Source organism: Scyliorhinus torazame, chromosome 10 (assembly GCF_047496885.1).
Source record: "Scyliorhinus torazame isolate Kashiwa2021f chromosome 10, sScyTor2.1, whole genome shotgun sequence".
In the NCBI taxonomy this organism is placed as follows: domain Eukaryota; kingdom Metazoa; phylum Chordata; class Chondrichthyes; order Carcharhiniformes; family Scyliorhinidae; genus Scyliorhinus; species Scyliorhinus torazame.
This window is the reverse complement of record NC_092716.1, coordinates 230655270-230727358: the sequence shown is the minus strand read 5'-3', so window position 1 is coordinate 230727358 and position 72089 is coordinate 230655270. Positions and strand designations below refer to the sequence as shown.

The 72089-nt window shown below is 47.7% G+C and overlaps 1 protein-coding gene across 2 annotated transcripts; it reads left to right on the top strand.

Moving 5' to 3' along the window:
* The first annotated feature begins 18010 nt into the window (after positions 1-18010).
* tollip (toll interacting protein) lies at positions 18011-43855 on the top strand. Of its 2 annotated transcripts, XM_072466556.1 has the most exons (7): positions 18011-18179; positions 25759-25908; positions 37574-37756; positions 38560-38712; positions 40362-40452; positions 41802-41822; positions 43241-43855. In XM_072466556.1, the coding sequence occupies exons 1-7, from the start codon at positions 18144-18146 to the stop codon at positions 43453-43455; spliced, it is 849 nt and encodes a 282-aa protein (XP_072322657.1). In that variant the 5' UTR covers positions 18011-18143; the 3' UTR covers positions 43456-43855. The 2 variants fall into 2 exon arrangements, with proteins under 2 accessions (XP_072322657.1, XP_072322658.1); XM_072466557.1 differs by lacking the exon at positions 41802-41822.
* The last annotated feature ends 28234 nt before the right edge of the window (positions 43856-72089 follow it).

Sequence of the window (72089 nt, the reverse complement as noted above, 5' to 3'; positions counted from 1 at the left end):
GTGAAGTGAAACGGGCTGCGAGAACGAGGATTCAAGATGTCCGATTCTGTGCAAGCTATCACTCAAATAAAACAAATGATAGTCCAGGCGAGGAGAGGAAGGATGAAGAAAGTATAGACCCTGGGAGCCAGTATCCGAAATGGCGTGGAGAGGAAGGATGAAGAAAGTATAGACCCTGGGAGCTGGTATCCGAAATGGCGGGCAAATGTGGTGCCATGGATGCATCTGAAGAAGACTGAGAGACTTGGAACTCTTATGAAGAGAGATTTCAACATTATCTCAGAGTGAACCAAACAACAGAGGATCTAAAGTTTGCACCATTTCTCAGTTCAGTAGTTAGAATAGGTAGGGTTTATGCTACTGCAAAAGTTAGTCCACCCAAAAAAGCTAGGAGCTAAAACCTACAATGAATTAATGAAGATTCTAGATGGATATTTCTCACCAAGACCACTTCTAATTGCAGAAAGGTTTTGGGTCCACCGCCGTAGTCAGGAAGAAGGTAAAAGCATCTTATAATTCATGGCAACCTTTAGAAGGTTAGCAAAACACAACACTAGTTGACACCCTTTGTGATCGGCTAGTATGTGAACTCCGCAAAGAAGCTGTTCAAAGAAAGCTGCTTACTGATAGCGCCTTAACTTCATCAGAAGTAGAAATTGCCATGTCAATGGAGCTAGCAACATAAGAGGTTTTACAGATAGGAGCTGAAGCGAAGATCCATAAGATGGAGACCGGTAAAAACCAACCTGCAAGAGGACAGCCATGCCATCAATGTGCCCAAGTTGGACACTGCAGAATGCTGGAGTAAAGAAAACAAGCGCAAGAACTGTGACAAAAAGGGTCATATTGCTAAAGGATGCTGTACACAGCAAACATCACCAACGTCTAAGATATGTAAAAAAAATAAAACATCTAAGCCTGCTAGTCGTGTCTACAAGATGATAGACAAATTTCAAGGCCCCTTCGGAGAAGATATACCAGAATAACATCAAGAACTGAAACTAAGTATCTTGTCGGTACAGGGTGACCCACAATGTTTCTGGGCACTCCCAAAACCTGATGGTAACCAATTCAAAAGGAATTGGATACGGGAGCAGCAGTATCATTGATACCGGAGACAATCTATAATCAGAAGTTAAAACCTCTGCCACTGAATCCATCAAATGTAATCCTACGGATGTACATGAGAAGAGGTCATACCACTAAAAGGACACATTATGGTATCAGTAAAATATTGGTGAAACGTTATTATGGTAAAAGTGGAAGTAAATGAACAAACAGTGGAGTTGCCTATCCATGTGGAAACTTTCCTGCTTTCTTCGGTAGCACATGGTTGGAAAAAGTCAAACTCAACTGGGCAGTGGTGAATCAACTGGTTGATGGGAAAAAGGATCTACAGCAACTTCCCAAAGTATGAAAAGGTGTTTGAAAACTCACTGGGCTCAATAGCAGGAGTTGAATTCCAACTCAAAATTAAATCAAACATTACGCCAAAAGGTCTCAAGGCCAGAACCATACCATACATTGTTAGACAAAAAGTCAAAGAAGAACTAGAAAGGCTAGTCCAAACAGGAGCCATTGAACAGTTACTACAAGTGATTGGGCTACCCCAATAGTTCCTGTACTAAAATCAGATGGCTCAGTCAGGATATATGAAGTTTTAAGACAACAATAAACCCGGTATTATGTGCAGATCACTGTCCACTGCCGCAGATAGACAACTTATTTTCTGGACTTTCTGGAGGTCAGAAATTCAGTAAAATAGATCTATCACAGGTATATTTACAAATGAATTTGGCTGCAAAATCACAACCATTACTGACTATCGTGCTGCGCAAAGGTCTGTTCCAATACAGTAGACTTCCATTTGGGATAACATCTGCACTATTTCAGATGTCCATGGATCAAATTCTGAATGGGCTAAATGTTGTACAATGGTATCTAGATGATATCCTCATCACCGGCTTAAGTGAACAAGAACATTTGGAAGAACTTGTAAGCTTCACTGGAACGTCTACATAAGTATACTTTCCAAGTAAAAAGTGGGGCTTTTTCAAGAAACCCATAAATCATAGAGTCATGAATTTACAGTGCAGGAGGCCATTCAGCCCATTGAGTCTGTACTGGCCTTTGGAAAGAGCACCCTGCTTAAGCCCACATGTCCATCCTAACCCTGTAACCCAGTAACCCCACCTAAACTTTTTGGACACTAAGGGCAATTTAACAAGGCCAATCCACCTAATCTGCACATCTTTGGACTGTGGGAGGAAACCTGAGCACCCGGAGGAAACCCACGCAGACACGGGGAGAATGTGCAGACTCCGCACAGTGACCCACGCCGGGAATCGAACCTGGGACCCTGGCGCTGTGAAGCAACAGTGCTAACCACTGTGCTTCCTTCTTAGACTTGTAAAAGCAACACCTCCAGAATAAACTTGCATCGTGTTTTTAAGATAGCTCAAGTGTGCGATACCTCCATATTTTTTCTCTTTGCAGTGATTTGGAAGTATAACAAACCCCCAAGCATTGAATTTCATGGTTTGTACTCAGCACTCGATAAAAGAGAGCTGACACAGTTTTAGCCCCAAATACGAGGACAGAGGTAACAGAGCTCAGCAGGCAGCCCTGAGACATGAAGTATTTTGGCAGTGTTTCAGTCCCCTAGGAAGTTAGCACACAGGTCATGTCAATGTACGCATGTGACCTCAGCCCTCACCCTTGGGAAGGGTTTTGCGGGCCATGAAGGTAGATGCCCATCTGTCATGTGGGGGTGGGGGAGGCTTATGTGGGGTCATGGCCATTGTGTCAGAGAGTAAAGGATTAAAACTCAATGGAAAGGTACTCACATAAGGAAATGTCCACAGGTGGATGTCCCATATTTTGGTAGGGCAATGGGTCAGGGCTTTGACAGGATTCCTCATTGTTCACAGATCTGTTTCCTCCCTTTCAGTTCTTGGAGTGCGAGGATCATGAAACCAGCAGAGTTGGCTGTGCTTCTATAGTGTGGACCAGTAGAGAGGCAATCAATGTGCAGCTGCACATCAACAGGATCTGTACCTGCAGAGGAGGGGGTGGCAGGACACTGAGTTACTGGGGGCAGAACCACAGATCGAGGTGACTTGGAGGCGACCCTACCTGAGGAGAAGGACATATTTGCAGATGACTGAGAACCAGTGCCGGCAACGACTATGTCTGTCCTGAGGATTGATGGGCCACCTGGGACAGGTGATGCTGGAGTTGACGGCAAATGGTCTGGGAGGTCCCCCATTGTCTGTGGCCCTGAAGGTTACAGCTGCTCGAAACCAGCGGCTCATTTCAGGGCTGCACAGGTGACCTCTGCGGCATCTCCCAGTCCGCCGCACATAATGCATAAGGGAGGTGACCAACGCACTCTTCGCAAGGGCAAGAACTACATAAATTAACAGTGACCAGGCTAACCAGGGCATCAGAGCCATGAGCTTTACCCACACAGCTGGCCTGTCCCAAGTTCAGGATCTAATTTCTGGATGCCTGTGGCTCTGCGCTCCCCATGGCGGCATGAACCACAAGTGATTCCACTTCCTGATGTGCAGCTCGTCTGCAACAACGCCAAGCGCATCATGCAGGTGCATGAACATTTCCTGGGGAGTGTCCATGACACCTACATTCTGGGCTGCTCTCAGATCCCGGCTATCTTTAAGGGACAGCAGCACTGGTCACAAACTGCAGCTGAGACCCATTCCAATGAGGCCCATGCTGCTGTACGCAAGCTGGTGAAACAGCCGACCGGCCTGCTGAAAATGCGGTTTTGATGCCTGAAGACTCAGCAACAGCCCCGGCGCGATTCTCTCCGATTTTCTCACTGAAACCACCACTTTGAGAAAATATGGGAAGATTTCACCAAATTCAGCAGAATCATTATAGTGCAGCACTTTGGGATCGGAAAGATGGAAGATACAGTACTTGGATAAGTGATTTGTTCGGAGATGCAGTGGCATTGTGGTATTGTCACTGGACTAGTAACCCAGAGACCCAGAGTCATGCTCTGGAGGTCCGACCATGGCAGATGGTGAAATTTGAATTCAATAAAAATCTGGAATTAAAAGTCGAAAGGTGACCATGAAACCATTGCTGCAAAACCCATCTGGTTCACTAATGCCCTTTAGGGAAGGAAATCCGTCATCCGTTCTTGGTCTGGCCTACATGTCGGACTCCAGACCCACAACAATGTGGTTGACTCTTAATTGCCCTCAGGGATGGGCAACAAATGCTGGTCCACCCACAAGGGGCTGGTTTAGCACAGTGGACTAAACAGCTGGGTTGTAAAGCAGAACAAGGCCAGCAGCGCGGGTTCAATTCCCGTACCGACCTCCCCGAACAGGCGCCAGAATGTGGCGACTAGGGGCTTGTCACAGTAACTTAATTGAAGCCTACTTGTGACAATAAGCGATTACTATTATTATCCCATGGACAAATTTTTAAAAATGACTAGGCATGTGTGTGCAAGGCTCCTATCCAAAGAGGACAATATATGTGTTGGGGTTTGGTGGAGGGTTGGTTGTAAGGGAGATGCAGGCAGGTGGGATGTGGTTGGCCTTTAGGGCTTGGGGTGTTGTGAAGAGTGAGGGACGGGAGTGATGCCAGGGGCAGAGATATAGTGACTCGCCTGAGCTGCCCTAAGGAGCTCATTCATCTTTTTTGTGGCACTAGGTTCGGTCTTTCTAGTGAGGCTGGCAGCACTGACCACCTCTGCCACATCCTCCCAAGCCCTGTTGACTATAGCAGGCTTGATTCTGCGGCCCACCCTGGGGAAGAGGGTGTTCTTCCTGTACTCAACAGTGTCCTTCATTCTGTCCACTTCATATTCACGACATCGCAGTGCTGGTCATCTCTGGGCCATCTTCCTGGCTGTAATGACACTGTGTGGTGAGTGGAGGGCTTGTAAGCATCTCCAGCTTGTCAGGGTCTCTGGCGCAAATTCAGGTTCCAGCGAATCAGTCACCAGCAGGAATTCACGTGGGCAGGGTGCTGGCTTATTTGCATTCCAATCGCACACTATTCAGTTCCGGCTGGAACGTTTAGTGTCCCACACGGAGAATCCGGCCCATTATCTTCTTTTTTTAAACGTCTGGCAGTCACTTTTGTGAAAATGCATACTAATCCTGAATGTCCGTGCACATAATTCAAACTTTGGTCACATACAACATATGTTTTAAACAGTAAAATCAATACCAGAGTTTCCTCTCGATTTAGTTAGGAAGATAAATGGAGTAATGGGATAGCGATTGGTATTACAGTGTAACATTTATATCAGTAACGGCCCCAGCCTGGAATTCTTGGGACCAAGTCATTTCTGCATTTAGACATTGTGGTGAACGTATTGTACCAACCGTTCACCACTGTATTACATTGTATCACGCTGTTGCCCATGTGGGCTCCACCTATGGACCATTGTACTGTACTACACAGAATGTATCATGTTGGTGCCCTTGTGGGCTCCGCCCCTGGCTCCACCCCCTTGACGGGAGGTATAAAGAGCAGCTGCCCTGTAGGCGGCTCTCAGTGCAGAGCAGTCGCAGGCAGGCACTGTTCTCATCGATTAAAGCCACTGTTCACTACAACTCTCTGTCTCGCGTGAATTGATGGTCGCATCAGACATTTTCTGAATTATAGAATGACATTAGAATGCCTGACCACAAGTGTGTGAATGGAAAATACAGTAGATATAAATATAATTTACCTGAAACATAAAAAGAGTTATAAAGCATTTGAATGAGTGAGCAGTCAGCACTGTGAATGGCCATTAAGTAAGTAGCACCAAAGGAGTGTGTTTAAAGCAAATACTGCAACAATGGCGGGCTGAGACAGATCGCTCCGATCCCAAGAGTGTCACCCCGAGTCCGCGGACCAAGTCGTTGCACGTTATTCCCCGGCCCAGGAAGCCCATCCCCCAACTAGCCCGACAATTTCTGAGAGTTTTCTTACCACCTTGTTCCCCTTCGACAGCCATGGCGCCTAGGTCCCGCTTTCACCAATTTGCACCCGCCTGAGAGGGGTGGTGTATCGCCGAGGGGTGGAGCATGCAGTGTCCAACCCGCCAATGAGATTTAAATCCATTCAAATGACAGTGATGCATGGGCCTGCCAGAGCGGGGCACAAACTTCACTTATGGCACAGGGAGCATCGCAGTGGAATTGGTATCGGACGCAAATCACGATTTACACACACACACGCACATGCACACGCACCCGCAGCAGCAGCAGCAGTACTCCCCAGCCAGTGGGAAGCAGGCAGGTTATAACATCCCTCGCCCCCAAAGTCCAAGGAATCCACCGAAGACCTCGGCGAAGGAGGGCGTCGGACTCGTTTTGCCGCAGGCCGGACACCATTTGCATGAGGCGCTGGATCGGGCGGCGTGTAACGAGACGGAGAACAGTGCTTCCGTGATGAACGGCGTAACGGTTGTACATCCACGGCCCATGGGACTGGGGACACCCCCTCTGAAGCGTCCTGTGTCTCCATCTCGGAGTCGGAGTCCAAAGCCTCTGTCATCTATCCCTATCTCCACGTGGTTCTGCAACGACCTGTGCAGGCTTTTAGTGTGGCGCCAGAGGAAGATCGTGAGGAACACCCTCCGCTGAGTCACACCCTCCGCTGTGTCTGGTCTCTGTGGCTGTAGAAGTGAGCTCCGGGGGCAGGGAATCTTTGGAAGAGGTGGCCTTCTGGACCAAATGTGGTCTACATGCTTGCACTGGAGACAACCCTGGGCTTGCACCTGCTAAGAGATAGGGCCCGTTTTGCGAAAGATTACGCCAGGGACCTACTGGGCACCACCAGCAAAATTTCGAATGAACACTGGGTCACCGGGTGCAAACTGCCGAATCGGCCGATGCCGAGAAAGGCCATGTCCCTGCAGTTCTTGAGTGCAGCGTACTTTTGCACCAATATCCGGGAAAATCATGCTCAGGTGAGTGCGAAGTCTCCAGCCCATTAGAAATTCTGCCGGAGCTACCCCAGTCACCGCATGTGGAGTGGTCCTACGTGAAAATTAAAAAACGGGCCAGTCTCATGTCCATTGACCCGGAAGCCTGCTTCTTTAGGCACCGTTTGAATGTCTGCACTGCGCGCAAAACCAACCCATTGGAAGCCGGGTGGTATGAAGCGGTGCGGATATGGCGTATGCCGTTTATCTTCATGAACCTCGCAAACTCCTCACTTGTGAACGGAGTGCCGTTGTCCGTGACCAGCACCTCGGGGAGGCCATGCGTACTGAAAGACAAACGCATCTTCTTGATTGTTGCGCAGGACGTTGTGCTTACCATCTTATGCACCTCTAGCCATTTACACTGGGCATCGATTAATAGAAGGAACATGGATCCGTGAAAAGGGCCGGCGAGATCCGCATGCAAGTGCGCCCAAGGCCGCCCTGGCCATTCCCAGTGATGTAGGGGTGTGGCCGGCGGAAGCTTCTGATGCTCCTGGCAAATGGAGCAGTTTTGGGCCACCTTCTCAATGTCGGTGTCGAGGCCTGGCCACCAGACATAACTCTGGGCCAATATTTTCATTTTGGTCACACCTGGATGCCCATTGTGCAAGTCCCTTAGTATCAGTTCCTGTCCTTTTTCCGGGACGACCACACGCGTCCCCCACAAGAGGATACCGTCTTCCACGCTAAATTCTGTCAGCTTGGAGGAAAATGCCCACAACACGCCTGGGAGCTGTCTATGTTGCCCACCATAAAGGACTATGTGCCGAACCTTTGACAGGGCTGGCTCCGTCTGGGTCCACTCACGGATCCGTGATGCTGTGACAGGCCTGGAGTCCATAAAATTTAGGGTTGCAACCACCTCACCGGTCGTGGGGGTCGACATGGGGCCGGTCAACAAAGGCAATTGGCTCAGTGCATCAGCATTCGCTATCTGGGTCCCTGGTTTATACTCCAGAGAATACTCGTAGGCAGCGAGCAACAAAGCCCAGCGCTGGATCCGTGCGGAAGCAATGGGCAGTATTGGCTTATCCTCTCGGAAAAGTCCCAGAAGAGGCTTATGATCAGTCACGATAGTGAAATGGCGGCCATACACATACTGATAGAAGCATTTCACCGCAAAGACCACCACCAGGCCCTCCTTCTCGATCTGCGCTCACTTCTTTTCCGCTGCAGTCAATGTGCAGGAGGCAAAAGCTATCGGCCGCTCGGCCCCGTTCTCCATCTTGTGGGACAGGACAGCCCCAATACCATATGGGGATGCATCACACGTGATGAGCAAAGGCTTTCCAGGATCGTAGTGGGTTAGTAACCTCGACGATGACAATTGCTGTTTTACCCGCCGGAAGTTTCTTGTGGCTGACCCCAAACCCAGGTGTGATTCTTCTTTAGCAGAAGGTGCAATGGGGCCAGCATAGTGGCCAGATTGGGGAGGAACTTGCCGAGAAAAGAACGAAGTGCAAAGGGGCGGGGGCCTGCTGAATTGCACGCACCTTCTCTGCGACGGGGTGCAACCCTTCGCGGTCCACCCGATAACTCAGGTAGACCACTTCCTTCGCCTGAAAGATGCACTTTGTACGACGTAAACGGACTCCAGTCTCTGAGAAGCGTCTAAGGACAGCCTCCAAATTTTCCAAATGTTCCTGCTCCGACGTCCCTGTAATCAAAACGTCGTCTAAGTAGACAGCGACATGCGGTAAACCTGTCAAGATGCCCTCCATGACATATTGAAATATAGCGCAGGCAGAGGATACCCCAAAGGGCAACCATGTATCTTCATACAGGCCCTTGTGTGTATTAACAGTTACATATGGCTGGGAGTACAGCTCCAACTATAGGTAGGCGTAACTCACATCTAATTTCGTGAACGAGAGTCCGCCTGCAAGCTTTGCGTAGAGATCTTCTTTGCGGGGCATTGGATATCAGCCGAGCCGGGAACCATATTCACTGCAAGTTTATAGTCGCCACACAAGCGAACTGTGGCATCTGGCTTCATTACAGGTACAATTGGCGCTGCCCAGTCAGCGAAACGGACGGCCATGATAATACCCAAGGACTCCAAACGAATGAGCTCCCCTTCTACCTTCTCGAGCAAGGCGCAAGGCACCGGGTGTATCCGGAAATACCGCGGCGTGGTTCCTGGTTTGACTTGGATTCGGGCTATGGCCCCTTTTATCTTCCCCAAACCGGGCTGAAATTCATCTGGTTACCGTCCTAGTACCTCCATCAACCCTCCAGAACCTGTTTGAAGGATGTGCTGCCATTTCAGCCGCAAATGGCGCAATCAGACCCGACCCAACAGGCTGAGCCCATGGCCACGCACCACGATAAGTGAGAAACACCCCTCCTGGCGTCCATAAACAACAGAGGCGGGATTCTCCCGCACTTGGTGCGATGGCCCGACGCCGGCTCCAAGAGCGGCGCGAATCACTCCGGCGCCGGGCCAGCCAGACGGTGCGGAATCCTCCGCATTTCCGGGGGCTAGGCCAGCGGCGGAGGGGTTGGTGCCACGCCAACTGGCGCTGAAGGGCCGCCATGGTCCTGCGAATGCGCCGAACCGCTAGCATGTTCTGCCGCATGCACAGAACCGCCGCCGTGTTCCTGCGCATGCGCAGGCGGAGCCCTACAGAGGCCGGCACGGAGGGAAATATTGCCCCCACGGCACAGGCCCACCCGCAGATCGGTGGGCCCCGATCTCGGGCCAGGCCACCATGGGGGCCACTCCACTGGGGCCGGTTCCCCCAGTGCCCCCTCCCCGAGGACCCGCTAGACGGCCGACAAGCCAGGTCCCACCATGATGGACCATGTCCATTTCACGCTGGCGGGACTGGCCGAAAACGGGCGGCCGTTCGGCCCATTGGGGCCCGGAGAATTGCCGGGTGGGCCGCTGCCAATGGCCCCCAGCCGACGCGTCGTGATCCCCACCCCCGCCCGAAAACTGGCACCGAAGATTTTGGCAGCCGGTGTCGGAGCAGGATTCACGCCGCCGCCCCACCCCCACCCCCACCGGCGATTTTCCAACTCGGCAGGGGGTCGGAGTATCCCGCCCCAGGAGTCATCGTAGTTCCAGCGATGTCCAATGGTTCCCCCTTGTAGGTGACCAACCTGGTCTGTGTATCGATTAATGTAAAGGTCTGTATACCCTGCTTGATGTGGTCGAATGTCCTCTGGGCGATCACAGACACCGCTGCGCCAGTGTCCAACTCCATCTCAAGCGGGTGACCATTGACCCATACTGTCACCTTAATGGGGGCCACACGGGGAGCTGCCACACAATGCAGCTGCACGCAGTCATCCTCCGTCTCCTCGTCTTCGGGAGTAGTCCCCTCAGGTTCATCCAAATGGAAGGTATGGCCCCCGAGCTGGCCCCTGTTTCGTCAGGACAACGGTGCCTCTGGCGCCCCCAGGACCGGCGTCCGCGACGGGGTCAGCGCCCACAAGTCCGACACTGTCATGGCTCCTCACCCATTGGTTCTGGAGAAGGCTCTCTTCGAGGAGGAACGTCCAGCGGCCACTGGCGTCGATCCAGTTTAAAGTTACCAAGGCAGTTTGTCACACCCAATATGCTTTCTGTTCCCTGGAACAGCTTTAAAATTAAAACAGGGAAACACTGCTTCTCTTCTGCAGTCCAAAGCAACAAACCGAAACTGAAACCCAAAGTCTAAAAACCCTTCTCACCTGACAGCCACAGCCCAGCTCCACCCACAATGATATCACTGAAGCCGTGCTACAAGTCATGTGGTAAGACCAAACCTTTCTGAAAGGGACACTCTCGTAACACTGTCTCTAGCCAACCTTAGGTGCAGTTATTTGTCATGTTCTGTAGACTGGCCGAAGTGAATGATGAACTACAGAACATCTAGTTTAAATAATTTATTATGAAACAACTGCATGATAAAGATAACTAGGATAACTGAAATAATAAATTACTAACACTAATTAACTGTTGTAGAGCTACTGCAAAATACGTCTATCCTCCAACATGGCCTACTCCCAACCCCCCAGCCACAGGGTCACGTGGTGGGTTTTACACTGCCACCTAATGGTCATGCATAACATTATGTACAGAATTGCTTAATGCATATCACGACATTATTATAGCACTCAAAATATTAGCACAATTTGCACTGAGACTGCAGGGAAGATTTTGTATAAATGTTAACATGATATACTTTCTGACAGCGAGATACCAGCAAAAACTGTAACTGCACATATGTATTTCTGGGCACAGCAAATACAGCTATATTCTGCAAGGAACAGTCCCAAAAATTGCAATAAGACCAAGCCACAAGGCTTGTACAAATTCAAAGATTTTCTTTAAGCAGAAAGGTTCAGATTACTGCAGGATTTCAGTGGAAAATTGCGATGCAGGGCTTACACTACAGTACCAACATTACACTACAGCACCAACATTATACTACAGTACACCACAGTATCAGCATTACACTACATTAGGGTGGAAGCTGGAGAAGTGGAGGTGTGTCACCTCAGCACTTTGCTTTACCGCAAGCCCACGGATAACCTCACGATGCTCCACTTCTCCAGCTTCCACTCTAAACATATTAAGGAAGCCATCCCCTATGGACAAGCCCTCCGTATACACAGGATCTGCTCAGACGAGGAGGAGCGTAACAGACATCTACAGATGCTGAAAGATGCCCTTGTACGAATGGGATATGATGCTCGACTCATCGAAAGACAGTTCCAACGCGCCACAGCAAAAAACCGCACCAACCTCCTCAGAAGATAAAAAAGAGACACACCCTTTGCCATCCAGTACTTCCCCGGAGCAGAGAAACTATGACATCTTCTTCGCAGCCTTCAACACGTCATCGATGAAGACGAACATCTTGCAAAGGTCATCGCCACACCTCCACTACTTGCCTTCAAACAACCGCGCAACCTCAAACAAACCATTGTTTGCAGGAAACTACCCAGTTTTCAGAACAGCGACCACGACACCACACAACCCTGCCATGGCAATCTCTGTAAGACGTGCCAGATCATCGACATAGGTACCACCATTACACGTGAGAACACCATTCACCAGGTACGTGGTACATACTCGTGCAACTCGGCCAACGTTGTCTACCTCATACGCTGCAAGAAAGGATGCCCCGAAGCGTGGTACATTGGCGAGACCATGCAGATGCTGCGACAACGGATGAATGGACATCATGCGACAATCGCCAAGCAGGAATGTTCCCTTCCAGTCGGGGAGCACTTCAGCAGTCAAGGGCATTCAGCCTCTGATCTTCGGGTAAGCGTTCTCCAAGGCGGCCTTCAGGACGCAAAATCGCCGAGCAGAAACTTATAGCCAATTTCCGCACACATGAGTACGGCCTCAACCGGGACCTTGGATTCATGTCACATTACATTCACCCCCCACTATTTGGCCTGGGCTTGTGAAATCCTACCAACTGTCCTGGCTTGAGACAATTCACCCCTCTTTAACCTGCTCCATCTGGATCTGTAACGACTTAATTACCTGCAAAGACTTGCATTCAAAGTATCGTATTGCATCTTTGACTTTGTCGATACAAATGTTTCTGGAATCCACCTCTTCATTCACCTGAGGAAGGAGCAGTGCTCTGAAAGCTAGTGATTCAAAACAAACCTGTTGGACTTTAACCTGATGTTGTAACTCTTCTTATGATAAAAACTGCAGCTCAGATTCTCTTGCTAAAGTTGAACACTCCTGTTTCAAAAATTGTAGAGTCCTAAACTGTGAAGCAAAATCAAAGTATCTCAATTTACCTTGAATTGATTTCATAAAAATCAGGATCGGAGTTTCCCCTCATCACATCATCTCATGAAGGAATCTAACCTCCACTGCGCAACCTAGCAGATCCTAACACGTTTCTTGGTCTCAGCCCCTGTCTAAAGCATAAGTGAGGTAGAGCACAGAGCATACAGTACAAGCTGCCTTGTTGTTAAATGTCTTCTGTTCTCATTATTACTATTAGCTATGACACAAATTAGGGGCTGGTTTAGCACACTGGGCTAAATCGCTGGCTTTGAAAGCAGGCCAGCAGAATGGTTCAATTCCCGCACCAGCCTCCCCAAACAGGCACTGTGAATGTGGTGACTAGGGGCTTTTCACAGTAACTTCATTGAAGCCTACTTGTGACAATAAGTGATTTTCATTTCATTTCATAATACAATACTATTGCAGTTCCCACAGCTGCTACGACACTGACTGATGGTGGGGGACATGGAATAGATGCAAAATTTGGTAATAAGAAAATGGTGTCATCAACAGCTTTAACAATCAACTTCCAATGTATTTTCCATATTCATGACTAAATGGGAAATTAACATCTGTATTTGATATTTAATGTTCCAGTCAGTACTTTCAATTTTGATTGCGGAAGGATATATAAAGATATCCCTAAACATAATGCTGCTCTGAGAGAGTATGCTAGTTTAAGTTCTGTTGGCAATATTGTTTGCAAAGTTGACACAACACAGACTAGGCCATATGGATAGAGGATGTGAAAAGCGCTGGAATTATATTATTTATAGACAGTGTCTGAATGTACTACAGTAGTCTGACACCACGTCCGTGGTCAATTTATTTTGAAATTGGTAACACATTTATCACACTGTTAAAATATTGGCTGCCAAAAACAACTTTGCCTTGTTCAGGTGCATACCCTACTTAACTGGATTGATCTGAAAATAAATAATGTGCAAGGTTATGGGGATAAGGCAGGGGAGTGGACCTAGGTAGAATGCTCTTTCAGAGAGTCAGTGAAGACTGGATGGGCCGAATGTGTCATACAGTTTTTATTGCATGGAAAAAGGCCCTCTGGTCCATCGTGTCTGTGACAGCCATCAAGCACCTATCTATTCCAATCCCATTTATAATATAATTCCACTGCAATTCGCATACCGCTGCAACCAGTCCACATCAGACACCATTTCCCTGGCCCTACACTCATCCCTAGAGCATCTCGAAAACAAGGACTCCTACATTAGACTCCTATTTATTGACTACAGATCCGCCTTCAACACCATAATCCCAGCCAAGCTCATATCAAAGCTCCAAAACCTAGGACTTGGCTCCCCACTCTGCAACTGGATCCTCGATTTTCTGACCAACAGACCACAATCAGTAAGAATGAACAACAACACCTCCTCCACAAAAGACCTCAACACCGGCGTCCCGCAAGGCTGTGTACTTAGCCCCCCACTCTACTCCCTGTACACACAGGACTGCGTGGCAAAACTTGGTTCCAACTCCATCTACAAGTTTGCTGACGATACGACCATAGTGGGCCGGATCTCGAATAACGACGAGTCCGAATACAGGAGGGAGATAGAGAACCTAGTGGAGTGGTGTAGCGACAACAATCTCTCCCTCAATGCCAGCAAAACTAAAGAGCTGGTAATTGACTTCCGGAAGCAAAGTACTGTACACACCCCTGTCAGCATCAACGGGGCCGAGGTGGAGATGGTTAGCAGTTTCAAATTCCTAGGGGTGCACATCTCCAAAAATCTGTCCTGGTCCACCCACGTCGACGCTACCACCAAGAAAGCACAACAGCGCCTATACTTCCTCAGGAAACTAAGGAAATTCGGCATGTCCACATTGACTCTTACCAACTTTTACAGATGCACCATAGAAAGCATCCTATCAGGCTGCATCACAGCCTGGTATGACAACTGCTCGGCCCAGGACCGCCGAGAAACTTCAGAGAGTTGTGAACACCGCCCAGTCCATCACACGAACCTGCCTCCCATCCATTGACTCCATCTACACCTCCCGCTGCCTGGGGAAAGCGGGCAGTATAATCAAAGATCCCTCCCACCCGGCTTACTCACTCTTCCAACTTCTTCCTTCGGGCAGGAGATGCAGAAGTCTGAGAACACGCATGAACAGACTCAAAAACAGCTTCTTCCCCAATGTCACCAGACTCCTAAATGACCCTCTTATGGACTGATTTCATTAACACTACACCCTCTATGCTTCATCCGATGCCAGTGCTTATGTAGTTACATTGTATATGTTGTGTTGCCCTATTATGTATTTTCTTTTATTCCCTTTTCTTCTCAAGTACTTAATGATCTGTTGAGCTGCTCGCAGAAAATTACTTTTTACTGTACCTTGGTACACGTGACAATAAACAAATCCAATCCAATCCAATCCATTTTCCGGCATTTAGCCCGTAACCTTGCATGCTATGGCATTTCAAATGCTCATTTAAATATTTCCTTAATGTTGTGAGGATTCCTGCCTCGACTGCCCTTTCAGGCAGTGAGTTCCAGATTCCCAGCACCCGTGGCTGAAAACGTTTCCCCTCACATCCCCTCTAAACCTCCTGTTCCTTACCTTAAATGGGGGCTAAACCAGCTGGCTTGTAATGCAGAACAATGCCAGCAGTGCGGGTTCAATTCCCGTACCAGACTCCCCGAACGGCACCAGAATGTGGCGACTAGGGGCTTTTCACAGTAACTTCATTGAAGCCTACTTGTGACAATAAGCTATTATTATTATTATTATTATTATTAATAAATCTATGCCCCATGCTCATTGACCCTTCCGCTAAGGGGGAAAAGTTCCTTCCCATCCACCCTATTTATGTCCCTCATAATTTTGTACACCTCAATCAGGTCCTCCCTCAGCCTCCACTGCTCCAAGGAAAACAACTCCAATCTATCCACTCTCTCTTCATAGCTGAAATGCTCCAGCCCAAACAACATCCTGGTGAATCTCCATTAATTTCCTTTCTACAGTATGACGACCAGAACTGCACAGAGTACTCCAGCTGTGGCATAACCAGCGTTTTATACAGCTCCATCATTACCTCCCTGCTCTTATATTCTGCGCCTCAGCTAATAAAGGCAAGTATCTTAACCACCTGATCTTCCTGTCCTGCTGTCTTCAGGGATCTTTGGACATGTACCACAAGATCCCTCTGATCCTCTATACTTCCTAGAGTCCTACGAATTGTATATTCCCTTGTCATGTTAGTCCTGAATGTCCTCGTTCAGGACTGTAAAGATTCGGTGATTCCGATTTTCCATCTTGGCTATGCTGCTGCATTTCTAGCCTGTTTGTCCCTGGAATCTGTTTACAAAGTACTGTCGCCCCACCTTTAAACCTATCTCATTGAGCAAGTTTGACTTCATTCCTTCATCGTAACTCCTCCTTTCACTCAACTTTGTTTTTCTTTCTGACTACTCTCCTATGAAAAGCTTTGGGTCTTTTTCTAAAATGACCAAATGGATGGATGGATAGAATGGGTCAATTAGAGAAAGGTAGATTGACTCCGACCTCACCCACAAAAGCCCCAATCAGGTGTGAAGCAGAAATCAGACCGACTGGGAGGGGCTGTAAGTGGCTTCTGCTGCCGTCAAATATAAACACAGAAAATGCTGGAGCTGCTCAACTCCTGCCCAGTGATAGCCAATCACTGAGCTCAAACTCCAGCCCAGTGACGGCCAATCACTGAGCTCAGATACCAGCCCAGTGACTGCCAATTACCGAGCTCAGGGTCCAGCCCAGTGACAGCCAATCACTGAGCTCAAACTCCAGCCCAGTGACGGCCAATCACTGAGCTCAGATACCAGCCCAGTGACTGCCAATTACCGAGCTCAGGGTCCAGCCCAGTGACAGCCAATCACTGAGCTCAAACTCCAGCCCAGTGACGGCCAATCACTGAGCTCAGATACCAGCCCAGTGACTGCCAATTACCGAGCTCAGGGTCCAGCCCAGTGACAGCCAATCACTGAGCTCAAACTCAAGCCCAGTGACGGCCAATCACTGAGCTCAGATACCAGCCCAGTGACTGCCAATTACCGAGCTCAGGGTCCAGCCCAGTGACAGCCAATCACTGAGCTCAGATACCAGCCCAGTGACTGCCAATTACCGAGCTCAGGGTCCAGCCCAGTGACAGCCAATCACTGAGCTCAAACTCCAGCCCAGTGACGGCCAATCACTGAGCTCAGATACCAGCCCAGTGACTGCCAATTACCGAGCTCAGGGTCCAGCCCAGTGACAGCCAATCACTGAGCTCACATACCAGCCCAGTGACTGCCAATTACCGAGCTCAGGGTCCAGCCCAGTGACAGCCAATCACTGAGCTCAAACTCCAGCCCAGTGACGGCCAATCACTGAGCTCAGATACCAGCCCAGTGACTGCCAATTACCGAGCTCAGGGTCCAGCCCAGTGACAGCCAATCACTGAGCTCAAACTCCAGCCCAGTGACAGCCAATCACTGAGCTCAGATACCAGCCCAGTGACTGCCAATTACCGAGCTCAGGGTCCAGCCCAGTGACAGCCAATCACTGAGCTCAGATACCAGCCCAGTGACTGCCAATTACCGAGCCCAGGGTCCAGCCCAGTGACAGCCAATCACTGAGCTCAAACTCCAGCCCAGTGACGGCCAATCACTGAGCTCAGGGTCCAGCCCAGTGACGGCCAATCACTGAGCTCAGATACCAGCCCAGTGACTGCCAATTACTGAGCTCAGGGTCCAGCCCAGTGACAGCCAATCACTGAGCTCAGACTCCAACCCAGTGACGGCCAATCACTGAGCTCAGACTCCAGCCCAGTGACAGCCAATCACTGAGCTTAGGATCCAACCCAATGACAGCCAATCACTGAGCTCAGACCCCAGCCCAGTGACAGCCAATCATTGAGCTTAGGCCCCAGCCCAGTGACAGCCAATCACGGAACTCAGACACCATCCTGTAGCCAATCACTGAGCTCAGGATCCAGCCTTCCAGCCAATGACTGAGCTCAGACTCCAGCCAGTGACAGCCAATCACTGAGCTCAGACTCCAACCCAGTGACAGCCAATCACTGAGCTCAGAACTCCAGCCCAGTGCCAGCCAATCACTGAGCTCAGACTCCAGCCCAGTGACAGCCAATCACTGAGCTCAGGCTCCAGCCCAGTGACAGCCAATCACTGAGCTCCGACACCATCCTGTAGCCAATCACCGGGCTAACACTAACCTCTTCTCCCCCCCCTCCCGGTCCTGCAGCCAATCACCGAGCTCAGGTTCCAGCCCAGCGACAGCCAATCACTGAGCTCAGACTCCAGCCCAGTGACAGCCAATCACTGAGCTCAGAACCGAGCGGCTCGGAGCCCAGCCCCAGCCCAGGCCAGCGGCCCGGAGACGAGCCGAACCCAGCAAGAGGGAGACGAGCTCAGGTCGGCCGGATCGGATATGGCGGCCAGCACCATCGCCACCCAGAGGGGCCCGGTAAGATTGCTGTCTCCCCCCCCCCCCCCCTTGTCGGTAGACGGTGATGAGGGGGGAGGCTGGGCCTTGGCTTCAAACCCCCCCCTCCCCGGCCCTCGTCAGTGAACACCCTGCCCCGGTTCACTGCGGCAGCGGCTGGGCTGCGGACCCTGCCCCCACCCTTTGTGCGTGTTTGTTTATTTTTACCTCGGACGCGGAGGGAGCCTGAGGGCGGCCTGTTGGCCTCGGGCAGCCGTGCGGGCGAAAGGGGCGCCTGGGAGAGACTTGGCAGCGGGGCGGAGATGTGTTTGGGTGACAGTCGCCGGGCTCCGGTGCCCCGCTGTGCCCCCACGCTGTGGCGTTGCCAACTCGGCCTGGGTGGATTCCCGGCGGCTTCATCACATGAGTCCTGGCACCAAACACTTCGCTGTCCCGTGCTTGGGCTGTGTACAACCCCCACCCCCAGGCTCATTGCCAAGGGAGCAGATTTGTATTACCTACTTGGATCATTCTTCACCCTCAGCCTCCCCCCCCCCCACCATTTTTTAAAATAATCGAATAAAATAATTCCAACACACCCATGTTGTATTTCAGTGACTGACTGCCCCCCTCCCCTCACCCCCCGTCTTCTCTCTGTTTCCTTGCCACCTTGTCCAAGTCATCCTTGCATTCCCCTGGTGCAGTAGCCCCAGAGTGGGAATCTTTACCCTGCGAGACAATGGGTGGGTTCAACTCTTTCCCCCCCCCCCCCCCCCCTCGCAGTCACCACCATTTTGATGACCAGATACCTCAGCTTGAAAGGCAAACATTGCCCATTCGTTAAATTGTTCGGTTCACGCCCACAATAGCCGAGAAGACAGCCAAGAGTTTCAGATTTTGTTTCCTCTTGGTCTGAGTCGTCAATCCTCCCTGGCTCCAGAGTGGTGAAATGACGCTACAACAGTTGGCAGGGTGTGCAATACACGACCGACACTAAATAGAGATTGTACCAAATTGATGCTATGTCGCAGGAAGTTAAAAGATGGGATTATTGAAGACGAGCAGGGATTCCTCTTTAAGGTTGTCTCCATGCTAACCATCCACAACTACATGGCAAGAGTCAACCAGGAAGCAAGGAAGACCGATCGTTAATGTTGAAAATTTTTGCCACCTTATTTCATGACCGCAACTACTCTCTCCAGCCCCTGATCCCCTGTGGCAGTGGTACACCGAAAGATGCAACACCTCGGTCTGCGTCCTATAAAGGACCCTCAGGAAATGTGTACGGTGATGCATTGACTGTCTTGAATTTTCTGTTCACATCTACCTAGCAACTCTCCCTAAAGCAGTACTGCTGAGATTGTGAAATTTGTGTGGAATTCTAACCTTTGGAACATTTTAACAGGTCTTATACCCATTTATGAGGCTTGCAAACTTGTCTTCAAATCTTGATTTTAAATGATAAATGTTGAAATATAGTTTTAAAAATAGCTCTTTTAAAGGTTATGAGAACATAACCTCTTCTGGCTCTGTGGAGATATTGATGGAAATTGTGCTCTTAATTTAAAAACAAACTCACATGAGATGTTGAGGCTTAATTTTAAAATTGTCTGGTTAAATTAATGGAAATATCCTCTCTAACATTTCTTGTACTTTATGCATCAGCATGTTTCAGCTTTGGAGTTGCCCTACTGGATGTAAATAAGCCTGGTCTCATGCTTGCTCACCAGTACATCAAGAATATGGATGACGAATTCCGGGGACGGCTAAGTGATGAGCAGTCGCACACGCAGAGCCCCCCGCTGGGGTACTTGGTTTTGCTGCCCCCTTTTGCCCAGTTTATGGCCGATTTCTTTGGAGGAATTTGGTGTAGTTGGATGGAAGAAGTTCCTGTCGTTCGAGTAATGTCCGGTAAAAATAGCTCAAGGCAGAAGTCGGGCAAGGGATTATTGTCAGCCTCAAAAGTTTTGTGAACTTCAGCAGGGAGGAACATGGCGGTTCCTGCAGAGTTGGGGGCTCCTCAGTGGATGACTGAGAAATTGGTTAGCTTCTTGACAGATTTTAAGAAGCAGCAGTGAGGGCTGCTGACGATCTGGAGAAGGCAATGGAGGAGGCTTTGGCTGTAATTCGAACAACCATTGATAAGATGGACTGGTGGATAGAGGTACAAGAGGCAATGATACAGAAGGAGGAGGTGGCGCATCCTTGACCATAGTGATCACATTGCCTCCCTGGAGGCAGAGATGGCATTGCTGGCTGAAGGGCAGAAAGCACTAAAGGCCAAGGTTGCTTATCTGGAGAACCGCTCCAGACAGCAGAACTTAAGAATCGTCAGGCCGCCGGAAGACCTGGAGATCTTCAACTCCACGGACTACATGTCTAAGATGTTTGGAAAGTTGGTTGGGGCATTAGGCCTTTTTGACCCCACCTGAGTTGGGCTGGGCTCATCAGTCGCTGAGGCAGAAGCCCAGATCTGGAAGATACCATGGGCGATCATAGTTCGGTTTTATCGATACCTGGATAAGGAGCGGGTCCTGAGGTGGGCGAAGGACCCTCGAGACTGTAGATGAGAGTGCCATATCATCAGAATGTACTGAGATGTTGGGCAGAGCTGGTGAGAAGGCGTGTGGCATTTAACAAGGCACGGTCACACTGTAGAAGAGCAACATGAGGTTTGGAGTGGTGTACCCAGCTCGCCTTCAGGTGACTTTCAAGGATAGAGACTGTTACTTAGATGCACTGGAATATGTAAATGAGTTTCTAAGAAGCACAGACTGGGGTGAACCTAAGTACTTAAGAACTATGGCGTTTGTTGTTTGTTCTTTGTTAAGGTCATCTGTATTTTTTGTGGGATTTTTGTATGGTGGGAGGGCTTGGTGTTGTGCCTGGGCTTGTTGAGAGGGGGGGGGAGAATTTGGGTTTGTATACTGAATTGTTGGAGTTTTAGTTTTTGTGTGAGGGGGGCTGGGTGTTGATTTTCCTCGATAGTTTTGTCTTAAAGTTTGGTTTGGGCAGGGGGCTGATTGTTGATATACTGGTTAGTTGACTTTGATTTCTACTTGTGGGGTGGTCACCCTGTTAGCAGTATAGCTAGTTAACTGGAGCGGAGAGGGGGAGATGCCTGCAGCTGGTTACCATGGGGTTGGGTGTTTTTGTTGTTGTTTCTGGTTGGTTTGGGGATAGGGCAATAGGGTGGGAGAGTGAGTGGGCCTCTTGTTTCTCTGGTGGTTGGTTTGTTTGGTTTTCTGGATGGGGTGGAGTTGGGGGTAGGGGGGTGACGGTTCCTTTATTTTTGGATTGGCTTGATGGGGAGGAGTGGGGGGGAGAATGGGGCGGCCAACTTGGGTGGGCCTTGAGGTGGTGCAGGCTGGGACACTGCTGGATTGACTCACGGTGGATTTGGCTGATCTTGGGTTGGGGGGGTAGGGGGGTTCGTCATTGGCCCCCTGTCCGGTTGATGACGTGAATGTGAGAGGGTTGAACGGCCCAGTAAAAAGGTCCCAGGTGTTTGTTCACCTGAGTTTGAAGGCAGATGTGGTTTTCCTACAAGAGACCCATCTGAAAATCAAAGATCAAACAAGGTTGCGGAAGGGTTGGATGGGGCAGGTAAAACACTCGAGTTTTGATTGTGAGAGTCACTGTGTTGATTAATAAGAGGTGGTGTACTCTGTGGGTAATATATGGCACACCCAGGTGGGAGGTATGTAATCATCAGTTGGTCATTGGCAGGTATGTCAGTGGTGTTGGTTAATGTGTATGCAACGATCTAGGATGACACGACCTTCATTAATAAGGTGCTAGCGTCTATCCCAGACCTCGATTCACATTAGTTAATTACAGGGGGTGACTTGTGTTTAGAGCCTAGGTTGGATTGGTCGTGTTCCAGGTCTGGGGTGACGAAGGAGTTATTGGTGTTCATGGATTGGGGGGGGGCGGCGGGGGGTTGCAGACGTGTGGAGATTTAAGTTTCCGGGGAATAAGCAGTTTTCTTTTTCCCCCACGTCCATCGGGTTTGCTCCCGGATCGACTTCTTTGTGGTGGAAAGATCTCTTCTGCCTGGGTTGAGGGGGGTACTCGACGATCGTGATATCTGATTATGCTCTACATTTTGTGGACTTGGCATTGGAGCTGGGCCGCTCCCAGCGGCCCGCTTGGAGATTGGACTAGGCATTGCTCGCAGACGAGGGATTTTGAGAGCGGATGTCCTCTGTCATTAGGGAGTACGTTGAGTTCAACTGGAATGAGGTGGTCTCGCTTTCTACGTTCTGGGAAACCCTGAATGAGTATGGGAAGAAGGCCAATCGTTTGTTGGCTCACCAGCTGAAGCCCTGAAGGCGGCGATTAGCGATAAACCCGGGGGCTAGCATAGATTAGGGACTCTGATAGCGGGTTGGTTTCTACCCCAGAGAGGGTCAGTGAGGTGTTTGAGGCCTTTATATGAGTCCGAACCTCTGGAGGAGGGTGCAACAATAAAGCAATTTTTGGATGAGTTGACCTTCCCAGACGGGTGGAGCAGGAGAGAAAGCAGAAGTTGGAGATGCCAATAGGGCTGGAGAAGATTGAGCTGCATTCGGTCTGCAGGCAGGTAAAACTCCAGGTCTGGACTGATTTCTCATTGAATTTTACAAACAATTTGTGGATCAGTTGATCCCACTTCTGCTGGACGTAGTTAATGATTCCTTGTCCCAGGTAATGTAGCCAGCACATTGGCAAAGGTGTCGATCTCCTTGATCCTGAAGAAGAATAAGGATCCCAGGGAATATGGGTCGTATTGGCCTATCTCGTTAAACGCCACTAAATATTAGCGAAGCGTTTGGAACCCTGCCTACCTAGGGTGACCTCGGAGGAGCAGACTGCGTTTGTTAAGGGCTGGCAGTTGTTGGCCAATATTAGGAGATTGTGAAATGTGCCCTCCATAGGGACTGAGCCAGAGGTGATTATTGCGATAGACGCGGAGAAGACGTTTGATAGGGTTGAGTGGGGGTGCGTCGATATCCTTGGGCGGTTTGGTTTCGAGCCAAAATTTAGGTTATCACAAGACGGGTGTCTATTGTCTCCGCTATTGTTTGCCTCAGCAAATGAGCCACTGGCTATTGCTCTGAGGTCGTCTACCCGGTGGAGGGGGATAGAGCATGGGGGGAGGAAGCACAGATTGTACTTGTATGTGGACAATTTGTTACTATTTATCACGGACCCACTCTCCATTGCGGAGGAGATAATGGAGTTGCTCAAGAAGTTTGGCTCCTTTTCGGGGTCCAAGCTGAATTATAGGCCAGAGTGAGGCACACTCCGTAAATTTAACTTTGCTAGCCTGGTAGATGGGGTGAAGGCTGATTTGAAAAAGTGGGCTGCCCTTCCTCTGACCTCAGCAGAAAGGGTACAGACGGTGAAGATGAATATTCTCCAGAGGTTTTTGTTTTTGCTCCAGTGTCTCCCAATCTTTGTTTTGCAGGGTTAATAAATTGATTAAGGTTAAAAATCCCTTATCTGAAATGCTTGGAGCCGAGTGTACATCGGATTTTGGAATGTTTTGGAATATACTGCGCAGGTGCGAAGCACGTTGGGAACTGCATGTGTGCCACGCTCGAAAAAAGTGTGAATTGCAGAATTTGGGGAATTTTGGAAAAGGGACGCTCAACCTGTATCTACTTTTGTTTGGGCTGGTTAGATTCCTTGGGTTTGTAGGACTTTTTGAAAAATGGTAGGCAGTCGGGGAGGTTGGCACTACCCAATCTGTTGTACTGGGTGGCAAATATCGATAAGGTGCAGGGTGGTTCAAGGGCTGACTATATGGGGGTGGATGGAGATTTTGTGCATAGGGTAGAGTATGAGGACTCTGGTTACTCCGCCACTCCCGTTTTCCCCTGCCATATTCTCTTCGAGCCTGGTGGTGATAGCCACTTTGAGGATTTGGAATCAGTTTAGGCAACATTTTAAAGTGGATTTCATGTTTCTGCTGGCTCCGATTTGCAGGAACCATAGTTTATGCCTGGCTTAGAATCATTGTTTAGGGCAGGGGAGAGGGAGGGTCGGGAGAGGTTTAGGGAAATGTTTCTGGAAGGTAGTTTAACGGCCTGGATGTGTTAGAGAAGTTCCAGTTCCAATGTATTCGGGCACTTTCAGGTGCGTGACTTATTACGCAAGGAACTGCCTTCATTTCCCTTGTAAGTTTTCGCTTATGGACTGGGTCCTGTCCTTGGCCATGTTAGGAGAGGATAGGATTTTGGATGTCTATGGGCAGATGTCAGCGACGGAGCAGGCGTCGTTGCAGGAAGTAAAGAGGAAGTGGGGGGGGGGGTGATCTGGGCTTGGTCTTTGAGGGAGGGGGATGCGGAGTGAGGCTCTTCACTGGGTCAACTTCACCTCCGCATGTGTGAGGCTAAGCCTGATCTAGTTCAAGGTGGTACACAAGGTGCACCTGACTAGGGCGTGTATGAGGGGGTTCTTCTTGGGGGTGGAGGATAGGTGTTTGCGATGCTCTAGGGGACCAATGAATTATATGTGCTTATTTTGGTCTTGCCCCAAGTTCAGCTGGAGCTGTACCTGTTGGTGGCCATTTTTGTTGAGTTTTGAACTCACTGATGCTTCAGACGGGCACGAGGGTAGATGTATCATAGAATCATAGAATTTACAGTGCAGAAGGAGGCCATTTGGCCCATCGAGTCTGCACATGTACTAGCCTTCGCCTCTCTAATAGCCCAGAGGCAAGTTCTGCTTGGGTGGAGATCTCCGGTGCCACCTAAGGCCTCGGCATGGCTGGGGGACTTGCATACCCAATTCTTTTTTTTTTCCAAATTAAGAGGCAATTTAGCATGGCCAATTCACCTACCCTGCACATCTTTTTGGATTGTGGGGGTGAGATCCACACACACAAGTGGAGAATGTGCAAAGTCCACATGGACGGTGACCTGGGGCCAGGATTGAACCTGGGTTCTCGGTGCCGCGAGACTGTGCTGCCTTTGTGGCTGGGGGACTTAAAGGACTTTTTGCACCTGAAGATCAAGTATACCATGAAGGGTTCAGTGGAAAGGTTCTATTCAAGGTGGCAGCCTTTCATCACCTTTTCAAGGAGCTGGTTACCTTCAGCTGTTTTTGGGGGGGGGGGGGTTGGTTTGTCTCTGTATTTTAAGGTTTGACTTTTTTTCCCTCTCCTAGTGTGAGAGGGGATGGGGTAGGGGGCGTTTGGGGGGGATTTGGCAGTTGCTGCATTTGGTGGTGGTGTATAATGAAAAATGTTAGCTTAAGTAAAAATATTTCATAAAAAAAAGAAAGCTGATATTTTTCTAGGCACATATAACTACACAGCTAAAGGCAGCACCAAGTTGAAAATGAACCAGTGAATATTGTAATAGAGACTGGCAGACTTGAATTACAGAAAAGCTAGGAAAACATCATTACTTTTGTAGACATTGCCATTCCAGTGAAATGGGTTGACATTCTGGAGAATTACTCATGAAGCTTGTCAAGTGATAAGGATGTGGCTGAGTAATTGGTTAGGATCTGGGCTAATAGCACTAGCCTATTGTCAGGTAATAACATTTATGATGCTTTACTGTCACTTGATATGGCATATGTGGCAGGTAGTTAAATAGAGTATTTACATATTGTTTTTTCATGAAAGGTGTTCGTTGGAGAATTACCACAGGACTTCCTTCGCATTGTACCAACTCAGCAACAGCAGCAAGTGCAACTTGATGCACAGGCAGCTCAACAATTACAGTTTGGAACGGGTATGGCGACTATGGGTAGACTGAGCATCACTGTGGTACAGGTATGGAAATTTCTTTTATACCATTTTTACAAACACAGAAACCTTGCTCTGTTTGCCATTTGGCCCTTTGAACCTGCTCAGCCATTCAATAAGATCATGGCTGATCTGGTTATGGTAACAGCTCCACCTTCCTGTCAGCCCCCCATAACCCTTTGAATAAGACTTTGAATAAGTATTTTATATCTGTCATCTTGGTGGAAGATGAAAAGCAACCCAAGAATAGTAGAAAATCAAAGGGATAAATAGGAGAGGGGTACTTAAAACATTCACTGTCACAAGAGAGAAACCAGTGGGACTTAAGGCTGGCAAGTCCCCTGGACCTGTGTGCTGCAATGATAGTGGATCAATGGGTTGTCATCTTCCATGTTCTCTAGATCAGTGTTCTTCAAACTTTTTTTCCGGGGACCCACTTTGGCCAGCAGTTTGGCATCTACATTTAGGAGTGAGATAGGCCTGCATGACCCGCATTGCAGCGGGTCTTTATCTCGTTTCAAGATTAGCGATATCGTCGCCTCCGACATTGTCGGGGGTATCATCCCCCTTTCCTTAGCCTCATTAAAGGTTCTCGCCAAAAGCGGGGCCAACAGATCCATATACTTCCTGTAGAATTCCACCGGAAACCCGTCTGGTCCCGGGGCCTTCCCTGCCTGCATGTTCCCCAGTCCTTTAAGCACCTCATCCACCTCAATTGGCGCCCCCAGACCTGCCACCTCCTGCCCCTTCACCTTCGGGAACCTTAGCTGGTCCAGAAAGTGTAGCATTCCTTCTTTTCCCCCCGGGCGTTGGGACTTGTATAGCCTCGCATAAAAGGTCTTGAACACCTCGTTCACTTTCCTTGCTCTCTGCTCCAAATTTCCTGTTTCGTCCCTAACTCCCCCGATCTCTCTCGCCGCCATCCTCTTCCGAAGTTGTTGGGCTAGCTGCCTTTACCCCATACTCGTATTACATCCCCTGTGCCTTCCTCCAGTGTGCCTCTGCCTTTCCCGTGGTCAGCAGGTCAAACTCCGTCTGTAGTCTTCGTCTTTCTCTGTACAGCCCTTCGTCTGGGGCCTCCGCATATTTTTTATCCACCCTCAAAATTTCCCCCACTAATCTCTCTCTTTCTTTGCCCTCTTGTTTCCCCTTGTGGGCTCTAATGGAGATCAGCTCTCCTCTAACCACCGCCTTCAGCGCTTCCCATACTACCCCCACCTGAACCTCCCCGTCCGTCGTTGACCTCCAGGTATCTCTCAATACACCCCCTCACCCTTCCGCAGACCCCCTCGTCCGCCAGTAGTCCCATATCTAATCGCCAGAGTGGGTGCTGCTCCCTTTCCTCTCCTAGTTCCAGATCCACCCAATGCGGGGCGTGATCTGAAACGGCTATGGCCGAGTACTCCGTTCCTGCCATTTTCGGGATCAGTGCCCTTCCCAAAACAAAAATGTCTATCCGGGAGTACACCTTATGGACGTGGGAGAAGAAAGAGAACTCTTTAGCCATTGGCCTGGCGAATCTCCGCGGATCCACTCCCCCCATTTGTTCCATAAATCCCTTAAGCACCTTAGCCGCTGCCGGCATTCTCCCGTTCCTGGATCTGGACCGGTCTAGCCCTGGATCCAGCACTGTGTTAAAGTCCCCCCTCCCCCATTATCAAATTTCCCACCTCCAGGTCCGGGATGCGTCCCAGCATTCGCTTCATGAATCCCGTGTCATCCCAATTCGGGGCATATACATTCACCAGCACAACCGCCTCGCCCTGCAGTCTGCCACTCGCCATCACATATCTGCCCCCACTGTCCACCACTATGTTCTTAGCTCAAATGATACACGTTTCCCCACCAATATTACCACCCCTCTGTTTTTCGCATCCAACCCTGAGTGGAATACCTATCCCACCCATCCTTTTCTTAGTCTAACCTGATCCGCCACCTTCAGGTGCGTCTCCTGGAGCATGACTACGTCCGCCTTCAACCTCTTTAAGTGCGCAAACACCCGTGCCCTCTTAATCGGCCCATTTAAGCCTCTCACATTCCATGTGATCAGCCGGATTGGGGGGCCATTCACCCCCCCCCCCCCCCCCCCCCACCCCACGTCGACTAGCCATCCCCTTTTTTAGGCCATCTCCTCATCCAGGTCCCGCGCACCCATCTGTCCCCCAGGTAGCGCTTTCCCGCCCCGACCACCTCATCTCTTACCAGCTCCCCCTTGCACTCAGCAGCAGCAACCCAGTTGATGCCCCCCACCCCCCCCCCCAGCTAGATCCCCCTCTAGCTTGATTACTCCCCCCATATTGCTTCCGGAAGTCAGCTAACTCTGGCTGACCTCGCCTTCTCCCGTTCACTCTTTGACCTCCCTGCGTGTGGGGCTCCCTTCCTTCCTGCGCCCGTTTTCCCACTATAATTTCCATAGCGCGGGAAAATACCCGCGCTTTCCTATCGGCCCCGCCCCCTATGGCGCAGTTCCCTCATTCCCTTTCCCTGTCCCTTTTCCCACCGGCGCCCACATTTCATCGTGTCCCCCTCCCATCGGGGGGGAGAGAAATTCCCCGTCCAACATTGCTGTACAGTAGCCCTCCCCTTTCCCCACTTTACATTTCTGTACCATCACCTCGCTGCTTCTCTCCAAACATCAAACTCTCAAATCTAGTCCAGTTTCTCCTCTTGGGTAAATGTCCATGTCTCCTCCGCCGTCTCGAAGTAGTGGTGCTTGCCCTGATGCGTGACCCACAGTCGCGCTGGCTGCAGCATCCCAAATTTAATTTTCTTCCTATGGAGCACCGCCTTGGCCCGGTTAAAGCTCGCCCTCCTTCTCGCCACCTCCGCACTCCAGTCCTGATACACACGAATCACCGCATTCTCCCATTTGCTACTCCGTGCCTTCTTGGCCCAGCTCAGGACCATCTCTCTGTCCCTGTAGCGATGGAACTTCACCACTATTGCTCTTGGTGTTTCACCTGCCTTTGGTCTTCTCACGAGGACCTGGTACGCTCCCTCCACTTCCAGGGGGCCCGTTGGGGCCTCGGCTCCCATTAGTGTATGGAGCATCGTGCTCTCATAAGCCCCAGCGTCAGCTCCCTCTGCTCCTTCGGGGAGACCTAGAATCCGTAGGTTTTTCCTCCTCGAGCTGTTCTCCAGGGCTTCCAGCCTTTCTTTTTTTTTTAAATATATTTTATTCAAAATTTTTGGCCAACCATGACAGTACATTGTGTATCCTTTACACAGTAATATAACAATATAAATAACAATGGCCAGTTTTAAACAAGAAATAAATAATATATAAACAACATCAAAATTAAAAAAACAAAACGAAATGACAACTGCCTTGTCCCAAATAAATACTCTCCCAAAATACAATTCAGCAGTCCAATATACAATTACCCCCCTCCCCCCTGGGCTGCTGCTGCTGTCTTCTTCTTTTCCATTCCCTCTATCTTTCTGTGAGGTATTCGACGAACGGTTGCCACCGCCTGGTGAACCCTTGAGCCGATCCCCTTAGGACGAACTTAATCCGTTCCAGCTTTATAAACCCTGCCATGTCATTTATCCAGGTCTCCACACCCGGGGGCTTGGCTTCCTTCCACATCAACAGTATCCTGCGCCGGGCTACTAGGGACGCAAAGGCCAAAACATCAGCCTCTTTCGCCTCCTGCACTCCCGGCTCTTCTGCAACCCCGAATATAGCCAACCCCCAGCTTGGTTCGACCTGGACCCCCACCACCTTCGAAAGCACCTTTGTCACCCCCACCCAAAACCCCTGTAGTGCCGGACATGACCAGAACATGTGGGTGTGATTCGCTGGGCTTCTCAAGCATCTCGCACACCTATCCTCTACTCCAAAAAATTTACTGAGCCGTGCTCCAGTCATATGCGCCCTGTGTAACACCTTAAATTGTATCAGGCTTAGCCTGGCACACGAGGACGATGAGTTTACCCTACTTAGGGCATCCGCCCACAGCCCCTCCTCAATCTCCTCCCCCAGCTCCTCTTCCCATTTCCCTTTCAGCTCATCTACCATAATCTCCCCCTCGTCCCTCATTTCCCTATATATGTCTGATACCTTACCGTCCCCCACCCATGTCTTTGAGATCACTCTGTCCTGCACCTCTTGCGTCGGGAGCTGCGGGAATTCCCTCACCTGTTGCCTCGCAAAAGCCCTCAGTTGCATATACCTGAATGCATTCCCTTGGGGCAACCCATATTTTTCGGTCAGCGCTCCCAGACTTGCGAACGTCCCATCTACAAACAGATCTCTCAATTGTGTTACTCCTGCTCTTTGCCATGTTCCAAATCCCCCATCCATTCTCCCCGGAGCAAACCTATGGTTATTTCTTATCGGGGACCACACCGAGGCTCCCGTCTTTCCCCTATGCCGTCTCCACTGCCCCAAATTTTCAGAGTAGCCACCACCACCGGGCTTGTGGTGTATTTCTTCGGTGAGAACGGCAACGGCGCCGTCACCATAGCTTGTAGGCTAGTCCCCCTGCAGGACGCCCTCTCCAATCTCTTCCACGCCGCTCCCTCCTCTTCTCCCATCCACTTACATACCATTGAGTTATTGGCGGCCCAGTAGTACTCACTTAGGCTCGGTAGTGCCAGCCCCCCCCTATCCCTACTATGCTGCAAAAATCCTCTCCTCACTCTCGGGGTCTACCCGGCCCACACAAAACTCATGATACTCTTCTCAATCCTTTTGAAAAAAGCCTTCGTGATCACCACCGGGAGGTACTGAAACACAAAAAGGAATCTCGGGAGGACCACCATTTTAACCGCCTGCACCCTCCCTGCCAGTGACCGGGATACCATGTCCCATCTCTTGAGTTTCTCCTCCATCTGTTCCACCAACCGCGTTAAATTTAACCTATGCAATGTACCCCAATTCTTGGCTATCTGGATCCCCAAGTAGCGAAAGTCCCTTGTTACCTTCCTCAGCGGTAAGTCCTCTATTTCTCTACTCTGCTCCCCTGGATGCACCACAAACAACTCACTTTTCCCCATGTTCAGTTTATATCCTGAAAATTCTCCAAACTCCCCAAGTATCCGCATTATCTCTGGCATCCCCTCCGCCGGGTCTGCCACATACAACAACAAATCGTCCGCATACAGAGATACCCGATGTTCTTCTCCTCCCCTGAGTAATCCCCTCCACTTCCTGGAACCCCTCAATGCTATTGCCAGGGGCTCAATCGCCAGTGCAAACAATAATGGGGACAGAGGACATCCCTGCCTCGTCCCTCTATGGAGCCGAAAATATGCAGACCCCCGTCCATTCGTGACCACGCTCACCATCGGGGCCCTATACAGCAGCTGTACCCATCTAATATACTCATCTCCAAAGCCAAATCTCCTCAACACCTCCCACAAATAATCCCACTCCACTCTATCAAATGCTTTCTCGGCATCCATCGCCACCACTATCTCTGCTTCCCCCTCTGGTGGGGGCATCATCATTACCCCTAGCAGCCTCCGTATATTCGTATTAGGCTGTCTCCCCTCCACAAACCCAGTTTGGTCCTCATGGACCACCCCCGGGACACAATCCTCTATCCTCATTGCCATTACCTTGGCCAGAATCTTAGCGTCTACGTTCAGGAGGGAAATAGGCCTATAGGACCCGCATTGCAGCGGGTCTTTTTCCTTCTTTAGGAGAAGCGATATCGTTGCCTCTGACATAGTCGGGGGCAGCTGTTCCCTTTTAAAGGTTCTCATCAATAGCGGGGCGAGCAAGTCCACATATTTCCTGTAAAATTCAACTGGGAATCCATCCGGTCCCGGGGCCTTCCCCGCTTGCATACTCCTAATTCCTTTCACTACTTCCTCCGTTTCGATCTGTGCTCCAAGTCCCACCCTCTCCTGCTCCTCCACCTTAGGAGATTCCAGCTGGTCCAGAAAACACATCATTCTCTCCTTCACATCCGGGGGCTGAGCTTCATATAATCTTTCATAGAATGCCTTGAACACTCCATTCACTCTCTCTGCTCCCCGCTCCATCTCTCCCTCCTCATCCCTCACTCCCCCTATTTCCCTCGCTGCTCCCCTTTTCCTCAATTGGTGGGCCAGCAACCTGCTCGCCTTCTCCCCATATTCGTACTGTACACCCTGTGCCTTCCTCCACTGTGCCTCTGCAGTACCCGTAGTCAGCAAGTCCCTCCGGTGCCTCCGCATATTGCCTGTCCACCCTCAGAAGTTCTTGCAGCAACCACTCCCGTTCCCTACTCTCCTGCTTTCCTTTATGTACCCTGATTGATATCAGCTCCCCTCTAACCACTGCCTTCAGCGCCTCCCAGACCACTCCCACCTGGACCTCCCCATTATCTTTGAGTTCCAAGTACTTTTCAAATCAACCCCTCACCCTTAGACACACCCCCTCATCCGACATTAGTCCCATGTCCATTCTCCAGGGTGGACGCCGTTCTTTTTCCTCCCATATCTCCAAGTCCACCCAATGTGGAGCGTGATCCGAAATAGCTATAGCCATATACTCCATCCCCCTCACCTTCGGGATCAACGCCCTTCCCAAAACAAAAAAGTCTATTCGCGAATAAACTTTGTGGACATAGGAGAAAAACGAAAACTCCTTACTCCTAGTTCTACTAAATCTCCATGGGTCCACTCCTCCCATCTGCTCCATAAAGTCTTTAAGCACCTTGGCTGCTGCCGGCCTCCTTCCAGTCCTGGACCTCTATCTGTCCAGCCCCGGTTCCAGCACCGTGTTAAAATCTCCACCCATTACCAACTTCCCCACCTCTTGGTCCGGGATACGTCCTAACATGCGCCTCATAAAGTTGGCATCATCCCAGTTCGGGGCATATACGTTCACTAAGACCACCGCCTCCCCCTGTAATTTGCCACTCACCATCACGTATCTGCCCCCACTATCCGCCACTATGGTCTTTGCCTCAAACATTACCCGCTTCCCCACTAATATAGCCACCCCCCTGTTTTTCGCATCTAGCCCCGAATGAAACACCTGCCCCACCCATCCTTTGCGTAGTCTAACCTGGTCTATCAGTTTCAAATGCATCTCCTGTAACATAACCACATCTGCCTTAAGTTTCTTTAGGTGTGCGACTACCCGTGCCCGCTTTATCGGCCCATTCAGCCCTCTCACATTCCACGTGATCAGCCGGGTTGGGGGGCTCTTTCCCCCCCCCCCCCCCCCCCCCCCCCTCCTTGTCGATTAAACATCCCCTTTTGTCCAGCTCCCGGTTCCCACGCAGCTGTGTCCCCCCCCCCCCCCCCCCCCCCCCAGGCGGTGCCCCCCCCTACCCCACCCCATACCAGCTCCCCCTTCTCCCCAGCAGCAGCAACCCAGTAAATCCCCCTCCCACCCCCCCCTCCCCCCGCTAGATCCCCCACTAGCGTAGTTACACCCCCCCCATGTTGCTCCCAGAAGTCAGCAAACTCTGGCCGACCTCTGCTTCCCCCCCGTGACCTCGGCTCGCACCGTGCGACGCCCCCTCCTTCCTGCTTCCCTATTCCCGCCATAATTATCATAGCGCGGGAACAAAGCCCGTGCTTCCCTTTTGGCCCCGTCCCCAATGGCCAACGCCCCCTGCTCCTCCACCTCCCTTCCTCTCTCCCCCACAACCTGTGGAAGAGAGAAAAATTACCGGGTCGCAGGATTAACAACATAAAAATCATCTCTTCCCCCCTTTTTCCCCCCTCTTCGCCCCCCCCATATTCGCCCCACCACTTTGTCTCAAACGTTCTTTTTTAATAACCCACTTATTCCAATTTCTCTTCAACAATAAATGTCCACGCCTCATCCGCCGTTTCAAAGTAGTAGTGCTTCCCTTGATATGTGACCCACAGTCTTGCCGGCTGCAGCATTCCAAATTTGATCTTTTTATGAAGCACCGCCTTGGCCCGATTAAAGCTCGCCCTCCTTCTCGCCACCTCCGCACTCCAGTCTTGATATACGCGGATCACCGCGTTCTCCCACCTACTGCTCCGAGTTTTCTTTGCCCATCTGAGGACCATCTCTCTGCCCTTAAAACGGAGGAATCTCACTACTATGGCTCTCGGAATTTCTCCTGCTCTCGGTCCTCGCACCATCACTCGGTATGCTCCCTCCACCTCCAACGGACCCGTCAGGGCCTCCGATCCCATTAACGAGTGCAGCATCGTGCTCACATATGCCCCGACGTCCGCCCCTTCTGCACCTTCAGAAAGACCAAGAATCCTTAAATTCTTCCTCCTCGCATTATTCTCCAGCACCTCCAGCCTTTCCACATATCGTTTATGGTGTGCCTCGTGCATCTCCGTCTTCACCACCAGGCCCTGTATATCGTCCTCGTTCTCGGCAGCCTTTGCCTTCACGACCCGAAGCTCCCGCTCCTGGGTCTTTTACTCATCTTTTAGCCCTTCAATCGCCTGTAATAGGCTTCCAGCCTTTCTATGCACCTCTTGTGTAGTGCCTCGTGTGTCTCCGTTTTTACCACCAGGCCCTGTATCTCATCTTCATTCTCGGCTGCCTTTGCCTTCACTCCACGGAGCTCCATCGCCTGGACCTTTTGTGTTTCCTTCAGTCCCTCGATTGCCAGTAGCATCGGCGCCAGCACCTCTTTCTTGAGCTCCTCCACACATCGTCGGAGAAACTCCTGCTGGTCCGGGCCCCATACCATCTGGGCTCCATCCGCCGCCATCTTGCTTCTCCCTTCTCTTCTCTGCCGCTGCTCCAAAGGATCCTTCGCAATCTGGCCAATACCGCCGCTCCTTTCCATACACACCCGGGGGGACTCCTTCCTTCGTCACCCCACACTGGGTTAGGTCGAAAAAAAATTCCGTTGGGGCTCCCAATAAGAGTCCAAAAGTCCGTTGGAACGGGAGGTGCCGAAACGTGCGGCTTAGCAGTGCATCACCGCACCCGGAAGTCGACAAATAGATTTTAATGGAAGTTAAAAGTGGGATGAGATATTAGGAGCGAAAACCAAAAGCTTGATCGTAGAGGTGAGTTTTAAGGAGGGCTTTAAGGGAGGAAAGGAATAGGAGTTTGGAGAGGAAATTTCAGAGTATGGTACCTAGAAGGCTGAAGACGTGTGTTTATGGAAGGCTAAAGGGCTGGGTACGCACAAGAGGAAGTCTGAAGAATGGAGAGGTTGGAAGAAATTAGAAATTGGGAGGGCATGCTTATGAAGAGGCGATGAGAATTATAAATTGAGCGTTGGGGTCCCGGAGACAACATAGAGCAGCGAGGACTGACCTGGGTGATGGCTAACCAAGGCATTGGACACAGGCTGTAGGGTTTTGGATGGGCTCCACTTTTATGGAGGTTGGGAGGCTGACACAAATAATAGAGAATATGGGCTTTGTGGCTGGGCTGAAGATTGAAGATGATGGCTTTTGTTTTCCAACCAGTTAAAGTTGCAGCTCATCGAAGACGAGATTTTGGACAAGCAGTTTAAATACATATAGGCAGTGGAGGGATCAGAGAGATGGTAGACTGACAGGTTTCAGCATCTCACTATCATTCTAGGACATTAAAGGTGATAGGCAAGATCTCTTTGGGATTCAGGTGACTCCCAAGATTATACTTCTAATAGTTCAGATATCTTCATGAACAGGGTGGTCCTAGCTCAATAAGACTGCACACTTTTAGCAGGTTAAACTTAGTATCCCTGTGAATACATTGTGTTCCCCATGCCCAGGTTCTCTAAACTTGGGTATGCGGTGACTATGTCCTGTGTAAGCCACTGGAAACAGGTGTAGTGAGTGTCTTGGCATGGAGGTTCTTAACGATGGATTTCGGGGCATGAAAATAATCTCTTTCAACTTGAGACGTGGTAGTGAGCCGGGGGCTTTTGTCTTCCAGTGGTGGAGATGTGGTAGTGGGCCGGGGGGTGTTGTCTTCCAGTGGTGGGGATGTGGTAATGGGCCGGAGTTTTTTGTCTCCCAGTGGTGGAGATGTTGTAGTGGGCTGGGGGGTGTTGTCTTCCAGTGGTGCGGAAAATAAAGTTCCTGGGAGAATTTCCTGAAGAGCGTGTGGTTAGTGCTCCTGCATGGTGGCACAGTGGTTAGCACTGCTGCCTCCCAGCGCCAGCGACCCAGGTTCAATTCAATTAAAAGGACGAAAACTGCTCTGGCAAACAAAATGGCAGAGCAGGTTTGGTGGCCTCCTCTTCCTTTTTTTTAAACTCCAGGGAAGTAGTTTACTAAGCAACGGTAGTCTGTTTTCGGTGGCAGATATTGTTTCCAGAAAGTGATGGCATGTAGACAAAATATTTCATATTAGAACATTAGGTTTGACAATAGGGTGGCACAGTGATTAGCACTGTTACCTCACAGTGCCAGGGACCCTGGTTCAATTCCAACCTTGAGTGACTGGAATTTGCACATTCTCCCTCTGCGTGGGTTTCCCCCGGGTGCTTCGGTTTCCTCCCACATTCCAAAGATGTGCAGGTGAGGTGGATTGGCTATGCTAAATTGCCCCTTTGTGTCAAAGAAGATTAGGTGGGGCTATGGGGATAGGGTGGGTGTGTGGGCCTAGGTAGGGTGATCCTTCTGAGATTGGTGCAGACACAATGGGCTGAATGGCTTCCTTCTGTACTGTAGGGATTCTATGCCAATCTGCTCAAGACCAGCATTTTTAGATGATTAAGTTTAATCAAGCAATAGGAAAGAGTTAACTTCAGACATGTACTGTTCCAATAGCTACTTTAAGATGCTTAATGGGCACAAACCCGTAAGCTGACAGTGTTACACTTTTGGTTTGTTCAACCAAATGTCTGAAACATGCTTCGTGGTTTCTAACCAACTGCATGTTTTGTCCCTGAAAGGACAAGTCCAGGGAGTCTGGATGCTTCAGGTCAAGATTGTGTTGTTTTGTGACCTTTATTTCCTTTCCGCTTTAATTTATTTTGAAGTGATTAAATTTCTATGTGCTTACTTCAGAACATTGGTTGGCAAAATACATTAAGAAAGATCCATATTTGGAATTGAGGTAACTTCATTCAAAATGCTCCAGAGGTTCAGGTTCTCCGCTGTGCCCTCCATCACCAACCACCCACTCCCTTAACCCTGCTTTAAAAAAATTGAAAGGCTTTGACATTCGGTCAACAAGAGAGAATGCTCTTGTACAGCTGTTAGTGTTCAATGATTCGGAAAGGCTGCCCACTGGATCCCTCATGCTGATGGTTTTATTTTAGGTAGTGACATGTGACTCCCAGCAGCACTAAATGTTTGGCTTTGAAACAAGAGTTTAAATATTACATCAGAGTTGAATTATTCTCTCATTTTTTTTCCCTTCCCCTTCCTCCCTTCAACATGCTATTTATTCACCAATGGAAGAAAACACCATTGTCAATTCTGCTAATCATTTGAATCAACAGCAACCTAAGAGCAGCACCAAGTGACATTTACCTCATTGCTTTGTAATATTGGTGTTTATACATTGAAAAGATGGGTTTGTTTTGTGTACCTGTAGTTTGGAATGAACAGTGAATTGCACGGTATATATCCATTACCTGGAAATCCCTTATAATCCAATTCCTGTTTGGAATCTCTTGAATTGAGCTCAATTTTTAACCCTTTTTGTCCCATTTTTGCAATGGATTACTTGGATCGCTTGTGAAGCTCTAGGACAGAGATCTTACACAGTCTGTCTCATGAGGACAGGAGTTTCAACTGTTATCTGGTAAAATGCCATTACCTTGTGTTGCCTATAAATGATCTAATTCTGCCTGTCTAGGCAAAATTGGCAAAAAACTATGGAATGACACGTATGGATCCATACTGCAGAATACGTCTTGGATATGCAGTATATGAGACACCCACAGCACACAATGGGGCAAAAAACCCAAGATGGAACAAAGTTATTCAATGCACTGTGCCACCTGGTGTTGATTCATTTTACTTGGAAATATTTGATGAGGTGAGTTTCTAAACTGTTTTTTTTAAATATACTATTCATATGCATGTTGATTTTTAGCATAGTAAACTGTTTAAAAAGGCTAAATTTAGGTTACTACTTTAAATATCTTGGTTTTTTTTTTAAGACATTCTGACTTATTAGACAGGGGACGTATAATTGTGTTGTCAATTGTTTACAACATTTTCTTTTAACACTTTATTGTAACTTGTAGGTTGAGTAACATATACACAGAGGCAAAGGGCAAAGAAGGACTGAATTGCAGAAGAATTATGTTGATGCATTGTGGGAAATGGTGGTGTAGTTGTAATGTCACTGGACAAGTAATCCAGAGGCCCAGGTCAATTATCTGCAGACATGGGTTCCAATCCCACTATGGGCAGTTGGTCATTGAATTGAATTCATAAATCAATCCATTCAATTAATAAAAAAAGTATCCCCAAATAAATCTGATTTTGTACACTGGGAATCCCAGATGTTGGTCTGACGCCTGCTAGATATAATAGTGGTTCACCAAGATGCCCAAAGATGGGAAGGAAGTTTGCTAAACCAAAGAGAGACTTAATTTGCTAAGCAGGTTTTTTCTTTTTTGATTCCATCCTAATATCTTGAATTATTTTGCAACCCCTTGAGGGTCGGTGGTTAATTGTGTCCAGAGGTGCCCGACGTTTATATGCATCTACATTTTCATTTCAAGTTGTCATCTTGCGGCTCAAACCCTCCTCTTTAAAAGCGCTTGGAACTGCCTGTTATTCCAGTAGGGTACATTTTCGATGAAAGCGTGACTTTTATTTTGTTACTTGCAGCGAGCATTTTCCATGGACGATAGAATTGCTTGGACCCACATCACTATCCCGGAATTACTAAAAGAGGGCAAAGTCGTGGATGAATGGTACAGCCTTAGTGGGAGGCAGGGTGATGATAAAGAAGGAATGATCAACCTTGTTATGTCCTATGCAGTAAGTGGCACATGTAGATTTCATATTTTTAAAACATTTTAATGCCAAAGTTTTCATGGGATGTTACAGTTTAGCACTACAATTTCTGGTTAAAAATATAACTTGCAAGAACAATGATATAGATGACATTTAAAGACTTTCATCATGTAACTAAAACTTTAATCAAAATTAGTTATGTCAGAATATTTTTAAGAAATTGAAATAAACGTAAGCTGTTAAACTTTCACTTGTGTAAAATGCAGATTGCAAATGAAGGAGTTTTCTAAAAGTTATACTAAGAGCCATTATTACATGTAACTTTTTGGCAAGGCCTTAATTCTCGTATCAGACATGTCTTCACCTCACAAGCTAGATGTACTGCTCTGGGTCGATTAAACACCGTTCTTTTTGACACCTCAGTTGATGCAGTAACAGCATGCTGATCATACCTTGTGGTCCATCATACTCCATTTTAGATTCCCCAACTTGGGAAGGATTTACTGGGTTATTACCGGAGATAAAGAAATAGCTTATGGTCAAGCACTAATTAAACTTGGGGTATAATTCCTAGAGCTAATATTTTAAATTAAGACGTGAAAAGTAAGGAAGATTGATAAGGAATGAGTCTTATTGCTGGTTAATTAAAGGAAACCTAGGGGAGAAAATCTTTGATGCAAAATGTTGTGCAAATGCAAACTGCATTGCTATAGAAGGCCATGTTTGCTGAAACAATTGATTTTTTTGGTGGGGTGGGGGAGAAAGGGAGGTGGGTGCTCACTTTCCATGTAATGCAATTGAACGATAGTGAGAAAGGATAGGGATTTAAAATTAAAAGGATGAAAACTGCTCTGGCTAGCAAAATGGCAGCAGGTTTGATGGCCAGGTGGCCTCTTCCTTTTTTTTTGACTCCAGGGTAGTAGTTTACTAAGCAACGGTTATCTGTTTTCAGTAACAGATATTGCTTCAAGAAAGTGATGGCATGTAGACAACATATTTCATAATAGAACATTAGGTTTGACAATAGGATGGCACAGTGGTTAGCACTGTTACCTCGCAGTGCCTGGGACCTGGGTTCAATTCCAACCTCTGATGACTGTGTGGAGTTTGCACACTTTCCCTCAGTCTGCGTGGGTTCCCTCCCACAGTCCAAAGATCTGCAGGTTAGGTGGATTGGCCATGATCCATGGCAAGGGTGTGGGAGGAGGCCTAGGTCGCGTATCTTTCAGAGGGTCGATGCAGACTCGATGGGCCGAGTGGCCTCCTCCTGCGCTGTTGGGGTTCTATGGAATATTTTGCTGTCTGCAGATTGTATTTTATTAGTGCTTAAAACTTAGCCATGTTCGCCTGCGATATTTTGCTAACAATTTGAATTGGGCTGCTCTTAAACCACCTTCAAAATGTATATTTCAAATTACAATACTTGCCCATCACTACGTTTTCTAAATATTTGAGTTTTATCCAACACAGGATATTCTTGAGGATTTTTTAAAAATCCATTTTTAACATTCCACTAATTTTTCTTCTGTGTGGGCTATTGTTGTACACAGTTGAAATAAAGCTACTCCTGCGAGGCACAATTTGACTACCAATATCATCCAATCTCTCGTACCTTAATTTCACTTACTTTTGTAGGAAAATATTATAGCTAATTTTTCAATGTATTTCAACAGACACTGCCGCCAAACATGTTGGTGCAGCCACAGCCAGTAGTGCTAATGCCCACTGTTTACCAACAGGGGCTCGGATATGTGCCTATTACAGGTATGATTTGAATCTTTATATATTTTCTTGAGGTGAAGAGGGAGTTTCTTGGTGATTCTCTCCTTACTCCTACCCAAATATAAATGTGGAACAGTGTTGATTGTTGGGGATGGCTGAAAGAGATGATTGTTGCCACCTCGCTAATCAGAATATAACTTGGTGTTTATATTAAATAACAATGGATATGATAATTATTCAATATTGCTGAAATATGACAATTGTTTTACACCGCTATTTGATGAACTAAATTAACAGTGTGTTGGGTGCTGGCAGCCCACAAGTTAACATTAAATTTCAGGATGGCCTTGGGCCAGCTAGTTGGGTGCACCTTCTATGTGGGGCATCCATTTCAGACTCAAAAGAGACCTAACTTAAAGAAATTTCATCTCCCATTAACTTTTAAATGTGGCAAAAGCATCTCAAACTGCAGGGCCAACAAACAATTGAACCAGTTCCTAAAAGTTCTCACTGGCTAAAGACTCTGTACTTATGTTATGCCCACATCATGTTCCAGTATGTGGTAGATTTCACAAATCCTTTTGCTAAGTATTAGAGTTCATTAGCACGGCAGCACAGTGGTTAGCACTGTTGCTTCACAGCTCCAGGGTCCTGGGTTTGATTCCCAGTTTGGGTCACTGTCTGTGTGGAGTCTGCACGTTCTACCCGTGGCTGCGTGGGTTTCCTCCGGGTGCCCCGGTTTCCTTCCACAAGTCCCGAAAGACGTGCGGTTCGGTGAATTGGACATTCTGAATTCTCCCTTTGTGTACCCGAACAGGCGCTGGAATGTGGCAACTAGGATTTTCACAGTGACTTCATTGCAGTGCTAATGTAAGCCTACTTGTGACAATAAAGATTATATATTAACCAGTTCAAGACTGGTGACAGAGCAGAACTATGTAAATGAGGCTGTCATTTTAAAGTATGCTTTTTTGTATCATATTGATCTGCCTCATTTCCTCTGGAGAACAAGATTAATGTTACATAGAACTCGCCCTTCATCGAGTGTCATTCGACCACCGCCTGAAATATATTAGTTGCCTATGGCAACTAATAGGAACATTGTCAAGTGCTACATTGTTAAAAGTGCAATGCCCTCTTGCTTCGATGATTCAGATGATTTGTTAATTTAGCAACTTAAAATTGCAAAACTTCCTTTTGTAATAATCTGAGCTGATGGTTAGCATCTGCAATGTATGCGATAATGGGGAGCTGTGGCCTGTAGTAAGTTCTTTTGTGCAAAAAATAAACTGGGTGTAACTTGCTTTCTAACTAATTCTACATTTTCTGACATGTTATTAATGTTGCTTCTTGGTGTTTTGCTGCTTTAATTTCCTTATTACCCAATTCAGGGCTTGAGTATTTTGCATTGGGTAAGTTTCGAGAGACATTTACTGCCTTTCCTCACAGGCTAAATCTATGCATGAACACATGAGTATGCCATTTGCTTGTGCATTTTAAAGTGGCTGTTGCTTAAGCATTTGTTTGTAAGATATCAGTAAACGATGCTGAAAGTTTAACTGATTTGGTAACTTTGTGCTTTGCATACTAAATCTACACTAAATCTACACTATCAGCAAATAAGTTACAGATGTTATGATCAGTGGGTTCAGCAGACTCTAAAAATTCTGAGCTTCAAAATGTACTCGTTAGGTAAAGGTGGCATGTCAACTGATAATCTGCATTGAAACCCCCTTTTCCTCAAAGTTTGTGTTATAAGCCTGTTCATAGAATCATAGACTTTACAGTGCAGAAGGAGGCCATTCGGCCCATCGAGTTGGCACCGGCCCTTGGAAAGAGCACCCCACTCGAGCACACCTCCACCCCATCCCCTTAACCCAGTAACCCCAATTAACCTTTTTGGAAACTAAGGGCAATTTAGCATAGCCAATCCACCTAATCCGCACATCTTTGGACTGTGGGAGGAAACCAGAACACCCAGAGGAAACCCACGCACACACGGGGAGAACGTGCAGACTCCACACAGACAGTGACCCAAGCCGGGAATGGAACCTGGGACCCTGGAGCTGTGAAACAACTGTGATAACCACTATGCTACCGTGCTGCCCAATCCCTGGGAGACCCCCACAACTGCCATCCGTCTGGTCCCCATTTGTGGGGACCAGTGCTGAACGGCACTCACCCGAGGTCCCCCATTGATTTGTTGAGGTACTAGTTTCAGAAAAGTATTAGCACATTGAATGGAATTTACACCAATGAATATATCATAGACACAATTCAAGTTCATTTTTACCTATTGAAAAAAAATGTTGTTCTCTTTCCCCCCCCCCCCCCCCCCCCCCCACACACACACACACAAAATGCCTTACTCTTCAGTACATAATATCTGAATGTAGTTGAAAATTACACTTGCCATTGAGGTATAGTCTGTTCCACTCATGGATTGGACTAAGACTGAAATTGTAAGTATTAATGCCCTATTAATAACTAAATAACATCCCTTCAAATTTTATAGTACAAACAGTTATACCATAAAGTACAGATTACTGTTAATATTATAGTATCCTGCAATGTATGTGCTTATAGTACAGATGTAGCGTTTCTCATTCATGTACTGACCTGCAGTAAATTAAATCCAGTCTGGCGTCCCTTACTGGATTATTTCTCCCTTGGGTTTTAGCATTTGATAAACTACCTATATACATATTTATTACTGCTTATAGCTTAAAAGTCACATGCTGAGCCATTTTTCATATCATTACTTGAGTTTATACCTGTCTTGATTTCTGGAATATCATTATATTAAATAATATATTCTTTGATTTTCCAGGAGTACCAACTGTCTATACACAAGGAATGATTCCAGTTGCAGCGCCAACACAAGTATCTGCTCCACAAAATCTGTGCAGCGAGGAAGATCTCAAATCCATTCAGGATATGTTCCCTAACATGGACAGAGAAGTGATCCGCTCAGTCCTGGATGCACAGAGGGGCAACAAGGATGCAGCAATTAATTCTTTGCTCCAGATCAATGAAGAATCCTAGGGATATGTGCAGTCGCTGTCAATATTGCCAAGGCCCCATAATAACCGGTGTATCTCTGCATCAAAGACTTTGAGCTTTCTCTCTGCCGATCTTTCTTGTTTACGAATGCACGTGTCCAGTAAACAGCACATTGTACAAAGTTTGTAACTGTATTAAACATAAAAGAGCATTCCATAATCTAAGTGCATATGCTTAAGTTCAGAAAGGCTAATTAAAATCCTATCTCATGGTTATTGTAAACCAAGAGTTGCCCCACTGAGCTTGGTTAAACGTGATGCTTGTGTCTTTGAAGTATGTCTATTGTGCATTCGGCAGCATTTAATGCTGACGGTCCACCTGTCAAGTGCTTTGAGAATTGTGTTATTTCTTAGAGTTTATTAAAAATGTATATTAATTGGAATTATGCAATTGGTTTTAATCTAATTCCAGAGTTGAAATTGTTGTGCACTGAATAAAATTGCAGCTTACATTTCGCAGTCTTAACCTCCCATTGTAAAACACAACCCGTATACATACATCATTGCATGCCGCAAAAAGTGGCATTCGGTATTATCGTACAAGCTTTGGTGAATCATACTATTTGCAATCTTGCTGTCCTATTGGGCTTTATCATCAGTCATGAAGATCATTTAATTTTTAAAAATTTCTTTCACAGGATGTGGGTGGTGCTGGCTGGATCAGCATTTCTTTCACGTCCCTAATTGCCCTCAAAGTGATGGTGAGCCGCTGCCTTGAGCTGCTACCATCCATGTGTAGGTACATGCACAATGCTGTTAGGGAGATTCAGGATTTTGATCCAGCAACAGTGAAGGAACAGCAATATAGTTCCATGTCATGATGGTGTGTGGCTTTGAGGGGAACTTCCAGGTATCTGCTGACCCCTGTCCCAAGTGGGAGAGGTCATAGTTTTGGAAGGTGCTGTTGAAAGAGCCTTGATGAGTTGCTGCAGTACATCATGTAGATGATACACATGGCTGCTACTGTGTGTTGGTGGTTGGAGCAGGATGCTTTTATCCTGAATGGAGTCGAGCTTCCCGAGTGTTGATTGAGTGATCCAGACAAGTGGAGAGTATTCCATCACACTCCTTACTTGTGCCTTGTAGATGGTAGACAGGCTTGGGAGAGTGAGGAGGTAAGTTGGTCCCTGCAGAATTCCCAGCCTCTGACCTCTTTTAGTCACAGTATTTATATGGCTGGTCCAGTTCAGATTCTGGATGTTGAAATGGGGTTCAGTAAAGATAATATTTAATGTTAAGGGAAGATGGTTGGATTCTCTCTTGTTGGAGGTGGTCATTACCTGGCACTTGTGTGGTGTGAATTTTGCCACTTATCCCAAGCCTGAATGTTTCCCAGGTCTTGGTGCATATGGGCACGCACTGCTTCAGTATCGGAAGAGTCACAAATGGTGCTGAGCATTGTGTAATGATCAGCAAACATCCCCACTTCTGACTTTATGATGAAGGGAAGGTCATTGATGCAACAGCTGAAGGAGGTTGGTCCCAAGGACACTACCTTGAGAAACTCCTGCAGTGAAATTCTGGGATTGAGATGATTCACTGCCATCTTATTTTGCTCTAGGTATGACTAGTCAGTGGAGAGTTTTAATTCTATCTCAATTGCTTCATGTCCCTTCACTGCTGAGATGACTTACACATGACCTTTGCAATCTTGACACGAATACCGTGGTGCTTTCTGTCCTCTGTAATCTGCAGCTTATTTAAAGGTCTGCTGCATATATTCCGTTCTGCTTGCATGTCCTCACTGACCTATCTTTTCAGCTTGTCAATATATATCCAATTCAAAACTCTTGTCTTTATATCTCTTTATGGCTGTGCCTTACTTTGGAACTTCCTTTGCTCAGACTATCTGTAGCATGCATTATCAATTGGTGCCATAGCCTTCAGCTCCTTTAGTTATTCTCTTTGTAACTTACTCCCATAGGTTGTTGTCCATATCCCTTTATTCACAATATAATGTGGAAAGCTGTGAGGTTATGTACTTTAGAAGGAGGAATGGAGGCATGGACTATTTTCTAAATGGGGAAATGCTTAGGAAATCAGAAGCACAAAGGAATTTGGGAATCTTTGTTCAAGATCCTCTTAAGGTTAACGTGCAGGTTCAGTCGGCAGTTCGGAAGGCAAATGCAATGTTAGCATTCATGTCAAGAGGGCTAGGGTACAAGAGCAGGGATGTACTTCTGAGGCTGTACAGGGCTCTGGTCAGACCCCATTTGGAGTATTGTATCGAAGGAAGGATGTGCAGGCCGTGGCAAGGGTCAGAGGAGGTTCACAAGAATGATCCCTGGAATGACGAGCTTGTATGAGGAACGGTTGAGGACTCTGGGTCAGTCTGTGTTGGAATTTAGAAGGATTAGGGGGGATCTTATTGAAACTTACAGGATACTGTGAAACCTGGATAGAGTGGACGTAGAGAGGATTTTTCCACTAGTAGGGAAACTAGAACCAGAGGACGCAAACTCAGACTAAAGGGACGATCCTTTAAAACAGAGATGAGGAATTTCTTCAGCCAGAGGGTGGTGAATTTGTGACTTCGCCGCAGAAAGCTGTGGAGGCCAAATCACTGAGTGTCTTTAAAACAGAGATAGGTTCTTGATTAATAAGTGCTTCAGGGGTTATGGAGAAAAGGCAGGAGAATGGGGATGAGAAAAATATCAGCCATGATTGAATGATAGAGCAGACTCGATGGGCTGATGACCTAATTCTGCTCCTGTATCTTATGGTCTTATTCGTCTTTCCTTCAACAACCTATGTAATGTGTTCTTTTATAAATATTTTTATTCTTTTTCACATTTTCAGCATATTTACAACAACAAAAAATTAACAATAACAATAAATACAATGGCAATCCCCTCATCCCACCTACCCTCAAATAGCATCCAACATTTTGAATACAAAACAATGATAACGAATCATCATTAATTTATACATTCCGAACCCCCCCCCCCCCCCCAATGATAAACAAAGCCAATGAGTTGTAGAACCCTTCCTTCTTCCCCTCAACTCGAACTTTACCTTCTTGAGTGTCAAGAACTCCAGCTGGTCCCCCGCCACGCCGAGGCACACGGTGGAGAAGCTGACCTCCACCCCAACAGGCCTCGCCTTCGGGCGATCAGTGAGGCGAAGGCCAAAACATCTGCCTCCGTACCAGCCTCCAACTGCGGCTGGTCTGACATCCCAAATATGGCTTCCAGGGGACCTGGGTTGAGCCTAGTGTTGCACCACTTTCGAGATTACCCTGAAGACCTCCCTCCAAAACCCTTCCAGTTTTGGACAGTACCAAAACATATTAACATGATTTGCGGGGCAACACCCCCCCCCCCACCCCCACAGCATTGGACAGTACCAAAACATATTAACATAATTTGCTGGGCAACTCCCCACCCCTTTAAAAAGTCGGCTCATCATCTTTGTGAGGTGTGCCTGGTACACTACCTTCAACTGGATCAGCTCCAACCTCACGCACCAAGTTGAGGAATTCACCCTCCGGAGCACCTCACATCATGACCTCTCCCCCCCACTTTGCCCTAATCCCCTCCAGCGATACCTTGCCCACCCCCAGAATCATCCCATAAATCGCTGGCACCATCCCTTCTCCACTCCCCCTGTTGTCAGGACCTCTTCCAACAATGTGGGGGCAGGCGCCACCGAAAAGCTCTGTACTTCCTTTCCGGCAAAATCTCAGGCCTGCATATACCTAAACATCTACCCCTGCCCCAAGCTATATTTCTCCTCCAGCCTCGCAAACTGCCCCCCCCCCCCCCCCCCCAGAAACAACTTCTTTGAACCCTAACTCCCCTCTCCTTCCACCTCCGAAAACTCCCACCCCACTTCCCTGGCTCAAACCTATGGTTCCCCCAAATTGGCATCTCCCTTGACCCCGCCCACAACTGCCTCCAGGTTTTCAATGTTTCTACCACCACAGGACTCCCCGAATATTTTCCTGGGCCCATCGGGAGCGGTGCTGTTGCCAACGCCCTCAACCCTGACCGCTACACAGACTCTCCTCCATTCTAACCCACTGGGAGTCCCCCTCTGACCCAGCTCCTCACCTTTTCAGCATTTGATACCCAATAATAATAATAAATTTGGGAGACCCAACCCCCTGACTGCTGACCTCACTGTAACAGCCCCTTCCTAATCCTAGCCACTCCCTCCCCCCCCCAAATAAACAAGGTAATCATGCTCCCCACTTCCTTAAAAACACCTTTGGCAAAAAGATCGGCAGGCACTGAAAAATGAACAAAAACCGTGGCAATACATTCATCTTAATTTCATAGAATTTACAGTGCAGAAAGAGGCCACCCGGCCCATCGAGTCTGCACCGGCTCCTGGAAAGAGCACCCTACCCAAGGTCAACATCTCCCCCCTATCACCATAACCCAGCAACCCCACCCAACACTAAGGGCAATTTTGGACACTAAGGGCAATTTAGCAAGGCCAATCCACCTAACCTGCACATCTTTGGACTGTGGGAGGAAACCGGAGCACCCGGAGGAAACCCACGCAGACACGGGGAGGATGTGCAGACTCCGCACAGTCAGTGACCCAAGCTGGAATCGAACCTGGGACCCTGGAGCTGTTAAGCAATTGTGCTATCCACAATGCTACCGTGCTGCCCTAATTGCCTGTACCTGACCCGCCAATGATAAGGGAAGCCCATCCCACCTTGCCAAGTCTCCCCCCCCCCCTTCTCCTTGCTCAATTGCAAGCGCAAACAACAAGGTGACATAGGACATCCCTGCCTGGTCCCTCGGTGCAGAGCAAAATACTCCAAACTCATACTATTCGTGCGGACATTCGCCCTCGGCTCCCTGTATAATAATCGTACCCACTCTACAAATCATGGCCCAATCCCGAACTGCTCTAAACCTCTACCCGGTCAAACGCTTTCTCGGCGTCCTACGCCACCACCATCTCTGTCTCCCTTCCCCCTAACTTACATCGCATTCTGTAGATTTAAAAACAATCAGAGTTCAAATTCCTCCAGGGCGACCCATTCTCTGAAAAACAGGACACCCCCCTCCCAGTCACCAGCACAAAAATGTTTCCTTCATCGCTGATGCCAACACTTTCAGCTGCTTTCAGGCTCTAAATTTTGGAATTCCCTCCTTGCTCCTCTCAGTGAAAAAGTTTAATCTTGATAATTCTTTACAATTAGTTGGTAGTTTATGGCATTAGTCAAATAATCAAAGTGTGTTAACCTGATATGGCTTTATGCTGAATTCTGGGACAGTAGCTCATCACGTAACTTTATCTTCACATTGCACTCGATTGACGAGAGGAAAGACTATGACCCTTAAAGCAGTGATGCAAGACGTCAAGGTTGAACAAATACAGGCTTGCAGCCATCCTCCTCCCCCTCAACTCAAATTATCAGCTCGACCTATACGACCTATTCTGTCCCCCACAGGGGGCCAGCAAGGCGCTGGTGAGGTTCACGCCACTCCAGCCTCCATTTGTGGCGCCAAATGGGCGCCTCGCCAACATGCGCATGCGTGGGGGACTTCCTTAGCGCGCCGGCCCGGACTCAACATGGCGTTGGTATTCAGGGGAAGGCCGCGCAGGGAAGTAGGCCCGGGGGAGGAGAGGCCGGCCCGCCGATCGGTGGGCCCCGATCGCGGGTCAAACCCCATCGGACGCCCCCTCCCCCTCCCACAGGCCGCCCCCCGACCATTCGCGCAGAGTTCCCGCCGGCGGGACTCTGTCGTATCCGCGTGGCCGCTCGGCCAATCCGGGCTGGAGAATTGGCGGCCCCACCGATTCCCGCGGTCAGCGCCGCGCCAAATGCGCCGGCGCAAATGCTGCCTATTCTCCGCGCCTCGGAGAATTGCGTGCGGTGTCGGGCCGCGTTGCGGTAAGTCTCCGGCAAGGCGCGGGGCGCGGAGAATCGCCCCCACGTGTCCACTGTCCACAGGGAAGCAGAAGTTAGGGAGAGAGAACAGAGACCGAGTGTCAACTTGCCCCCAAGGCTGAACCCGAAAGGAAGAGCTATACAGTACACGAGGCACGTCCAACCCTGTCCGTAACTAGGTTAATCTACAATTTATTAAAGATTTCCTGAGTCACTTCACCAAACAGTCTCCTGTTGCTTAATGGTTAAAATCCCCGATTCAAATTTGTTCAAATAACACCTAGAACTTACACCTCTGCCTCTCATTTAAGGCAGTCCTGAAAGTCTCTCACTTCCACCACATTTTTGATAAGATGTTGTAACTGAATTGGTTTGATAGCATCCTGTGAAGTCTCTTTCAGGTTGCTATTACGATGGAAGGTTACTGCATGAAATACAAGTAGATTTTTCCATCAAATCTCACTCATTGTTTCACAATTACAAACACCTTGATCAAATCACCTGATAAATCTGGTTCTATAGAAAAATGTCATTCTTCCAGTTTTTCTTCATATTTATATTTTTCCGTGCCATAGCAAAATGGATATGTCTTCTGTTGCTTCAGCGTAGAATTCAAAGCTGCACAAAGTACAACCAACAGTGGTCTTATTAAGGCTTTATATGGATCTGTCATTAGGTGGATGTTTATACTCCATTCCTGCCATAAATGACAGCATATTTCAATTAACTTTGCCACGAGGTGCTGTATTTAAAGTTTTGTGAACCTCGGCCTCTAAATCCCTCTGCTCTTCTAAACATTCTAGCCGTGCCCCCGCTCAAATTAAATTTATTACTTCGATTTTAATTAATATTATTTCCAAATTTGGGCACTGTTCCCTCTAAATATGTGATGTACACAGAACTGGATCCAGAACAGGACCATTTGCCAGTAGCACAGTGGTTAGCACTGTTGCTTCACAGCACCAGGGTCTCCAGTTCGATTTCCGGCTTGGATCACTGCCTGTGCAGAGTCTGCACGGTCTCCCTGTGTCTGCGTGGGTTTCCTCCGGGTGCTCCGGTTTCCTCCTACAAGTCCCGAAAGACATGCTGTTAGGTAATTTGGACATTCTGAATTCTCCTTCTGTGTACCCGAACAGGCGCTGGAATGTGGCAACTAGGGGATTTTCACAGTAACTTCATTGCAGTGTTAATGTAAGCCTACTTGTGACAATAAAGATTATTATTATAGACTGTCCCGAATTCCTACTGTTTGCTACATTCTAATCAGTTATCTAATTTTCTACCCTTCCCCTAATTCCACATCACTTAATCTTTTCCAGTGATCTGTGAGATGTCAAAGAATTTCTGAAGCCATACACGTCACATCCACACAAGTCGATCCACTTACAATTACCACTTACGTTAAGCAAAAATCTTTTCTGAAGCATGTTGGCTGCATTTAATTATTTCCTATTCATCTAGCTTATTTTCTGGCTGAAACATTAAAAAGAGGCCCCATCTTCCTCCTCAGATGAATGCAAAAGGTCCTATGCACTATTTCGAAGAGCAGGAGAGTTACTCCCGAGGTTTGATCACTCCCTACTGAAGGCCAGGTCTGAGTCGTTCAGGACAGGTGACCCTGACCTACACAGGAAATCTAGGTACGACCTCGTGCAAAGCCATCTGGGATGCCAAGAGACAATACCAGACTACACAGACTAACATCACGGACTCTGTCGGTGTGGCAAGGCTTAAACAACATAATGGGCTGCAAAGGAAAGCCAAGTAAAATTTTCAACAACAGTGCACCCATCCCCGATGAACTCAATGCATTCTACACTCATTTCGATCAGGAAACCAAGAATCCACTGTCAACTGCCCAGCAGCCTTGGACACACCCATACCTATCATCACAGCCTCCAAAGTCAAATCGGTCTTCTTCAAAGGTGAACTGTCGGAAAGCAACAGGTCTTGACGGAATCCCTGGTCGTGCACTCAGTTCCTGCACAGACCAATTGGTGGGTGTGTTCGCGGACATCTTCAACCTCTCCATACTCCATTCCGAGGTTCCCACCTGCTTCAAGAAGACCACCATCATATCGGTGCCAAAGAAGAACCAAACAACGTGCCTCAACGACTACCGCCCAGTGGCCTTGACATCTATCATTATGAAGTGCTTTGAGAGGTTGGTCATGAGACACATTAGCTCCATACTCCCAGAACACCCTGATGCACTGCAATTCGCATGCTGCCACAAACAGTCCACAGCAGACGCCATCTCCCTGGCCCTACACTCATCCCTGGAGCATCTCGACAAAAGGAATCCTACATCATATTCCTATTCATTGACTACAGCTCCACCTTCAACACCATAATCCCAGCCAAGCTCATATCAAAACTCTAAAACCTAGGACTTGGCTCCTCCCTCTGCAACTGGATCCTCAACTTCCTGATCCAGAGACCACAATCATGTATTAATGTATGTCCTATGTTTTATATGTATGGAGAATAATATTTTTCACTGTACCTCGGTACACGTGACAAATCCAAATCCAAAATAGTCAATATGTATCCCTTGAATCACAAAAAAATCACTTGATCATTATTATATTCCTGTTTTTGCTGAGCGTAATCTCACTGCTGCATGTCTTACATTACAAATTACTACACTTCAAAGGAAAGTACTTTGTTGGTTGGCACTCTCCATGAATTGAGAACAAATAAAGGTACTTCAGATATACAAAACCCTGCTTCCACCACACCTTGGAGAGAATAAAGAACAAAGAAAAGTACAGCAAAAGGACAGGCCCTTCAGCCCTCCAAGCCTGCGCCGACCATGCTACCCGTCTAAACTAAAATCATCTACACTTCCTGGGTCCGTATCCCTCTATTCCCATCCTATTCATGTATTTGTCAAGATGCCCCTTAAATGTCACTATCGTCCCAGCTTCCACCACCTCCTCTGGAAGCGAGTTCCAGGCACCCACTACCCTCTGCGTAAAAAACTTGCCTCGTAAATCTCCTCTAAACCTTGCCCCTTGCACCTTAAACCTATGCCCCCTAGTATTTGACCCCTCTATCCTGGAAAAAAGCCTCTGACGATCCACTCTGTCTATGCCCCTCATAATTTTGTAGACCTCTATCACGGCACCCCTCAATCTCCGTCGTTCCAGTGAGAACAAACCGAGTTTATTCAACCTCTCATCATAGCTAATGCCCTCCATACCAGGCAACATCCTGGCAAATCTCTTCTGCACCCTCTCTAAAGCCTCCACGTCCTTCTGGTAGTGGCGACCAGAATTGAACACTATACTCCAAGTGTGGCCTAACTAAGGTTCTATACAGCTGCAACATGACTTGCCAATTTTTATACTGAATGCCCCGGCCAATGAAGGCAAGTATGCCGTATGCCTTTTTAAAAAAAAAATGTTATTCTCCTTCTTTTTCACATTTTCTCCCACATTTACATCCATCAACAATAAACAATAATCAACAAGATATGTCAGTCCCCAAAATAACAACGATCCCATCTATCCGCCAACCCCCAAACCTCAACCCGCATGTTTACATAAACAGATGACAAAAAGGAATCAGGGATTACCCGTAATCACCCTTAATCTTACACAGCCCCCCCCCCCCCCCCCCCCCCCACCGCAGGTCTCCAGCTCCTCCCGTCCACTGCCTCTTGTAAAACTCCTCCTCCCAACCTTGGTTCCTTTCCCCCAACTTTCCACCCCGGCTAGACCACTCGGACCCTGTTCTGCCAGGCTCCGATGGCCGCAACCCCTCCCCCCACCTCACTCCCGTTCACTGGCCGGCTTAAACCGGCTAGCGTGGAGGCCCCCGCCCGGGTCCCTTTCTCACTTGCCCGGCCCAAGGAAAGCCCAGAGATCCCCTTTTAGCACACACACCCCGCATATCCACCTACACCCCAAAGAACCCTCATTTTGAGTGAAAGTCCCGTCCCTTCCCTTGTCCAAATATATTGGCTCCTTTAGCCCATTGGCTCCTTTAGCCCATACACCCGCGCGCAGTGATACAAAAAAGAAGAAAATACAGTCATGAGGTTACATCGGCACATGGCCATTCCTCAATTTGTCAGTTCTGCCACAGTCCTTCTGCTTTCGCAAACTCCTCCTCTGCTTCCGCCGTTCCAAAATAAAAGTCCCTGAGCTTGTAAGTCACCCTCAGCTTCGCTGGATATACAATGCTGCACCACACCTTGCTAATGTACAGTGCCCTCTTCACCTGGTTGAAGGCAGCCCGCCTCCTCGCCAGCTCCAGTCCTGGTATACACGTATACCAGCTCCAGCCCACTGCACCACCCGCTTCTGCTTGGCCCAGCTCATGACCTTCTACTTCACCCTGTACCTACGGAAGCACAGAGTCACTGCCCTTGGCGGCTCACTCGCCTTTGGTACAGGCCTCCACGACCGATGAGCCTGATCCAGTTCATATCGGGAGGGATCCTCCCCCTCCCCCAATAGTTTTGCCAGCATCGCGGCAAAATACTCAGTCGGCTTCGGTCCTTCAACTCCTTCGGGCAGCCCCACAATCCTCAAATTCTGTCGCCTGTACCTATTTTCCAGGTCTTCCATTTTTCCTCGCAGATCCTTATTAGTGTCCATCACCTTCCGCATCTCTTTCCCCATCGAGGCAAGTTGATCACCGTGCTGCAATAACGTCTCCTCCACTTCCTTCAGCGCCTCCCCTTGCTCTCGCACCTCCACCACTGCGCTCGCCACCTCCGTCCTCACCGGGGAAACCGCCTCCTCCACCAGCACACTCAAAACCTCCCTCATCTCCTTCCTCACCTTCTCCATGCATTTCGCAATCAGCGCCAACTGCTTTTCAAATTCCGCAGCCATCACCTTAATTATTTCTTCAGCTGTAAGCAGTGCGGCCTTCCCTGGTGCTCCAGCCTCCATTTTCCTTGGTGACCCCGCGGTGACCTTTCCACTCCCCGACGGACCTTCAGCTGTTTTTCTTTCGGACGTTTTTTTGCTCACCCTCGACATTTTTCTTTGGGTTTTGTTTTCCCTCCTGTGTCTTCACTGTGCCTCCTCCGTGCCTTCTCCCTGCTTCTGCCGCCTCCGTGGACCCTGGGGCTGGGCTTAAAGCCCCGAAAATGCCGTTCCCGAACGGGAGCCCTCCATTGTGCAGCCGCCTCCCGCCCGCCTTCACCGGAAGTGCCGAATGCCTTCTTGACTATCTTCCCCACCTGTGTTGCTCCTTTCAGTGACCTGTGGACCTGTACACCTCGATCTCGCTGACTGTCAATACTCTTATTGGCCTTGACGAGAGTGAAACGTAAAATCACCAGTGTAATTACTAGTGGTGTTCCACAGGGATCAGTGCTGGGAACTTTGCTGTTTGTAGTATATACAAACTGATTAGTAAGTTTGCGAATGACACAAAGGTTGGTGGAATTGCGGATAGTGATGAGGACTGTCAGAGGATACAGCAGGATATAGATCGGTTAGGACTTAACGGAGAGATGGCAGATGGAGTTTAATCCGGAAAAATGTGAGGTAATGCATTTTGGAAGGTCGAATACAGGTGAGAAATATACAGCAAATGGCAGAACCCTTAAGAGTATTGATAGAGGGCGGTAACACTGCAGCCTACTGCGCTGAGGATCCGGTTTCGAATCCCGGCCCTGGGTCACTGTCCATGTGGAGTTTGCACATTCTCCCCGTGTCTGCGTGTGTTTCAACCCCACCCAAAGGTATGGATTGGCCATGCTAAATTGCCCCTTAATTGGAAAAAAAATAATTGGGTGCTCTAAGTTTATTTTTAAAAGAGTATTGACAGGCAGAGGGATCTGGGTGTACAGTTCCACAAGTCACTGAAAGTGACAACGCAGGTTGCAAAGGTAGCTAAGAAGGCATACACCATGCTTGCCTTCACTGGATGTGGCATTGAGTATAAAAATTGTTAAGTCATGTTGCAGCTGTATAGAACCTTAGTTAGGCCACACTTGGAGTATAGTGTTCAATTCTGGTCACCATACTACCAGAAGGATGTGGAGGCTTTGGAGAATACAGAAGAAGTTGACCAGGGTGTTGCCTGGTATGAAGGGTATTAGCTATGAGAGGTTGGATAAACTCTTTGTTCTCACTGGAACGATGGAGATTGAGGGACAATGTGATAGAAGTCTACAAAATTGAGAGGCATGGACAGAATGGATAGTCAGAAGCTTGTTCCCAGGGTGGAAGTCATTTACAAGGGGACATAGGTTTAAAGTGCGAGGAGCAAAGTTTAGAGGTGATGTGCGAGGGATTTTTTTTACACAGAGGGTAGTGGGTGCCTAGAACTCGCTGCCAGAGGAGATGGTGGAAGCAGGTTGTCATGATATTCAAACACACACATCATGATAGACACACCAACAGACAAATCAGAACACACAACACCACAACCAATCACAGAAAGATATAAAAGCACAAACACGACACCTGGTGGTCAGTATTAACAGCAAGCTGCTAATGAGGATCTATCCACGGGATGTGAGACGAGTGACGACAGCATCCCACTTCCCATGCAAAAGGTGCAAGGTGACAGACCTCGCCTAGTGCGTACCGAGGCACTCGACGATCACGGTGGGACCACTGATGACTGCGGTGGCGGTGCACCGCTTCCACCCTCGATGGCTCGAGCCTCTCCACTGGTCGGTGCATTCCTGCATGTTCCGACTCCAGAAGTGCAGCTTCAGGGAATCTCGGCTGCCTCCAGTGAACCTGTTGGGACTCCGGACGGGGAGCATCGACGGAAGGCAGACCGGACTCCAGATGGGGAGCAGCCAAGCGCCGACTCTGATTCGCGCACGCCAGACCTTGCTCCGGACGGGCGGGGTTGCGGCCTCGGTGATGGCACGCTCAGGGTGACGGCGGATGCCACGGCGACAGGGAATGGATCGCGTGGCAGTCCCACTGGGTCGGCAGTGGCGACCAGCACCTGCGGTCCAAGACGGACACACCAATTTGCGCCATCGCCAGACGTTGATGCTCTCTCCAAGGCGACATGCTTCGACGTTTCTCTGCGGAGTCGCCCTTCCGGCACAGCAGGTGGCCGGAACCAGCGTGCACGGTCTCGGCCAACTTCCACATCTGGCACAGTCATCGCCTTGCATGATATTAGTGATGGTGCTTCTTCGATGGCAACGACCCATCGGCTACAAGATGCCGTCCACCACAAACATAAAAAGAAAAAAGACTCCACCTTGTTCCTGGCATGCAGGGCGGATGGATTGGGGCGTAGGCGCAATCAGCGAGCTTTGCGCCGCCTTCCACGCTCGCAACTGAACCGTACGCACACGCCGGATCCTCCACTGGTTTCCAAGGATGACTTCGTGAAGATGCCATGGATCATGCCCCTTCCATCGCCACCCGTGACCAGGCCACAGCAGCTAAAATCCTCCCCATGCAGAAGCTAAGGCTGTTTCTGGGACCTTGCCACCTGTCAAATCCAGGGCAAACTTTATTGAAGCAGACAAGTATTTTCTCCCTTTTGAGTTGGCATGCCAGTCGAAGTGTCCCCGCATAGTCAGCACATCATCTGACTGTTTACAGAAATTAATTGATAGAATTATAGAGACAATATGTGGTTGTTCTCAAGGACCACAAACCGACGAAGGTGTTCAGTTGCGGATAATTAAAGCCTTACTAACTACAGTAACATCTCAGCACATAGAAATACACGAAGGAACGGTGTTACAGGCTGTTAGAACGCGCTACAATATACACCTGGCCAGCAAAAAAAAACAACTTAGTAAACCAAACCACAGCCAAGGCAACACTAACAAAGATGTTGAATGTTATATTTGCACAAATGAAAAACCAAGCACAGCACGAAGTACAACAAATGGAAAAGTAGAGACTTCGGCAACAGCATCACCTCCAACAGTCCAAGGTGAACCAGTGTGACCCCAAATCTCCACAGCTGAACCGGCTTGAGGACCAGCCTATTCTTGAGGCGGTCACCCATTAGACTGGACTTATAACGCTGGTCATACGTTCAAAAAGTCAAACACTTCTGTATTATAACCTGTTGTTGTTTATCGTTCCAGATATCGTCTGACCGGACCACTGTTCAAGTTGGTTTTTTTCTCGCATTCATGTTTTGTTATGGTACAACCTTGTTAGTGTGACGCACCCGACATTGCCCCATGTAAATAGTTACGTCATATACACACGCTGTACACAACACACACACACACTCTTAGATGCACTCACGACACGATCATATTTATAACCACGTAGGCACATATCTTTGTAAAAAGGGGGATGTCATGATATTCAAACACACACATCATGATAGACACACCAACAGACAAATCAGAACACACAACACCACAACCAATCACAGAAAGATATAAAAGCACAAACCCGACACCTGGTGGTCAGTATTAGCTGGAGACAAGGACAAGGACAGACCTGCTACACGACACACTCAGGGAGACAGCACGTGCAGAGTATCCAGAACGAACTGTATACAAGAGTTAAAATAAAATAGAGTTGTACCACATACAACTGTGTTGGCTCATCTGTGCACCAGAGCACCCAACACCACACAGGTATGATGGTGATGTTTAAGGGTCGACTTGACAAACACTTGAATGGCATGGAAATAGAGGGATATGAGCTCCAGAAGTGTAAAAGGTTTTAGGTTAGAAGGGCAGCATGGTCGGCGCAGACTTGGAGGGCCGAAGGGCCTGTTCCTGTGCTGTACATTTCTTTGTTCTTTGTAATGTTCCTCCTATTTAAACCTGGTTTCCCTTGCGCATTCCCTTTATTTTTTGTTATCTTGGCTGTTATAACCTTTGTATGTGGACAATTACTGAAATACCCCTGTCAGATGTGCTGTTTGGTTTGGCCTTTGAAGACCCCCGGTACCAGTGCTCTTTGGTCTGGCCCAGTGATGATATATTTTGATGGACTTGGCTGGCAGCCAATCAGCTACTTTGATTTCCCAGGACTTGACTGGCTCTCGATGATGATAGGTGCTGGTGTTCTGAAATGTTCTGCCAAACTCAGGCAGGCTCCATTTTGTAGCGTAAAGTCCCCTTTCGATTAAGAAGCTTGGAGAGTTCTCATTTCTCTCTCTCTCTCCTGATGACCTCACTTAAAGTCCTGAAAAAAGGCCTTTCTCTCTCCCCAGCCAGTTAAACTTGCAGGAAGATTCAGACCAGCACCAACTGCAGGTAGGCTGGTTAATTGAAACCTCCTTTTAAAATCTGATAATTGGACAACTCTAGTCTTACCTCAGTGAGACTGATAATTACGAGTTCTGACCGGATGCACATACCTGAAGATCCAATCCAATTGGTGATGTTCAACACTCCACCTCCTGAGAAGACAGCCAACGACGAAGACTTCATTATCAGCAATAAGAACATTTGCTTCCATATTTTAATTCCTCACCATTTTACCCCTTTTCCTTCCTGTGTTTGTGTCGAGGGTGGGACAGTCAAAGGGGAGAGTAACAGATTTGCAGGCTGTTATTCTAGCGTAATTATTACATCTATTAACATTTTTCTTGTTATAAATAAAGTTTTTTGTGTTTTACGTACAAATCTCGTGCCTGTAAGACATTGGAGCAGTCTAGGGCCAAAGATCTCAAAAACAGAATTATTGGTTAATTCACTTATGTTGCAAATCCAGGGCAAGGTGGGGGTGGGGGTGTAGCCATCTGGGATGGCCACTTCCAACTAGGTGCAGAGAAACTCGCAAAGCCTAGCGGGTAAAATGGACAAGCCAAGACTCAGGCAGGCTCAGAGCCTGAAATGCATATTTGCAAACAAGAAGTCCAGACGGTATCGAAACTCAGACCAATTAGCATTTTAATGGGGCCGATTAGCATTTGATGGCCCATCTTCACCAAAACAAAGGACTGGTACTCGAGCGACCGGGACAGTCCCAGACATTTCAGCGCCGCTCCCTGTTCAAGGGAAGCGTAAACAACAGGGTCAGTGACCGCTTGGGACACGCCCAGCCATCCAGAACTCCGCCCACTTATTGGTTAGGAATCAAACAGTGATCAGGAATCACTCAATTAGTGGAGCCCAAACTGAAGGACCGCCCAAAAGAGCGCAAAAACCCCCAAGTATAAGAAGAAGAGTTTGCCACATGTTCGTCCTCTCTTGGACCTGGTACCCTGGTCACGACCATCTCCAATTGCAGCAACACCAGAAGCAAGTCCAAGTTCAACGCTCGCTACCAGACGGATGAGCCTAGCTTTAAAAATTTTTTTTAGAGTACCCAATTCATTTTTTCCAATTATGGGACAATTTAGCGTGGCCAATCCACCTACCCAGCACATCTTTGGGGTGTGGGGGCAAAATCCACGCAAACACGGGGAGAATGTGCAAACTCCACACGGACAGTGACCCAGAGCCGGGATCGAACCTGGAACCTCGGCGCCGTGAGGCAACAGGACTAACCCACTGTGCCACCGTGCTGCTGGATGAGCCTAGCTGAGCAGCAGTTACTCCTTCGAACCCGATAGATCCAGAATCGAACAGCAGCCAGTTTCTCTGACCTAAGCCTGGTGCCCGAAGTTAAGTACAGGTTGTCTTAGTCGATAGGTGTAGTTTAGCTCGTAGTGTTTATGTTGCATGATTAATTGTGTGTGTAAATAAAGTACCCTTGACCTTGAACTAACTAACTGGTGTTTGGCTCTTTGATCGGTAGCCGGTTGAACCTTGTGGTGGTATCATTCGATACCTGGCGACTCTGAGCAATATAATATCGATAACATAGAAAGAAGGGCAAACTCACTGATTGCCATAATTGGAACAGAGCCACAGAAAGGACAGAGTAATAGAGTAAAAGAAGAAAAAGCAACAGTTATTGACAACATCTGACGGGACTCGACCCAGAAGTGACTGTGTCACTCCGAGAGAACCCACAAAAGTGCTTGAATTAGAATCCAAATTGGCAAAGTAAAAGAAACCACAAGCGAAACCAGTATCGATCAAACCTCCAAAATTCGGAAGTGTGTAATTTGCGTACTAACAAAGGGATATAAGGTAACCTCGATAGATTTTGTTGCATGAAACTTTCGGGAGTTGCGTAAACCGGAACATAGCTTGAGCCGTACCCGTGTTTGCACCACCGCTTTATTCCCCCTTGTTCTAAATTTCCAGTAGACAGAAGTAATTGTAGGGATGGCAATGAAGGCAATGTAACGCCTTATGCATCCACAAGAGCCCGAGGTTGCAGCGACCAATAGATCAGAACAATGTCCCGTGGAAGAAGAGCTTAGGAGATACCTAAATGGGAAAGGATGGCCCATATGGTCGGAATTTTGCGCAAATGAGGAAACAGGTCAGCACGGTAGCATTGTGGATAGCACAATTGCTTCACAGCTCCAGGGTCCCAGGTTCGATTCCGGCTTGGGTCACTGTCTATGCGGAGTCTGCACATCCTCCCAGTGTCTGCGTGGGTTTCCTCCGGGTGCTCCGGTTTCCTCCCACAGTCCAAAGATGTGCAGGTTAGGTGGATTGGCCGTGATAAATTGCCCTTAGTGTCCAAAATTGCCCTTAGTGTTGGGTGGGGTTACTGGGTTATGGGGATAGGGTGGAGGTGTGGACCTTGGGTAGGGTGCTCTTTCCAAGAGCCGGTGCAGACTCGATGGGCCGAATGGCCTCCTTCTGCACTGTAAATTCTATGATAATTCTATGAGGTCCTGGCAGCATAGGACAGACTTGGTGGGACAGCCTGACCGAGATTCATAAGAAATAAGTTTAACCAAGGTTCGTAAGTCGATGGCAATCGTGTCCTGTCTGGCACAATTGCAAGGCACAGAGGAGGTCATGAGGATGCTCCGTAAGCAGCTTGAGGAGAAGGAGAGAAGTAGAGAAGAGAGGGAGATATTAGTGAAAGCGAGAGATTAAATGTGCAGCTCCGGGAGCAGTTAGCAGCGAAGGACAAGGAAATGGATGATGTCAGGAGGGCACATCAATCTTGTCTCGCCCACCTCAGCAGCTTCCAGATTCAATACAATAAGGCCTACCAGGACACACAACGTGCGGTACTGGTAAGAGAGGAAACAGAGAACCAGGTACAACAGTTAAGGAAACAGTGCAATGATTTGAAGGCAGCCCACCGAGCACTCCACAGTTCCACCACGGAACAGAGGCAGAGTTCGGTGGATCGTGCCAAGTGCAGGCAGCAAATTGTAAAGTTGCAATCCCTGCTATCTGTTCATAAAATGGGTTTAGAGACACCTTTGGCCCACAGCTAGATCAGGAAGATGGCCCCGATTGGCAGGAACTCAGTGAAACGGCCCAACGGTACGCAAGTGAGACCGAGAATCAAAATAGAGACCCCCAGGCCCCGAAAAGAAAAGCACCCGCACCACCGACTGCACAGCAGCACCCAACCCAATGAACCCCATCACCACGCAGCGCAGGGTCACAACAGAAGACTAACCCGATTTTGTGTGCACCACCCCATTAACCATCACCCAGGTAAGAGATGCCCGAGATAAAATTGAGACTTTCCACCCCACATCAGGCCCACACCACTTTTTGGGCAACAGACCCTCATGTACGGTTTAGACGAGCAGGAAGAGGTAAAGCTCATAATGATGAGCCAAGACCCGTCAGTTAGTTCAGCCCTTCCCGACCCACAAAATGTAGGAGGAGGTAGCCTTCAAGAGATGAAAACAGCCATTTTCGACGTCATTGGCTACAATAGAGGAGATCCGGTAGAAGGACTCAACCGGTGCCGACAGAAAAAGGGAGAGCATCTAACAGCATTCGCTGGACGCCTTTGGATCCATTTTACTGCGGTATTTGGTGAATTAGCCCGCACCCAGTTATCGGTAGACAATACGGCCAAATGGACCCGTAGCCTAGTATCCCATGCCACAGATGCAGGACAAAAGGCATCTGCCAGTTACGACCCCTCAGACCCAGCACACAATGAAGTTTGGGTTCTGAAACGCTTATCGAGAGCTTGGGAACAGTCTGTACATAGAAAGACAGAGCAGGGGAGAGTAGACACCACAAATCCAGTAAAGGCACACCAAGACCCCGCATGGGTCAATGAAGCCAGAGGTACAGCGCAGCACCCCAAGACACAGGAATGTTATAATTGTGGACAGAAAGGACATTACGCACGAGAATGTTAAGCCCCCCTGAAACAGCAATGGAATCAGCACACAAACTCCTCCCCCAGAAACAATGCCAGACCCATTCACAGTGTTAGCGCCCGACCAGATAATTCGGCCATGAACGGCACCAATTGACGGTGTTCGGGCTCCCCAACTTGGGTCTGCGATACCCTTTGGGATAAGTCCAGAAGACCAGTAGTTGCAGGCACAGTCCGGGGACACCCCGTAGAGTTCCTTTGGGACACAGGAGGGTCCCGAACCACATTAAACCCCTCCATCATGTACCAGAAAGAGATATGGCCCACGAAGGGCACCATTACCCTTAGTGGCTTTACAGGTCACCTCCAGCAGGGACACATCACAGCCCCTGTGGACGTACAGATGGGCAATATTACAACAAAACACTCGGTCGTTTTAGTAGATTTACCCCAGGCAGCAGATTTCATGAGTACACACAACCTTTCATTCGACCCAGTCAACCGATGTATATGGAAAATGGCTAGAGCAGCGCGAGCCCCCGCCGCGCTCACAGTAGGAGATTATGCCTATAGAATCAGTTCAGTAGGAGAGGACTGGTTTGATCCACAAACCATTACCACAGACAAAGCGGTCAGAGAGGTCTTGAAAAGGCATAAAGCAGCGTTTGCCCAGCACAAGCACGACTGCGGCAAAATCCCAGGAGTAGTAAACATTACATGTCCCGATCCTAAACCCCAGAAACAGTACAGCTTCCCCAGCAAGCTGAGGGAGAGATAGTCAAGGTAATCCAAAGTTTATTAAATCAAGGTGTTATGGGTCAGGGTTTAGAGAATCCCAAAATGTATCATAGAGTTCACATGACCCACAACGTTTAATAGATTGTGGTATGGGGAGCAGACGGCTCACTCTACAGGTATGGTACAGCAGAAATGGACCAGTATTTTTAAAAACAAAACAATGTTTATTCTATGAACTCAAGTTAATCTTTTTAAAACAAACATTGAATATCTTAGCAACCATTAATTCAAATACACCCCAAAGAATACAACACTAAGTAATCTGTATGCTGTCCTTTAACACCCAGAAGACTTAACAAACCTCTAAACAGAAGCACATCAGAGTTTAGATTCACTACTGAAAACATTTATAATTCTGAATTCACCAAATGATTAAGAGATAGTCCTTCATGGCAGAGAGCTCAGCAGTACAGCGGCTTTTTCTGACTTCAGCTGCAACACACGGACAAAAAAACGAAACCAAAAAGACAGACACACCCAAGCTTTTCTCAAAGTGAAACTAAAAAGCAGAACCAGAGCTCAGCTCCACCCAGACTCTGACATCACTGCAGTAACATGAGCAGCCAAACATTTCTTAAAGCGACATTCTCATGACACCTCCCCCCAAGAAAAAATAAATAAACCATCAACTGATAGTTTCATTTTTCACATTTTCACCATCCTTTAAGAAATGCATACAGTAAATATACTTTATCGTTGCAAAAAAACAACACACGCAAACAGGTATAATAATAGTCCATTTTTTTCCTGTTCTTCTTCCTCCAATTGAAATCCTTCTCGATTAACAGTCTCGTTGAACAGGAAGGTCTCTGCACGATCCGTCCATTTCTCTACGCCTCGGCATTTCTCTTTAAAGTCAGATACTTTAGCTCAATCTGATCACAGAGTCCCTTGTAATTCTCCAACACAGGAACATTGGTTATCACAGCTTTCAGGCAGTCAAATGCCTGTCGAAAGTCCGCTGTCCATTGAAATTTTCGACGTTTCTTCAGCAAGTCCATCAGTGGAGCAACCACGCTACAAAACATTTGCACAAATGTTCGATCAAATCCACGCATGCCAAGAAATCGCATTATTTCCCTTTGTCTTGAGGGTATCGGAAACTCCTCAAGGAAAGTGACTTGGGCTTTTCCAAATTCACTTTTGGCTAGGTATATCACCAAACCCGCCTCCTGAAGTCAATCGAATAACCCCATCAGATGCTTCAAATGGTCTTTCCATGTCTGACTGAAAATTACCAGATCATCGATGTATACCGCACAATTGGGTAATCCTGAAACAACTTTGTTAGTTAACCGTTGAAATGTGGCTGGGGCGTTGTTCATGCCAAATGGCATAACTTTGAATTGGTATATACCATCTGGAGTCACAAAAGCTGAAATCTCCTTCGCCCTTTCAGATAAAGGTACCTGCCAGTAACCTTTAAGTAAATCCAATTTGGAAATAAAAGCTGATTGTCCCACTTTCTCCATGCAATCCTCCAAACGTGGGATAGGATAAGAGTCCATTTTTGTAACTGCATTACCCTTTCTATAGTCCACACACAACCGTTGGGTACCGTCTGGTTTTGGTACCATCACTATGGGTGAGCTCCATTGGCTGCAACCCACTTCAATTATGCCATTTTTAAGCATACTCTCAATCTCTTTGTTAACCTGTGCCAATTTTAAACGGTTAAGTCTGTACGGATGTTGTTTGATTGGAACAGCATTTCCCACATCTACATCATGTATAGCCATTTTAGTACTTCCCAATTTATCTCTACAAACTTGCCCACGTGATATCAATAACTCTTTCAGGTCAGTTCGTTTTTCCTCTGGAAGATAACTCAACAATTTATCCCAATTTTTAAGAACATCCTCATTTTCCAATTTAATTTGAGGTATGTCAAATTTACAGTCATCTGGATTTGGTTCGTCACTTTGAGTTAGAATCATTAAAACCTCCTCCTTTTTCTCTCCTTTCCTTTCAAAGTACCTTTTAAGCATATTCACATGACACACTCAGTGATTCTTCCTTCTATCTGGTGTTTTTACCACATAATTCACCTTACTTAATTTCCTTTCAATCTGATAAGGTCCACAAAACCTTGCTTTGAAAGGTTCACCTACCACTAGTAACAATATTAAAACTTTATCCCCACTGGCAAAACTACGAACTTTGGATTTCTTGTCTGCTACCATGCTACAAAAGTCATCACATGTTGTGCAACTTTTAAATGTTGTCTAGCCAATTCACCTGCTCTATTTAATCGTTCCCTAAAATTTGACATGTAATCCAATAATGTAAGTTCTGATTTCTCACCACCAATTTTTCCTTAATCAATTTAAGTGGTCCTCTTACCTCATGACCAAAAATTAATTCAAAAGGACTAAATTTGGTTGACTCATTAGGTGCATCCCTAATTGCAAACAGTACGAATGGAATTCCTTTATCCCAATCCTCTGGATAATCTTGACAATAAGCCCTCAACATTGTCTTTAATGTCTGATGCCACCTTTCTAATGCTCCCTGCGATTCTGGATGGTACGCAGTTGATTTAAATTGTTTTATTCCTAAGCTATCCATAACGTCTTTGAATAATTTTGAGGTAAAATTTGATCCTTGATCTGGTTGTATTTCTGTGGGTAGTCCATATCTAGTAAAGAATTTAAGTAACTCCTCCACAATCTTTTTAGCTGTAATATTACGTACTGGAATGGCCTCTGGAAACCTAGTAGACACATCCATTATAATCAAAAGATATTGATTCCCACTTTTTGTTTTAGGACTCGGTCCTACGCAATCAATTAAGACCCTTGTGAAAGGTTCCTCAAATGCTGGAATGGGTATTAAGGGCGCTGGTTTTATCACTGCTTGAGGTTTCCCTATCACTTGTCTTGTGTGACATGATTGACAAAATTTAACTACATCTTTATGTAGTCCAGGTCAATAAAAGTGTTTCTGGATTTTAGCTTGAGTTTTCCTTATCCCCAAATGACGTCCCACTGGTACCTCATGTGCAACTCGCAAGACCTCCTTTCTATACCCTCCCGGAAATACTACTTGATGAACTTCTGCCCACTTTTCATCCACCTGCATATGTAAAGGTCTCCATTTTCTCATTAAGACATCACTTTTACAGTACTAACACTCTGGTATACTCTCAGATTCCTCTTCTGTATATGCTTTCTGATACTTCCGTTTTATTTTTATATCTTTCTGTTGTAACTCCGCCAATTTTCCTGAACTAAAAATATCCGCCTCATCCTCCACCTGTTCTTGTTCTTTTTCAACCATCTGATTAAAAATCGTTTCTGATAATTGCACTTCAACTTCATCTTCACTCTTTGATTTCTCCTCGTCTTTACCTGTGACTTTGCGATCTTGTTACCACACAATCCGTAAAAATCCCAGGATATTCGTCCTTCAACACTTCAGTTGTCTGATTTTCCACTGGCTTATCCACCACAGTAGGCATCACTCCCACCTGTGATCCAGCTATATCATTACCCAAGATAAACTGTATTCCTGGACAAGATAGTTTCTCTATTACTCCTACTACCACTTCACCACTCTTCACTGGACTTTCCAACCTTACCTTATATAATGTAACGCTACTCCTCTCAGCCTGATTCCACATATTACCACCTTTTCTGGCAACATTCTTCCCAACCTACATAACTTCTCATCTCTTACCATTAAAGATTGACTAGCTCCTGTATCTCTTAAAATTGTGACTTCTTTACCTGCTCTTCCTGATGCACATGAGTAAACTTTACCCACACAAGTAAGTTCTTTAAAGACATCTGGCACCTTCTTATCAATCACCTCTTGATGAGGCTGTACAATCTTTTGCACCTCCTTCGCTTCACTTGGGCTTTCCTTTACCACTTTCACAAACCCCACTGTCTTATCCTGGTTTACCACATCAGCCTTCCCAGTGCTTTTCTTCAACCACCAACACTGTGACTTTACATGGCCTAGTTTATTACAGTGAAAACATTTGAAACTTTTCATGTCTCTTCCACCCTCCTGGATTTCTTTTTTAGTCTGAGGTACACTCTCCTTATTACCTCCCATCAGATCACCTTTACCTCTACCACTTGAGTATTTCTCATTTCCCCAGTTTCTATCCCTCACAGGCTGAAACTGATGCCGGTCATTTTTAGGACTGGTTGGATATTGTAGAAACCACATAGGCGGATTCGCCACAAAAGCAGCCCCACTTTCCGAGCTCCTAAAGAAACAGGCCCCATGGAAATGGCTTCCACAGCACACGGATACCGTGGATGCATTGAAACGTGCCCTGAGCACAGCCCCCGCTCTGCGAGCCCCAGATCCACACTCCCCATACACGATAGAGGTAGCGACCACCGACCGAACCCTTTCGGTCGTACTCCTGCAGGAAAGACACGATCATTTAGGACCCGTAGCCTATGCTTCACGAGTCTTAGATCGAGTGGAACAGGGATTTTCTGCCTGCGAAAGGCACCTGTTAGCAGTTTTCTGGGCGGTACAGTACTTCTCGTACATAACCGGACTCAACCCAGTGACCATTTTGACCGAGCACACCCCGATGCAGCTTTTATTGGACGGCAGAGTAAGCCAAATTCGAGCAGCGTGATGGACCCTACTCCTACAAGGACGCGATATTACTGTAAAATGGACAAAAACGCACACCTTTCTGGCCGATAATTTGCACTATGCAGGAACCCCACATGAGTGCGTGAACATAGCCCCCAAGCACAGCACAGGCCCCTTTGTTCCCATGTCAGTACCAAAAAAGACAGGTATCCGACCACAGACGACCCAGCCCACAAACAAAGCATTGAGGATTTATGTAGATGGCTCCTCCACAGTCCTTGATGGAAAAAGGATAACAGGATGTGGTATTTATGTAGAGGACGTGCAGGGACGGACTTTAGAAGAAATTGCTTTAAAGTTGCCTGGACACTTAGGTTCGCAGGCAGCCGAGTTAGCAGCCATCGCTTACATTGTCCAGCACCCAGATTCATTCCCGACCCCAGCAGACATATGTTCAGACAGTTTGTACGTCTGCAACAACCTAACAGAATTCCTACCCCTGTGGAAATCTAGAGGATTTATTTCTGCCGACGGAAAATCTCTACCCTCCGCCCCACTGCTCCAACATATCCTTCAGACAGCGAAAGGCAAAAAATATGGCATAGTTAAAGTTAGAAGTCACCATTGTTCCACCCCCCTTCAGTAATGTGAAAGCTGACACCCTAGCGAAGGCAGGCTCACGACATGACCACTTTTGGCAACCCCCCGAGAGCGCCCCAGTACACGCAGTTCAGGTCTCACAGACCAACATACAAGACTTAGCCCAGGCACAGAAGGAAGACAAGGCATTAAAGGAAATTTTAAAAGGAAACTTCCCAGTTCCCTACGAAAAGTTAAAAAATTCCTTAACGATCCATGAGGGAATCGTTTTAAAAGACGGCATTTATGTAGTCCCCACCCAGGACAGGAATGAGATAATTTGGAAGTTCCATGATGGACATGGACACCAAGGGATTGAATCCACCCTTGCCCACCTCAGACCCCTCTGCTGGTGGCCTGATTTGAAAACCGACGTATCTCATTATGTTGAAAACTGCTTGATTTGTGCACAGAACAACCCAGATAGGTATGCGAAAAAAGCCCAGCTACGCCACACCCGCCCTGTAAATGGCCTGTGGACAAACCTTCAATTAGATTATATTGGTCTCCTCCCCCACTGCAGAAATGGATACAAGTATGTGTTGGTAGTAATCGACACATTTACGAAATGGGTCGAAGCTTTCCCCTCAAGGACAAATACAGCCAAGGCCACGGCAAAGATCTTAACCGAGCAAATTTTTACGAGATGGGGACTCCCCCGTAGTATTGAGTCGGACCAAGGTTTTGCACTTTACGGGCAGGGTCATGAAAAATGTTATGACAATTTTTGGTATTAAGCAAAAGTTCCACATTGCCTATCACCCGCAGTCCAGCGGCACTGTGGAACGCATGAATCGGACACTAAAGGCCACAATTAGAAAAATGATGCAGCAGCACAACACGACATGGGACACAGTGCTCCCATTCGCACTGATGTTAGTAGGAACACAGTGTCGAGCTCAACAGGATATACCCCCCATACCCTCATGACCGGACGGCCCATGAAGGGTACCGAATACTTATTTGGACTTGATTTGGCCAGCCCCGCAGTCACCGCCCTGACCCATGAGAAAGCAGTCCAGCACGTGGTAGAAAATATTAAAGCAGCACAGCTCGCTGCAGCTGTTCGACTAGGCACTAAACGAAAGCAGAGTAAGGCCTGCTTTGATAAGACAGTACACCCGACGGAGTATAGTCGGACAGCAAGTAATGATCACCTTATACAACCCCAGCTCATCCTCTCCCCTAAATTTGCAGGACCCTATTCAATCTCGGACAAAGTAAGCCCCTCAGTTTATAAAATCATGTATCTGAACGGAAAATCAGGATGGTTCCATGTAAACCAGCTGAAGGTTTATGGAACACAGCGCAGCCACTCACACCACCTCTCGTTGGCGATGGCAGACAATGAGGATCCACCCACTGACAACCCAATCCCCCCTCCTCCAGCAGAAGTAGCCTGTCCACAGACACGACCTTGACCCCACCCCCAGAATCAAATTTCACCCTGACGCTTGATTCAGCTGCTAGCGACAGCACAACTGAAGCCCCTGAGAACACCGAACAATGGACACACAGACTAGGCCCCAGTCACTACAGCCCCAGAGACACCAACCAGGATATGTTCAGCCCCTTTGAGACGATTTATTTGCTCACACCGGAACCTGACCCACCACTCGACGATAGCGACAGCCCCCTTGCCCCGACCGCCCTAGGGAACATGAAACACTGGCACCGTGATAATTCCTGTCGTCTGACAAGGAATGATGAAATGGACCCCACATCGGCACACGCCGCGTTAGCACGCAAACTCCATGAACGGGTTTGGCACCCGGGAGATGGTGACAATTCCGAGTCTGACTCCCACCATGGTAACCCCTTTGAAACCCTTTTTGGAATGGAACCTTTTGGTGTCCAGATGATGAGAGTCAGGAACCGATTGAGATTTACGGTGTCCTACTCCCTGATGGAACCTGCCCGCTTTTATGTTTAGTTTGTTTTTAAATGTTGTATGTTCTCTCTTGTACGATTTTGTGTGTCAGCCTCACGGACACTTTCTTGATACAGTCATAATTACTCTTCTGACGCCACATGGCAGTTAAAGAAACAAGTTTGTTGGGAGCCCATATATTTACAAATTCTTACTGGTCTTGGAAGGTCACTCAGGTAGTGGAGTAACGGCACTTATCCCCGCCCTGCCTTAGAACCCCCTATACATTTGGTCAGCAAAGCTCGGGTAGCAGAGCAACGGCACTGATCACCGCCCTACCCGGGGATTCCACCCATTCTTGCCCTGCCGTGGATCATACGCACCACCCCATTCAGAGAATTGTTTTCGAAACTCTTTTGCTGTTCTTTTTCTTTCCTGTGGTTTAAAGAATGCACTTCGCCACAACTTTTGCCCTTTCCGGCAACCCTTCGGTTGCTATCCCCTACACACTATTTACATGTCAGAATCACTTGATTGGAAAAACGAGTTCACAGAGGACCGAGAAATTGTCCGCCCACTCAGCCCATCAAACACAGGCTGCGAGAGCGCTCGCACTGTGACAGAATTTTTTTTTCGGATGTCTTGTCTCTGCAAATGGTTGTTTAAAAAAAAAATGAGGGAGTCACATATGGTGACGATTCTAATGGGAAATTAACGTTAAGGAGAAACAGACAAGACAAATGAGATATTAAACAACAAGATTATAACAGATATTATGCTTGTTCCCCTAGAAAGATACGAAGATACCCAACGATGAAGGAAAGCCTGAACAAGACGACGACCCTGATGACCTACGTCATGATCGTCACTGGAATAGTGCAGTTGCGTGCATTACCTACCTCCACCTCCCTCACCACACAAGCCCCGAACATGACTACCCAACAAAACACCACCAGCCCGGACACTACACAACACATAGTCCCAGCCACCGATACACCCACATGGTGTGAGAATCTCGTTGAGTGGTATTCCTTGTCCTACAGTGGAAGCCTTACTAGTGATAGCCATATTGTGCAGTGTCATCCAGACAATTAGATTGCGGAAATGGAGGAGAGCCTCCCGTCCTCCAGTATACACATTTCCTCGGACTCCAGAAAACCCCACACTCTTTCTGAACCTTTCTCTTTAATAAATTCTGCGGTTGTTGTTTTGTTAATAAAACTTATTTTTCTGTGTATGAATGTTAGTGATAAGAAATGTGATGCTGCTAGTGGATTTTTGTATTGTAAGATAAGTTCTTTGATTGTTAAATAGCAGCATGAGTGTAGTCAAGTTTGAGACAGTTAGAGGTTCCCCTTTTTATTGAATGTTAAATGGCCCCTTAGGAATTTTTATTTATGTGCTGTATTAGGGAAATTTAGGTAAATGATTTTGACCCATAGGACAGAGAAGGGTAGAACCTGTCCTTGGTTGAGGCTACCCGGCATTTCAGAGAACAAAGACGACCCAGTATTGTGATCCTTCACGCTTCGAGTTGAGGATCAAGAGGACGGAGTGTAGACATCTGGGATGGCCACTTACAACTAGGTACAGAGAAACTCACAAAGCCTAGCGGGTAAAATGGACATGCCAAGGCTCAGGCAGGCTCAGAGCCTGAAATGCATATTTGCAAACAAGAAGTCCAGACGGTATCGAAACTCCGACCAATTAGCATTTTAATGGGGCCGATTAGCATTTGATGGCCCATCGTCACCAAAACAAAGGACTGGTACTCGAGCGACCGGTACAGTCCCAGACATTTCGACACCGCTCAAGGG

What these genes read in the sequence shown, in the direction of transcription:
- tollip (XM_072466556.1), top strand. Translation starts at nt 18,144, where the DNA reads ATGGCGGCCAGCACCATCGCCACCCAGAGGGGCCCG. An exon ending in TCGCCACCCAGAGGGGCCCG is followed by an intron (nt 18,180 to 25,758) that starts GTAAGATTGCTG and finishes TTTTCATGAAAG; the next exon opens with GTGTTCGTTGGAGAATTACC. An exon ending in ACCTTGTTATGTCCTATGCA is followed by an intron (nt 38,713 to 40,361) that starts GTAAGTGGCACA and finishes GTATTTCAACAG; the next exon opens with ACACTGCCGCCAAACATGTT.